Source organism: Leptonotus elevatus, unplaced genomic scaffold (assembly GCF_054856555.1).
Source record: "Leptonotus elevatus isolate MCC_2025b unplaced genomic scaffold, RoL_Lele_1.0 HiC_scaffold_134, whole genome shotgun sequence".
NCBI lineage: Eukaryota > Metazoa > Chordata > Actinopteri > Syngnathiformes > Syngnathidae > Leptonotus > Leptonotus elevatus.
The window spans coordinates 1-69,487 of NW_028233525.1; the positions used below are offsets into that span (position 1 = coordinate 1).

At 39.9% G+C, this 69,487-nt stretch overlaps 1 protein-coding gene across 2 annotated transcripts; it reads right to left on the reverse strand.

Annotated features, from left to right (window-relative positions):
• Nucleotides 1–7: 7 nt before the first annotated feature.
• LOC147155191 (sodium- and chloride-dependent GABA transporter 1-like) lies at nucleotides 8–11,916 on the reverse strand. Of its 2 annotated transcripts, none has more exons than XM_086066711.1 (15): nucleotides 11,548–11,916; nucleotides 10,146–10,529; nucleotides 9,905–10,036; nucleotides 9,700–9,800; nucleotides 9,503–9,612; nucleotides 9,267–9,399; nucleotides 5,312–5,446; nucleotides 5,135–5,238; nucleotides 4,782–4,906; nucleotides 4,566–4,678; nucleotides 2,981–3,112; nucleotides 2,793–2,895; nucleotides 2,509–2,609; nucleotides 2,197–2,364; nucleotides 8–1,569 (listed from the first exon to the last, which is right to left on the reverse strand). In XM_086066711.1, exons 2-15 carry the CDS (start codon nucleotides 10,375–10,377, stop codon nucleotides 1,132–1,134), a joined length of 2,127 nt encoding a protein of 708 aa, XP_085922837.1. In that variant the 5' UTR covers nucleotides 10,378–10,529; nucleotides 11,548–11,916; the 3' UTR covers nucleotides 8–1,131. The 2 variants fall into 2 exon arrangements, with proteins under 2 accessions (XP_085922837.1, XP_085922838.1); XM_086066712.1 differs by lacking the exon at nucleotides 11,548–11,916 and adding an exon at nucleotides 11,004–11,231.
• Between the last annotated feature and the right edge of the window lie 57,571 nt (nucleotides 11,917–69,487).

Genomic DNA, 69,487 nt, shown 5'->3' on the forward strand with positions numbered 1-69,487 from the left:
CAAACTATAATTGATCGATACAGGTACAGAAAAGTCAAACTCAAACACAGAGTTGGTCCAGGTTCTTGTGCTAGCGTATGATGTGGTCCTTTTGTTGTTGTTGTTGTTGTGCCCAGTCATGTAAACAGACCGAAATTGATGTTTTGGCTTAAGGCCATCTTTTCTTCTTCTTTTTTTTTTTAAGTCAGGAATTTCAGACAATTTTCACTGATGTTCCTGAGGAAAGCATGCAAATCGTAAACAGCACTGACTGTCAAGATTAAGGGATAGTCTACGTTTGTAAATCACTTCCTCTAACCGTGTGCTTTTTTTTTTCTCCCTTCATTTTTTTGTACCTCTTCGTACCCTGTGCTTCTGCCAACCAGATGCTAAATGGCATAGTTTTTGCATGTGTCTGCCTATTGATTTGGTCCTCCATCACATCGACAACATAGAGTATAAAACCTCCTAAAAATAATTCTAAAAATGTTTCCATCACATAAAAGTTTTTTCTTTTTTTTTTCACTGAAAAAAGGAAGGAAAAATAACAGTCTCTCTCTCACACACAAAACATGACTGGATTTCTCCAGCTGACTTCTAAACATGAACTTCTTATTGGCATTGTGCTTTCTCACGAGCTCCTCAACTGCGCTCTGGCCTTCAGTTTGCCTTACAGAGTGCACGTTTTGCAACGTTTTGAAAAAGAGACAACTGTGTGAGATTTAGTAAACATCCACGATAAAATTGACACAGCCCTTGCTGTCGTTAGCGATATCAATTTTGTTCACTACTTCATCTACTATAGTCACACAGGTATTTACTCCATTCATGAAGATATTCAACAAATTTCTAATCTATATCTCTATTTAGTTTATTTTCTTTTCTCACAGTATTACACAGTATGTTTATTTTTTTTTTAAATACTCAGATTTATGGTTGCACCGGCACACTAACAGTCTTTGATATTTTCGGAATGCAAACCAACAATAGGACATCGTTGGCTTGGAAAATGTAGGAAAATGAAATATGGTTGGAAAATCTGTTTCGATCAGGTATTGCCCTCGGAGGTAGGTGAATCAATTAAAATCTTGGAAGTAAGTCCTGTGTAATGTTCTCGTTTGTCTACATGCTCCAAGAGGGTTTCTTTGCTGTCTACACGTTGGCCTCGGCAGTGGTCAGGTTAGAGGGCACACTTGCTGGGTTTGGTGGGTTAACGGGCTCCGTTGGATTGGCCGGGATCGGGGGAGGGACTGTTGGACTGACTGTTGTTGTGTTGATGGCCGGACTGGCCGCGGTGCTGGCGGTTGTGGTGATGGTGGTCACGATGGTGGGGCTTGTTGCTGGGTTCACAGGGCTAGCGGCAGCAGTGGGAGGAGGGTTAGCGGATGGCGGAGCCGGGTTCGCGGGGGACACGGGGCTGGTTGCGGTGACTGGAGCCGGGTTGGCGGGGACTGGGTTGGTCGGGCTGGCGGGGTTAGCTGGATTAGCCGGGCTGGGTAGGTTAGCAGTGTTGGTTTCCACCTGCTGCTCAGGTCCATTTTCCTGCGGTCGCCTGACAACCGCTGGAGGCCGAAGCATTATCCGAAGTCGCTGCAGAGAGATGCGCACGGGTTACAAACAGTAGTGCAAACTTTAGTTAAAGGGGAAGTCAACCTTAAACAGTTCTTGACACTAATATGTTATATGTGACCTCACTGGTCTGAACATGACATTCGGATTAATGTGACAAGTGGAATATAAATGATGCAGCAAAACCATTTTTAACCATCTCAGGGTGCGGCCATTTTGCAGCTTGCTGTCGACTGAAGATGACATCACTGTTGCTCAGTTTGGGCAACGACCAATCGCAGCTGACCTGCTTTCTAAAACGGAGCTGTGATTGGTTGTCACCTGAGACCTGAGCAACTATGATGTCATTGTCTCTCGACGGTAAGTGACAAAATGGCCACCTCCTGAGATTCATAAAAACTGCTGGATTTCAAGTCAACCCAAAAATATTTTCTTGACAATATGTTCTATGCACCCCCACCAGAATGTTATGTTTAGACTAGTGAGTTCACATATAACATATTATTGTCAAGAAATGTTAAACGTTGACTTCCCCTTTAACTCATATTCCAACGCAATATCAACCAAAATACCGTATTTAGACTAGTGGGGCTGCATAGAACATATTGTCAAGAAATTGTTAAGAAACTAATTCCCAAATCCTCATACCTCTTTGTAGGTGCCCTTGAGGCCAAGATACATATAAATCATGTATCCCGGTATGAGAACCATAGAAGAGAGTGCCATGAGCCAGCCCACTCCCTGACCCCAGCTTGGGAACACATAGTCTCCCATCGTGAGAGGAACCATTTGTACGGCGCTGAACAAGAACACCCCCTGTGGGAGACAGGAGACACTTTATGCATCATGACACCCATGACTCGCAGCGGCGTCTCATCTCAACGTGGCGGCGGGCAGGCAGCTAATATTGACTTTTCACGATGTTCCATTTTTCACGTCAAGTGTACTGATCTCACGCACAGCGACAATGAGGGGGGTGAACACCACCCAGCACATCTTCCACCACACACACGGCTTGTAGCCAATCATCTCCTCGATGTTGTCATAGAACTTGTTCACACCTGAGAGACAAATAAATGGAGGGTGAAAAACTCATCTCCAATCTATTTCAATTTGCTGCAGGTTTGCCGCGCATGATGATGAGCGTGCACGACCTTGACGCTGACAAGACTTTTTCAAGATTCCTCTAACTTCAAATGTTGCTGAATAATTGAACAATGTGCCCGTCTTTGTGACATACACACCGTAGCACCAGGATATGGAGATGCATTCAAAGAAGACCAGGAAAAGCAGACACATTCCACTGGCAGAATAGTAGTCAAACAGTTTGAACACATAAATCCCACCCTGGTGGCAGAAAAATGGAGTTGAGCCATTTCAGCATGATTTCACAATGTTCAAAACAGTTTGGAGAGAGAGCCGCCTGCTGTACCTGTGTGATGTTTGAAAGGCCAATCACATAAGACACCAGGCAGACCACTGCGATGAAGATCTCTCGTCTACCTCGAAGCTTTCTGGGAAATTCATCTACTAAAGCAGTAATGAAGCCCTCCACAGTGCAGAACTGACGGACAAGAACAGCAGGCACAGAGAAAAATATGAAAGGCCATTATGTGCAAGCATTAAACCTTGCTGTGTGATTGTACTTTATTGCTGATTGGGATTTACACTAGGTGCCATTCCAATCTTCATATTTAAATTGTGGCATGCAATTAGGTTAGCTAAATCTGACTTAGTTGGTGTTCCGGATAAGGGAAGATTGTGGCAAACACACTGTCATCTTTGAAATAGAGCTATCAAAGTTAATCGATTAATCAACAAGTAATCAATTCATTTTTTAAAGAAGAAAAAACAAAAAAAAACAAGGAAAAACAAAGCAAGTAATCAATTATCATATTAACTCATTTGCTCCCAGAAACGTATAAATACGTTCTTTTTCAAAATTGCCATGCTCCCAAAGACGTATTTATATGTTTTTTAAAAATGTTTTAATTGTATTTTTATGTTAGAGCATACAGAAGGTTCTGATGCAGCCTCTAAACTGAAGAGAATGCATGAAGCAATCAAAAGAGATCAACCAGGGCCATTTTGCAACAAAGCTCTTTTTTCCAGTGTTTTCGACAGTTGTAAATAATGATGAAACTTGGCTATATTGTAATGCTAATTGCTGCAAAATGGAAACAGATACAAATATACTTTTCTTTCCCTGATGGAAGAAGAGACTCTATAGGTTCCATTCATTCTTTATAGCAATAGAACACAATATTCTGTGGGTCTTACAAAATCAGTCAAAATCCAGTATAACAGCCAGCAGTGAAGAGGGTTGCTTCAGGGACAATGGCTGGGAGTGAATGAGTTAATCAACAACTTTTAATAATTGAGTAATCGTTTGGAGCCTTTTTTTTTTAATTAACTAAAATTTTCCAAATCCTCTGATTTCAGCATATCAATAGGACAACATCATCCCCCCTTTTTTAAAATCACTATACGAATTTGAAGTACGAAATAAACACCAATCACTGGTTAATAAACAGTAATCAGGGGGAATTAAATAAAAACCCGCTTTAATGCAAAATTTAATTGAATCTGATTGGTCAATTAATCGATTGAATCATCAATCGATCCTAAAAATATTCGATAGTGACAGCACTTCTTCTGAACGATCTCACAATCCACTTCTTGGAAGAATTCTAGATGTGCAAAATCAACATTTCTATAACACCAAGGTATGACTGCCTCGCTGCTTTCTGTTGCCTCACTTGAACCGTGATATCACAAAATGTGGGGGGGGGGGGGGAATAAAGAAATTGCAGGCAGTGTAACCTGCAGGCACACAGAGGTGATAAAGTTGCTTTAAAGCACCTTGACAGCTAATGTCAAAACTGGCCACTATCAGTGCACAAGAAGCAAATTGCATGCTTATCATGCAGCGAGCTGGTGGGTGCTAACGTGTGATACGTATCCGCATTTGACTATTTAGGTCAGCCCATGAGCAGATTGTTACTTAGCCCGCTTACCTGGCTGTCGATCCCCAGCATGAGCAGCATGGAGAAGAACAGAATAGCCCACAGTGGAGACACAGGCAACTGGGTTACTGCCTCAGGATACGCCAGAAAAGCTAAGCCGGGACCTGGAGAGCAAATGGCGAAATCACATCTCGTCAGTTGGCATGCAGAAAGTGACGATCAAAACGTTGGCACCGTTGGTGGTTGGGCTGCCCCGCGCATTGTTACCTGAAGCCGCGACGTCGGCAATATCCTTCTTGGTCACGTGTGCCATGAAGCCAACAATGGAGAAGATGACAAAGCCAGCAAACATGCTGGTGCATGAGTTGATGAAGCACACAATAATAGAGTCTCTAGGGAGAGCAAGTGGAGAAAATTGACATTTTATATGTGGACAGAACATATTACATCTATAATAGATTCATAGAAATGGAGTAGAAATGACTTTGAAAGCAAGAAAACAGGCATCAGGGAAATCACACATTGCACACATTGTTTCATTTCCTCTCAGTACACAGACTTAAAATCAAAAACCGTCTCGTGTCAACATCAAACCACACTGTGGGTTTTGTCAGTCTCACCTGTAAACATTATTATTGAATGGGTTGTAGCTTCCAAGAGCTATAAGTGAGCCCAAGCCCAATCCGTAGGAAAAAAAGATTTGGGTTGCTGCGTCCAGCCATACCTGGTGAGAGGAGCACAAATATTGAAACTCGCCGGGCAACGCATGCGACCTCGTTGCATTCTCTTGTCTTTACCTCCGATTGTTTGAGCTTTTCAAAATTAGGGGTGATGTAGAATAGAATTCCGTCTTTTGCTCCGGGCAGGGTCACTCCACGAATGAAGAGAATGAAGAGCATGAAGTAGGGATATGTCGCCGAGAAGTAAACCACCTGTGAAGTGTGAAGCGGCAATCAGCGAGGCATCGCCAATGCACTAATTGCAAACTGCATGGTCGCGTCCAGTTAGCATCATTTCTATGATGGCTCTGAATTTGGGATGGACATCATAATGAATTCACAGAATTGGAGAGAAACTGATTATTGAGTCCTGACAACTGGCAGAAAATCTGTTGCCAAAGAAGAACATAGGTGATATTGTATTAAGCCACCTTTAATGAACAAAACAATAGAAAGGGGAAGTAAACCCCCCAAATTTTCCTTACAACAATGTGTTCTATGCACCTCACTAGTCTAAACACGGCATTCTGATTAATATTGCATTTGTGAAATATGAATAAAATCACATTAAATCACGGCTCAGCTGTTTTCTGAGTTTGGTCATGTGTCATCCGCAAGCGGAGCTATGATTGGTCATTACCTGAGCCCTGAGAAACTGTGATGTCATTTTCAGTCGACAGCAAGTGTCAAAATGGCCGCCCCCTGAGACGGATGCTGCTTCATTCATGTTCCACAAATGCAACATTAATCAGAATGGGGGGTTGACTTCCCCTTTGATAAACAGCCTCACTTATTTAATTGCTCCTTTCCATTGTAGCCAAAGAACTAAATAACCAAACGGTCACAGTCAGAGGTTGAAGTAATATGTAGCCAGATGTCCATCGACAACACTGAACAGAAAAACTCAGTTAAACAATATTCTTGCCAGCAAGGTCAGTGAGACAAATGAAAGTCGCTTTATGAAAGCAGACACATTGTGTGTGTTTTAAGACAAACAAGACATTCATAACCATCAGCTTAAACTGAAGTAAACTGATCAACATGATCAAGCGTTGAGTCACAATTTGAAATTTGAAAATGCTGAAGACTACCAAAGTCTTAACATGTGAGAATTAACGTGGAAGTCAACCTTAAATATTTCTTGACAATAATATGTAATATGTGACCTCACTAGTCTAAACATGACATTCTGATTAATATTACATTTGTGGAATATAATATATATAATATATATATATCCATCTTAGGGGGCAGCCATTTTAAAACTTGCTGTAGACTGAAGATGACATTACAGTTGCTCAGGGCTCTTGCAACAACCAATCAGAGGTCACCTGTTTTCTGAAGCTGTGCTGTGATTGGTTGTTACCTGAGACCTGAGCAACATTGATGTCATCTACAGTTGACAGCAAGGGACAAAATGGCCGCCCCCTGAGATGGATAAAAACAGATGGATTTTGCTGCTCAAGTTATATTCCACACATGCAAAATTAATCAGAATATCGTATTTAGACTAGTCGGCTGCATAGAACATTATTATAAAAAAAATAAAATTGTTTTAATAAAAAAAAATGGGGGGTGGGGGTTGACTTCCCCTTTAAGTAAATCATTTCTCAAATATGTGTTTTTCATAACCAGAATAAGTGTATGCACAATGGCGCCACGAAGGGGTCGCCCCCTGCAAATTTACTGGTCACCCCATAAATTTGCTTGGCCAATAGAAATCCATTTTAACTGTACTTAACTTATTTTTTGCACATCCGATCATTAGTAACCAAAGCATATTAGAAGACAATTAAGTCTTTCTACTGGCCACTGTGGCCAGTTGACTACAACACTATAATGATATCCTGAAATGATGGCTTTCAGTTTCGGTAGGTGTCCCACCCTAACATTTTAAGTGTCCCCATCTGGCCACCCCCCAAAAAAATTCAAGAGGCACCACTGTGTTTTTGCGAACATGTAGATATAAAAAAATGCAAATTAAGAATAGATCCAATTCACTTGTTATGAACTTACATGTAAACACGTACTTTTGTCCATCAACATAAAAAAATTTAATAAAATAAAAACATTAAAATGCAGTATGGGCAAGAAAATATGTATATAGTTAATAGTTACTATTTCAAAACATACATTTTATATATTGCAATTAATCTCACCTTTATGATTCGTAGTTTGAAAAATGTGCAACGCACAAATTGTGAGCAGAAACTAGAATTGGGTTTCTTTCTAGCACTGTTAGCATCTAGCCAGCTAACAGCTCACAGATGACACTTTTTACTCATTGACACATATAGTGTCAGTGACAGCGTATTACGGCCACGCGTAAAAAAAAATTCAGAGGGGTTTAATATTCAGAGAACTCTCAAATTTGCCACTCTAAAAAAAACTCTCAAATTAGCGAGTTTATAAAGTGGCAAATTATAAAGTAAGGATTCGTTGGTGTTTAATGGGACACTGCTTATAAAATGAAAAGGCAGGATCGAGACGGATCATTCCTAATTCAATCTTTACTCGTGATACGGCACCTAGCGCGACAAAACTTCCTGATCCCCTATCAGATGACTAAACACTATCCAATCAGATGCTAGCATACTTTAGGTAAATGCATGTGAATGACAGCGAGCAGCAGATTCGACACATCAACTTAGCTACTGGTACAAAAAAAAGAAAATAAAAGAAAAAGAAAAAAGGAAAAAAACCTAAATTATAAGAATGCGTAAATAATAATTCTGGAAACATAAATGTACAAATAACAATACATTTTAACAAATGAACTTAAATGCTTGATCCTCAGGGTGTAGACCTTTGCAAAGTGAGGCGTCTTTGTCGCTATCATTACCCATCGCTTCAAAGTGCGAATGCTTAACATGATATGGTTATAGCCATTACTATCTCCTTATTTGAAAACCCGACCGAAAAGTATTGGCACAAACATCCGAGTGGTACGCTACGTGTATTTCTTGTAAGTTTTTTTCTCACAAATTTGGCACTTTATGAATTCGCAAATTTGCCACTTTATAAACTCGCAATTTTTTTTCCTTGCAGATTTGCCACTTTATAAAGTGGCAAATTTGCAAGTTTTTTTCTCTCGGAATATTGCCCCAACCTCTAAAAAAATATATGTTTACACGTGGCCCCAATACAGCGTTGTAGTATTGAAATACTCACAACTTTTGATCTGAAAAGAAATGTGGGTGATAACAATAATGACCAGTTACTCACTCCCGCTTAATTTGTTGTATATTTGCTACATGTGTAATAGTTTTACTCAACTTGTATTGCTTGTTTGGAAAAATAATTACATTGTCCCCCCCCCCCCCCCCCCCCCCCCCCCCCCGCCCCCTCCAGAAGGGACCGTTTCAGAAATGCCTGCCAAAAGCTATCGGAAAGCAGCAATGTCTGCGGGCAACATTGGCCTACACGAAATGCCCACTTTCATGTCAGAGAGAGATTCTGCCATCCCTTTGAAAGTAACAGTTAATCCATTAATTCTTCTCTCAGTTAATTATGTGCTGTAAACGTACACTCCTGCTCTGAATGTGTCTTCAAGAACAGCAAAACTGCTGCAGCCTCACTGAGCTCATCTCCTCTTCTCCATGTGCATTCATGACAGCGTGCGAGCTATTTATTTGCCAAACGTGCAGAGGAAATATGATGTTTTGTGACCAAGTCTAATTTTATTTGCCATGGTCACATGGCAATGGCTATGTGGGCCCATGAGGGGAGGCAAAGCACTTGGAGAGAAATGGAACGACAAACCCAGATTGCGGCCAATGGCTGTTTGTTGCTCCTCCTATCACGGATCCACACGCACTGCCAATAGTGTCAGGAGGCTTGGAATTAGAGGAGCCACTGTAGGGCACAATTGGATTGTTTGCTGCCTCTTATTTTGAAATTCATCCTGACGACGCTGACTGAATTCTAAATCATGTATGAGGCAATATTAGATTCGATTAATAATGCATTCCGGTCACATATATCTCCTTATCAGCATAAAAGCTCTGGACAGCCAAATACGCAAAGGTCTTACCTTCCCTGTCCAGCTGACCCCTTTCCAGATACAGAAGTAGACGAGGACCCAAGCGATGGCCAGCGTTATTGCGAGCGGCACTCGAATCTGGCCCGGTTTTTCCAAGCCATCGGTCATTTCATGCAAATTGCGCCTATAAATCAAAGCCAGTGACAGTACGCCTGTTAGACAGCCTGCCGGCCTTTTGTTTATCTTCGGGATTCATGGAGGGCTACAAGAGGATGAGGATATCTTACTCCCAAAACTCCACCACTGCACTGGTGAGATTGGTGGTGTCTGCAATGGAGTAATTTGTATAACACTTCTCTGTGTTCCATAGATTGTTGCATGAGCTCCATGGTAGTTCCTGGAATCAAATATAAAAAAACATGTACAAAACCGTGCCTGTGATTCTTCAACAACACTGATTTGACGCTTTTTCATGGGTACTCACAGCAGTGAAGGAGTTGTACAGGTAATAAATAGCCCAGGAAATGATTACAATGTAGTAAATGTTAAGCCAGAAGGAAAGGACAGCAGCTGCAAGGCCCACACCTGCCACACAAAAATAAATATGCCACTTCAACTATCAGTATGCATGCAAGGGATTCATTGTCATCACTATATGCTGTTTTCAAATGTATCATGAGAGGAGCTACCTTTAAACATGGGAGCCAGTTTCCACACACCGAGCCCCCCAATCGAGGTGTATTGACCCAGGGAGCATTCCAGTAGGAACAAGGGCATCCCAGCAAATATGAGAGTCAAAAAATATGGAATCAAGAAGGCCCCTGGATGGAGATGGAAAAGTGGATCAAGTCAGACATCAGCACAACATCACGTGCATGAAATCATGAGGCGCAAGTTTGCCTGTGGAGCACAAGGAAAAAGCTTGTTTACCTCCACCGTTTTTGCCACAGAGATATGGAAATCTCCACACGTTGCCCAGTCCAATTGCATAACCCACACAAGACAGCAGGAAATCAAATCTCCCTCCCCATGTTTCTCTATCTGGCAACTCCTTTTTCTTATTTTCCGGCTTGACGTCCAGCGACTTGGGCTTGTCATTATTGGCGGCCACCTCGTTCAGTTCCGTCACTTGGCCATCCGTTTTGGTGCCGTTTGTCGCCATGTCTCTGGCTTTGGCACAGGCCCTGGCAGTCGGACGGGAGGCTTCTGCACCGTTCCACGTAGACAACAGCTTCGCGGTTTTCGCACCAAACCTTTGGAGCGAGCGTGAGGAAAAGAAGCCCGCGTACGCACGGATCGTCAGTCGCCGTTAACCTGCAGGTATGGTAAATAACAGCAGTTGGTCCCGTTTTTCAGGCGACCCGACCCAGCTCATCGTGAGGCACAAATATACACATTTCGCACCGCATTAATTCACTCCTCGTTTGGCGCAATAAAGCCAATTAATTGAGCAAATCCGCTTTGCATTGATATGCGCATTTCAAACAGACATTAAAGAAGCTGGTGTGAATTAGGACCATTGACATAAAAAAAGAGAACTATTCATATCAGAATCGGGGGGAAAAAAGTCATATTGGACTGAACACATGACAGATTCAAGCCAATTATTTCAACATGCAAAGTCTGGCATTTATTGCATCCAACGAACAAACCAACAAAACACACAAATGAAAAAAAAAACGAGGGGAAAAAAACTTGGATGAATCACTGCAAGCGCAAGACGCGCAGAAGCAAATCGCCGTTGAGCTGCATGGGAATCATAATAAAGAGGTGTCCTCCAATTACCACCTGCAGATTCTCCTAACGCTTCTTCCAAAAGTGTGCACGCAGAGAGGTCTCACACCAGCTGGGAGACACAACACACCGTGGAGACAAAGGGATGTCCAATGCGTAAAAGCCTTACGCATCGGTCCAAGCCGTCCACCTCGACTTAATTAGCAAAACGCGCACAATAACGTGACTGCACATTTGACACGATTATGTCCGCACATTTGCAGTAGACGAAAGGCGCGACATCAACCGCTCATTTCTTCTTCTTTTTATTTATCGTGAAGTCGCTCAGCACTCACACGCACGCGCGCAAACACACACACACGCATGCACACACGTACACACACACGCACACACACACACACACACACACACACACACACACACACACACACACACACACACACACACACACACACACACACACACACACACCAATAAACGCATTTCTTGTGCGTTAACCCACTGCCGCAAAAACAATAAGAATCATACATGGAGACATTTGTTGTTTCCAAACACGTGCACGCGCGCACACACAGCAGCACCTGGCGTATTTACTCACAGTGGACGTGGAGTGAATGTGGAGGATGCGCAGCTTGCCCCGAATCTGCGTGGATTCCTCCTCCTGTGGATGAAGTTGTAAACTCCCAATATGTCTTGGAACGTCAATAGGTTTTACTTCCATTAAAAGCCTTAAAGGGACCATGCAGCGTCCAAAGGGTCCAAAGCGCAAGAGCTGTCCAGCCGGGAGGCGGTGCTGAAAAGACCAAGAGGAGGAAGAAAAAGAAGAGGATGAAGATGAAGAAGAAGAAAAGGAGGCTGAATCAACACGGGCAGCAGCCGCTTTGCCTTCTTGTGCGACTGTCTAACATCAACAAGCAGAGACTCAACTCCCATCTACACATGCAGCCTCAATGTCATCTCAAAGTCGACCCCCCCTTCTCCCTCATCTTCATCTATAGGCTGCACTGACGTCAAACTTGCACCCTTTGTATTTTTCATATTGTTGCACTCCTCAATCCAATCACAACATTGAACATTCTTTGCAGCATTTTAGCCAAAAATGGTCACTATTGAGAAGTGATCCACATTACGCTGCACAGTATTTTGCTTTATTTCCCCTGATACTCATTTCACAATGAATGGCTTCATAATTTATCTGCGCACGTGCAGTGTCACAAAATATGCACCCAGCAAGATGAATTTACCAAGGTAAAAAAAAAGAAGAAGAAAAAAGGAGGCTCATGGGAGCAATGCAGACCTCGTTATTTGGACAAGGAGGCCAGTCAGCGACTGTCTGCAGATTGAGATGAAGGCAGCAGGTCGATAAAAGGAGGAGACACAACACAATATTGCCCTCAATAATAAAGTAACGATGACAAATACACATCTTGGAAAGAGATGTATAAAATCTTGTAACATACTGTTTTCCTTTATTTGTTTCACCACAAAATCAAAACATCTGCATTTTGTCATTTGCCTCCATGTTTGTAGATCTGCCCCCCCCCCCCCCCACACTTGTTGCCTGGTTTCACCAATCGGCTAAAAATAAAAAAGCCCCCCCACCCCCTCCACACACCCTTAATAAATTGCGGTGTCAAGTGTGACTTAGTTGCAAAGGTCTTGGCAGTAACATGAAGAGTGTTTCCTGCATGGCAAGCTGAAGAGCAGCAGCTGGTGAAAGCAATGAGGGGTGAACTAACCTACTAAATGATAGCACATGAAACGCCGCATTTCAGATCCCATCTGGTGTGGCCGGCGGCCCTGCGGGCCTGCGCTGCGATACATGATACATATTTACACACCTGCTGATGGAGCGTACGGGCATGTCCAATAGGCTGGTGACATGTGACCTCCTCAGCCTTTCCACCATTCCGCCAAGCTGGAAATGTTCATTTGGCTTGCGTGGGTACGCTGGATGTAGAAGCCTCATTAGGCCAAGATGACTTGTTCTGTCATGTGTTGGCTTTTAGGGGGCGTACGCTTGCGTCGCCGCTTTGCTAGCCCACTGGCTGTAAAATTACTTTAATGCGCTGCAGGCTTTTCTACCTTGACTATGGCATCGTTACTTTAACACGGCGCGGTGAAAAACTGGTTAGCACATCTGGCTCACAGTCCTGAGGGTGGGAGTTCAAATTCAAGACATCAAGATTCGGAATTGATTGAAGGTGTGAATGTGAGTGTCAATTGTTTGTATGTATGTGCCCTGTGATTGGCTGGCAACCAGGTCAAGGTGCACCACCCAAAGGGCGCAGCTCATCCATGTCAACCCAGCAAATAAACTTATGATTCAATGAATACCTCACAGGTAGTATCAATACAATAATGTCGACAAGTTAAGGCACTTTTTTTTTTTTTAATCCAGCTCTTTGAATATCGTCAATGTAAGATTGTGTGTTTTAAATGCCCTGTATTTCCTCATATTGAAATATGCCATAGTGAAATAGCCATAATGGCCCACAAAAGGGACTTTTGTCTTGGGTTTAGATGGGAAATTCGATAGCACTTTTTTTCAGACCAGTATAATATGAGTACTTAACTCTTGTATGCATTTGGTATGACCCGGCTGGGGATTTGAACTCACAACCCCCCCAGTCTCAGAGCATGCACTTTACCACTAAGTCACTGAATTTAAGTTTTTAAATACATAGTGTACAATAAAAAATACAATGTTCTGTTTATGCCATTTGTCTTTGCAGTATTTTTGATACAGCTCTCATACTACATTTAACTGGAGCTGGATTGAATTGGATTGTGAAAATGTACCTAATATTTTGAGTTTTATTATCACATTAAAGTGGCATCATTGATTTAACAATATCATCCACCTTGGCTTGCTTTGGTGGAAAAAAAATCTATGTAATAAAAACAACAAACTAAAAAAGAAATAAAAATGACAGCATTTCATTTGAATAATTGGAAATTGAACATTTTAAATGATGCCAATTATTGTACATTTGTGTTCAGTTAGTTATGATAATTATATTCAAAATAGTGTTACAGAAGCATTTTTTTTTCCTGAATTCATCTTATGCACAGTCAGTGCTCAATTTTACGATGCACATTGGTTGAGCCGCATCCCTCAACGCTACTGTGCAATTTGAGGCCACAGATGAGCTAATTAGCATGATGATGTCCCATTAGTAATTAGTATGCTAATCAAAAGCAATTCACATATTTTATTTATATTGTCACAAAGTTGTTTTCCTGCTGCTAAAAAATGTGCAAAATGTGCTCTTTAGTTCAGACTATTTGTCTTTTGCACAATCAACATGTAAACAAGTCTTAATAATTATGGAAAAGGAAATACAGTAGGCTATTGTTCCAATGAAATAACGATACATACAACACAAACTATTTACAAAGGTGCAGCCTTCAGCAAGGCATTGAGACGAAAAGAAGATCTAATGAAGTGATCCCACACGGAATTACGCTGTCCTTGTTCCCATCAGCCTCAGAGTGCCATCGCTGCAGTGCATGAGCGTATAATAACACTCAAGTGGCCCACTTGCGTCTTCACAACACACATTTTTCATAGGAGAAATGATGCATAGCTCACACTTGCATGCGCTGAGCGAGCGGAGAGGCCCGGCGTGCTTGTGACGCGCTCACGCCGTCCGTGATTGGACGTGGCTCACATTGTCATGTGCACATTGTGTAGCATGCTCTTACGTGCCCACTCCTTTGGCGTAGCATTTGTTTAGCATGACCTAAATTGCGATGAATTGAGTGTCCCAGCAGCTCCGTCTCGCCTTTTTCTTTGTAATCCTCGTCTTGCTTTCTCTCGTGCACGCACACGCGCGCGCGTAAGCGCCATAATTTGCAAGCAAGCAAAGCAGCTGAGAGGACAGTTTTCTGATAGTAAACAGCTTTTGCCAGACATACTTTGCATACGCGGCAAAGTATTGTGGGATTCACAGAGGTCAGCTGTCCTCCGATATTGAAGCGATCTTCAATGATTCGTCTGCCAAATTTGTGGAGAATGCTCTGTTTGCAGCTTTGCTCTTGTAGTTATGGGCCTGCTAAGCGGAGCAAGCAGCAGCGAAGCTGCTGCTTGCGGAGCAAGCAGGCACATATTACTATCCTAGAAAAGGGGTTTATTATGGGCCTGCTAAGCGGAGCAAGCAGCAGCGAAGCTGCTGCTTGCGGAGCAAGCAGGCACATATTACTATCCACCCTAGAAAAGTGTATATTATTATGGGCCTGCTAAGCGGAGCAAGCAGCAGCGAAGCTGCTGCTTGCGGAGCAAGCAGGCACATATTACTATCCACCCTAGAAAAGTGTATATTATTATGGGCCTGCTAAGCGGAGCAAGCAGCAGCGAAGCTGCTGCTTGCGGAGCAAGCAGGCACATATTACTATCCTAGAAAAAAGGGTTTATTATTTTTTATTATTCCACGACTTTTCCGCAAAAATGCGGCCCGAACCGTAGATCGCACCGGGACAAATGAGGTATCAAACGATGCGGCTCGCTCTGACTCGCTGCGCTATTATTTTTATAAGAATTCCCAGTTACCATGGCGACGCTATTCCCAAAAAACTCCCCCAAAAAATCCCATAGGAATGAATGGGAAACCGGAAGACATCAACTCCAATCAAGCACCTTTTTCCAAGACACGCTGCGCGCGCATACGTTAACCGACCGATATGAATTTTAGCTCATTTTGTTGGAATTTTTGTCATCTTTAGCTCAGTGTCAAAAAAAAATTTAAGGAATGAAAGCTCTCCCCCCTGTGCGGGTTCAAAGACAGTGAGTGAAATATCCTTTATCCCATGTGTGTGTATTGCATGAGCTAGAGCGGACCAATTAAGAAACAGAGTGAAGACAGAGAAAAAAATAGATTTCAAGTTTCACTTCAACTCGTCACCATGGCCACAATCTTTGCTCACTAGACATCAAATTCGCACATTTTGTAGCCACAAGCCTCTGCTTTCTGAAGAACTAAGTTTTATTTGGCTAAGGTGTCATTTAGTACCTTTATTTTCACTTTAAGCGAGGAGAAGTCGCACATTTTTGATCTCTTTTCAATGTAATTTTCGCCGTTTTTGCCTCTTCATTTTCGATCAATCATAAGTTTTCAACCTGCTCTCATTTGGTCATTTTTCATCCGATTAAAAAACTGAGAACATGCTCGCGTTCCCCAAACCCTTGCCGTTCTAACGAGCCATTTCTGGAATCTGCATCTTCAACCGTTAAGTCGCGAGAGGCTTTTGTTTGAGGTGAGCGTAATCCTATACAAATCAATGGAGTGTTGGTGCGTGACGTCTCCTCACAACTTAAAATCAAATGTGTGTGCGTGAATGTGCATGTTTTGTAAAGGGGCAGTGAGATACTGTTAATTATGGTAGATTCCACATTTCTTGACCGATTTCAATGGTTTGAATTTTAAACTGTTCAGCTCATTGAAATGTTACTTAAAATCAAATGTGTGTGCGTGAATGTGCATGTTTCTTAAAGGGGCAGTAAGATACTTTATTTGATCTTGATTATGGTTAACTTTTACATTTCTTGAGCGATTTCAATGGTTGAAATTTTAAACTGTTCAGCTCATTGAAATGTTAGTTAAAATCAAATGTATGTGCGTGAATGTGCATGTTTCTTAAAGGGCCAGTAATACTTTTAGTTGATTATAACTTGCACATTTCTTGAGCGATTTCAATGGTTGAAAGTTTAAACTGTTCAGCTCATTGAAAAGAGTTAGCAGGCCCATTCAAAATTTCCGCGGGAATTTTTCTAGTTATGGGCCTGCTAAGCGGAGCAAGCAGCAGCGAAGCTGCTGCTTGCGGAGCAAGCAGGCACATATTACTATCCACCCTAGAAAAGTGTTTATTCTTCTTATTTTTATTATTTTTATATTATCTTCCAGCGACTTTTCCGCAAGAATAGGGGCCGTACCGTAGATCGCACCGCGACAAATAAGGTATCAAACGATGCGGCTCGATTTGACTCGCTGCGCTATTATTTTCCTCAGAATTCCCAGTTACCATGGCGACACAATTCCCCAAAATGTCCCCCAAAAAGTCCCATAGGAATGAATGGGAATCCGAAAATGATCAACTCCAATCAAGCACCTTTTTCAAAGACACGCTGCGCGCGCATACATTAACCGACCGATATGAAAATTAGCTCATTTTGTTGGAATTTTTGTCATCTTTAGCTCAGTGTCAAAAAAAATTTTAAGGAATGAAAGCTCTCCCCCCTGTGAGGGTTCAAAGACAGTGAGCAAAGGGGAAAAGTCGCCTATTTAGAGTGTGACTAATTAAGGCTTCAGTGACGGGAACCAAAAAATCTATTTCCAAAAGTTTCACTTCAACTCGTCACCATGGCCACAATCTTTGCTCACTAGACATCAAATTCGCACATTTTGTAGCCACAAGCCTCTGCTTTCTGAAGAACTAAGTTTTATTTGGCTACGGTGTCATTTAGTACCTTTATTTTCACTTTAAGCGAGGAGAAGTCGGACTTTGACGCCTATCTCCTCCATGTTAATTTCGCCGTTTTTTCCCTCTTCATTTTCCATCAATCATAAGTTTTCAACCTGCTCTCATTTGGTCATTTTTCATCCGATTAAAAAACTGAGAACATGCTCGCGTTCCCCAAACCCTTGCCGTTCTAACGAGCCATTTCTGGAATCTGCATCTTCAACCGTTAAGTCGCGAGAGGCTTTTGTTTGAGGTGAGCGTAATCCTATACAAATCAATGGAGTGTTGGTGCGTGACGTCTCCTCACAACTTAAAATCAAATGTGTGTGCGTGAATGTGCATGTTTTGTAAAGGGGCAGTGAGATACTGTTAATTATGGTAGATTCCACATTTCTTGACCGATTTCAATGGTTTGAATTTTAAACTGTTCAGCTCATTGAAATGTTACTTAAAATCAAATGTGTGTGCGTGAATGTGCATGTTTCTTAAAGGGGCAGTAACATAGTGTTGATTATGGTTAACTTCCACATTTCTTGACCCATTTCAATGGTTGAAAGTTTAAACTGTTCAGCTCATTGAAATGTTACTTAAAATCAAATGTGTGTGCGTGAATGTGCATGTTTCTTAAAGGGGCAGTAACATACTGTTGATTATGGTAGATTCCACATTTCTTGAGCGATTTCAATGGTTTAAATTTTAAACTGTTCAGCTCATTGAAATGTTACTTAAAATCAAATGTGTGTGCGTGAATGTGCATGTTTCTTAAAGGGGCAGTAATACTTTTAGTAGATTATGGTTAACTTCCACATTTCTTGAGCGATTTCAATGGTTGAAAGTTTAAACTGTTCAGCTCATTGAAAAGAGTTAGCAGGCCCATTCAAAATTTCCGCGGGAATTTTTCTAGTTATTTTTTATTATTCCACGACTTTTCCGCTAAAATGCGGCCCGAACCGTAGATCGCACCGGGACAAATGAGGTATCAAACGATGCGGCTCGCTCTGACTCGCTGCGCTATTATTTTTATAAGAATTCCCAGTTACCATGGCGACGCTATTCCCAAAAAACTCCCAAATAAAAGTCCCATAGGAATGAATGGGAAAAGGAAAGACAAAATCACACATCAAGCACCTTTTTCAAAGAGACGCTGCGCGTGCATACGTTAACCGATTGATATGAATTTTAGCTCATTTTGTTGGAATTTTTCCCATCTTTAGCTCAGTGTCAAAAAAAATATTAAGGAATGAAAGCTCTTCCCCCTGTGCGGGTTCAAAGACAGTGAGTGTAATCGCCACTCTGATATGCAATTAAGGCTTCAGTGACGGGAACCAAAAAATCTTATTTCCAAAAGTTTCACTTCAACTCGTCACCATGGCCACAATCTTTGCTCACTAGACCTCAAATTCGCACATTTTGTAGCCACAAGCCTCTGCTTTCTGAAAAACTAAGTTTTATTTGGCTAAGGTGTCATTTAGTACCTTTATTTTCACTTTAAGCGAGGAGAAGTCGGACTTTGGCGCCTATCTCCTCCATGTTAATTTCGCCGTTTTTTCCCTCTTCATTTTCGATCAATCATAAGTTTTCAACCTGCTCTCATTTGGTCATTTTTCATCCGATTAAAAAACTGAGAACATGCTCGCGTTCCCCAAACCCTTGCCGTTCTAACGAGCCATTTCTGGAATCTGCATCTTCAACCGTTAAGTCGCGAGAGGCTTTTGTTTGAGGTGAGCGTAATCCTATACAAATCAATGGAGTGTTGGTGCGTGACGTCTCCTCACAACTTAAAATCAAATGTGTGTGCGTGAATGTGCATGTTTTGTAAAGGGGCAGTGAGATACTGTTAATTATGGTAGATTCCACATTTCTTGACCGATTTCAATGGTTTGAATTTTAAACTGTTCAGCTCATTGAAATGTTACTTAAAATCAAATGTGTGTGCGTGAATGTGCATATTTCTTAAAGGGACAGTAAGATACTTTATTTGATCTTGATTATGGTTAACTTGCACATTTCTTGAGCGATTTCAATGGTTGAATTTTTAAACTGTTCAGCTCATTGAAATGTTAGTTAAAATCAAATGTATGCGCGTGAATGTGCATGTTTCTTAAAGGGGCAGTAATACTTTTAGTAGATTATGGTTAACTTGCACATTTCTTGAGCGATTTCAACGGTTTAAATTTTAAACTGTTCAGCTCATTGAAAAGAGTTGCAAGAGTTAGCAGGCCCATTCAAAATTTCCGCGGGAATTTTTCTAGTTATTTTTTATTATTCCACGACTTTTCCGCTAAAATGCGGCCCGAACCGTAGATCGCACCGGGACAAATGAGGTATCAAACGATGCGGCTCGCTCTGACTCGCTGCGCTATTATTTTTATAAGAATTCCCAGTTACCATGGCGACGCTATTCCCAAAAAACTCCCAAATAAAAGTCCCATAGGAATGAATGGGAAAAGGAAAGACAAAATCACACATCAAGCACCTTTTTCAAAGAGACGCTGCGCGTGCATACGTTAACCGATTGATATGAATTTTAGCTCATTTTGTTGGAATTTTTGTCATCTTTAACTCAGTGTCAAAAAAAAAATTAAGGAATGAAAGCTCTTCCCCCTGTGCGGGTTCAAAGACAGTGAGTGTAATCGCCACTCTGATACCCAATTAAGGCTTCAGTGACGGGAACCAAAAAATCTATTTCCAAAAGTTTCACTTCAACTCGTCACCATGGCCACAATCTTTGCTCACTAGACATCAAATTCGCACATTTTGTAGCCACAAGCCTCTGCTTTCTGAAGAACTAAGTTTTATTTGGCTAAGGTTTCATTTAGTACCTTTATTTTCACTTTAAGCGAGGAGAAGTCGCACATTTTTGATCTCTTTTCAATGTAATTTTCGCCCTTTTTCCCTCTTCATTTTCGATCAATCATAAGTTTTCAACCTGCTCTCATTTGGTCATTTTTCATCCGATTAAAAAACTGAGAACATGCTCGCGTTCCCCAAACCCTTGCCGTTCTAACGAGCCATTTCTGGAATCTGCATCTTCAACCGTTAAGTCGCGAGAGGCTTTTGTTTGAGGTGAGCGTAATCCTATACAAATCAATGGAGTGTTGGTGCGTGACGTCTCCTCACAACTTAAAATCAAATGTGTGTGCGTGAATGTGCATGTTTTGTAAAGGGGCAGTGAGATACTGTTAATTATGGTAGATTCCACATTTCTTGACCGATTTCAATGGTTTGAATTTTAAACTGTTCAGCTCATTGAAATGTTACTTAAAATCAAATGTGTGTGCGTGAATGTGCATGTTTCTTAAAGGGGCAGTAACATACTGTTGATTTTGGTTAACTTCCACATTTCTTGAGCGATTTCAATGGTTGAAAGTTTAAACTGTTCAGCTCATTGAAAAGAGTTAGCAGGCCCATTCAAAATTTCCGCGGGAATTTTTCTAGTTTTTATTATGGGCCTGCTAAGCGGAGCAAGCAGCAGCAAAGCTGCTGCTTGCGGAGCAAGCAGGCACATATTACTATCCTAGAAAAAGGGTTTATTATGGGCCTGCTAAGCGGAGCAAGCAGCAGCGAAGCTGCTGCTTGCGGAGCAAGCAGGCACATATTACTATCCTAGAAAAAAGGGTTTAATATTATTCTTCTTATTATGGGCCTGCTAAGCGGAGCAAGCAGCAGCGAAGCTGCTGCTTGCGGAGCAAGCAGGCACATATTACTATCCTAGAAAAAAGGGTTTAATATTATTCTTCTTATTATGGGCCTGCTAAGCGGAGCAAGCAGCAGCGAAGCTGCTGCTTGCGGAGCAAGCAGGCACATATTACTATCCTAGAAAAGGGGTTTATTATGGGCCTGCTAAGCGGAGCAAGCAGCAGCGAAGCTGCTGCTTGCGGAGCAAGCAGGCACATATTACTATCCTAGAAAAGGGGTTTATTTTTTTTCTTCTTATTATTCTTTAATCTTCCGCGTTTTTTCTGCTAAAATGCGGCCCGTACCGTAGATCGCACCGGGACAAAAGAGGTATCAAACGATGCGGCTCGATCTGACTCGGTGCGCTATTATTTTTATAAGAATTCCCAGTTACCATGGCGACGCTATTCCCAAAAAACTCCCAAATAAAAGTCCCATAGGAATGAATGGGAAAAGGAAAGACAAAATCACACATCAAGCACCTTTTTCAAAGAGACGCTGCGCACGCATACGTTAACCGATTGATATGAAAATTAGCTCATTTTGTTGGAATTTTTGTCATCTTTAACTCAGTGTCAAAAAAAAAATTAAGGAATGAAAGCTCTTCCCCCAGTGCGGGTTCAAAGACAGTGAGTGTAATCGCCACTCTGATACCCAATTAAGGCTTCAGTGACGGGAACCAAAAAATCTATTTCCAAAAGTTTCACTTCAACTCGTCACCATGGCCACAATCTTTGCTCACTAGACATCAAATTCGCACATTTTGTAGCCACAAGCCTCTGCTTTCTGAAGAACTAAGTTTTATTTGGCTAAGGTTTCATTTAGTACCTTTATTTTCACTTTAAGCGAGGAGAAGTCGCACATTTTTGATCTCTTTTCAATGTTAATTTCGCCGTTTTTTCCCTCTTCATTTTCGATCAATCATAAGTTTTCAACCTGCTCTCATTTGGTCATTTTTCATCCGATTAAAAAACTGAGAACATGCTCGCGTTCCCCAAACCCTTGCCGTTCTAACGAGCCATTTCTGGAATCTGCATCTTCAACCGTTAAGTCGCGAGAGGCTTTTGTTTGAGGTGAGCGTAATCCTATACAAATCAATGGAGTGTTGGTGCGTGACGTCTCCTCACAACTTAAAATCTAATGTGTGTGCGTGAATGTGCATGTTTTGTAAAGGGGCAGTGAGATACTGTTAATTATGGTAGATTCCACATTTCTTGACCGATTTCAATGGTTTGAATTTTAAACTGTTCAGCTCATTGAAATGTTACTTAAAATCAAATGTGTGTGCGTGAATGTGCATGTTTCTTAAAGGGGCAGTAACATAGTGTTGATTATGGTTAACTTCCACATTTCTTGACCCATTTCAATGGTTGAAAAATTAAACTGTTCAGCTCATTGAAATGTTACTTAAAATCAAATGTGTGTGCGTGAATGTGCATGTTTCTTAAAGGGGCAGTAACATACTGTTGATTATGGTAGATTCCACATTTCTTGACCGATTTCAATGGTTTAAATTTTAAACTGTTCAGCTCATTGAAATGTTACTTAAAATCAAATGTGTGTGCGTGAATGTGCATGTTTTGTAAAGGGGCAGTAAGATACTTTTAGTTGATGTTGATTATGGTGAACTTCCACATTTCTTGACTGATTTCAATGGTTTAAATTTTAAACTGTTCAGCTCATTGAAATGTTAGTTAAAATCAAATGTGTGTGCGTGAATGTGCATGTTTCTTAAAGGGGCAGTAATACTTTTAGTAGATTATGGTTAACTTCCACATTTCTTGAGCGATTTCAATGGTTGAAAGTTTAAACTGTTCAGCTCATTGAAAAGAGTTAGCAGGCCCATTCAAAATTTCCGCGGGAATTTTTCTAGTTATGGGCCTGCTAAGCGGAGCAAGCAGCAGCGAAGCTGCTGCTTGCGGAGCAAGCAGGCACATATTACTATCCTAGAAAAAGGGTTTATTATGGGCCTGCTAAGCGGAGCAAGCAGCAGCGAAGCTGCTGCTTGCGGAGCAAGCAGGCACATATTACTATCCTAGAAAAAAGGGTTTATTATGGGCCTGCTAAGCGGAGCAAGCAGCAGCGAAGCTGCTGCTTGCGGAGCAAGCAGGCACATATTACTATCCTAGAAAAAAGGGTTTATTATGGGCCTGCTAAGCGGAGCAAGCAGCAGCGAAGCTGCTGCTTGCGGAGCAAGCAGGCACATATTACTATCCACCCTAGAAAAGGGTTTATTTTTATTTTTTTTATATTTTATTCCACGATTTTTTCTGCTAAAATGCGGCCCGTACCGTAGATCGCACCGGCACGAATGAGGTATCAAACGATGCGGCTCGATCTGACTCGGTGCGGCATTATTTTTATAAGAATTCCCAGTTACCATGGCGACGCTATTCCCAAAAAACTCCCAAATAAAGTCCCATAGGAATGAATGGGAATCCGAAAGAGATCAACTCCAATCAAGCACCTTTTTCAAAGACACGCTGCGCGCGCATACGTTAACCGACCGATATGAAAATTAGCTCATTTTGTTGGAATTTTTGTCATCTTTAGCTCAGTGTCAAAAAAAAAATTAAGGAATGAAAGCTCTCCCCCCTGTGCGGGTTCAAAGACAGTGAGTGTAATCGCCACTCTGATACCCAATTAAGCTTTCAGTGACGGGAACCAAAAAATATATTTCCAAAAGTTTCACTTCAACTCGTCACCATGGCCACAATCTTTGCTCACTAGACATCAAATTCGCACATTTTGTAGCCACAAGCCTCTGCTTTCTGAAGAACTAAGTTTTATTTGGCTAAGGTGTCATTTAGTACCTTTATTTTCACTTTAAGCGAGGAGAAGTCGCACATTTTTGATCTCTTTTCAATGTAATTTTCGCCGTTTTTGCCTCTTCATTTTCGATCAATCATAAGTTTTCAACCTGCTCTCATTTGGTCATTTTTCATCCGATTAAAAAACTGAGAACATGCTCGCGTTCCCCAAACCCTTGCCGTTCTAACGAGCCATTTCTGGAATCTGCATCTTCAACCGTTAAGTCGCGAGAGGCTTTTGTTTGAGGTGAGCGTAATCCTATACAAATCAATGGAGTGTTGGTGCGTGACGTCTCCTCACAACTTAAAATCAAATGTGTGTGCGTGAATGTGCATGTTTTGTAAAGGGGCAGTGAGATACTGTTAATTATGGTAGATTCCACATTTCTTGACCGATTTCAATGGTTTGAATTTTAAACTGTTCAGCTCATTGAAATGTTACTTAAAATCAAATGTGTGTGCGTGAATGTGCATGTTTCTTAAAGGGGCAGTAACATAGTGTTGATTATGGTTAACTTCCACATTTCTTGACCCATTTCAATGGTTGAAAGTTTAAACTGTTCAGCTCATTGAAATGTTACTTAAGATCAAATGTGTGCGCGTGAATGTGCATGTTTCTTAAAGGGGCAGTAACATACTGTTGATTATGGTTAACTTTTACATTTCTTGAGCGATTTCAATGGTTTGAATTTTAAACTGTTGAGCTCATTGAAATGTTACTTAAAATCAAATGTGTGCGTGAATGTGCATGTTTCTTAAAGGGGCAGTAACACTTTTAGTAGATTATGGTTAACTTGCACATTTCTTGAGCGATTTCAATGGTTGAAAGTTTAAACTGTTCAGCTCATTGAAAAGAGTTAGCAGGCCCATTCAAAATTTCCGCGGGAATTTTTCTAGTTATTTTTTATTATTCCACGACTTTTCCGCAAAAATGCGGCCCGAACCGTAGATCGCACCGGGACAAATGAGGTATCAAACGATGCGGCTCGCTCTGACTCGCTGCGCTATTATTTTTATAAGAATTCCCAGTTACCATGGCGACGCTATTCCCAAAAAACTCCCCCAAAAAATCCCATAGGAATGAATGGGAAACCGGAAGACATCAACTCCAATCAAGCACCTTTTTCCAAGACACGCTGCGCGCGCATACGTTAACCGACCGATATGAATTTTAGCTCATTTTGTTGGAATTTTTGTCATCTTTAGCTCAGTGTCAAAAAAAAATTTAAGGAATGAAAGCTCTCCCCCCTGTGCGGGTTCAAAGACAGTGAGTGAAATATCCTTTATCCCATGTGTGTGTATTGCATGAGCTAGAGCGGACCAATTAAGAAACAGAGTGAAGACAGAGAAAAAAATAGATTTCAAGTTTCACTTCAACTCGTCACCATGGCCACAATCTTTGCTCACTAGACATCAAATTCGCACATTTTGTAGCCACAAGCCTCTGCTTTCTGAAGAACTAAGTTTTATTTGGCTAAGGTGTCATTTAGTACCTTTATTTTCACTTTAAGCGAGGAGAAGTCGCACATTTTTGATCTCTTTTCAATGTAATTTTCGCCGTTTTTGCCTCTTCATTTTCGATCAATCATAAGTTTTCAACCTGCTCTCATTTGGTCATTTTTCATCCGATTAAAAAACTGAGAACATGCTCGCGTTCCCCAAACCCTTGCCGTTCTAACGAGCCATTTCTGGAATCTGCATCTTCAACCGTTAAGTCGCGAGAGGCTTTTGTTTGAGGTGAGCGTAATCCTATACAAATCAATGGAGTGTTGGTGCGTGACGTCTCCTCACAACTTAAAATCAAATGTGTGTGCGTGAATGTGCATGTTTTGTAAAGGGGCAGTGAGATACTGTTAATTATGGTAGATTCCACATTTCTTGACCGATTTCAATGGTTTGAATTTTAAACTGTTCAGCTCATTGAAATGTTACTTAAAATCAAATGTGTGTGCGTGAATGTGCATGTTTCTTAAAGGGGCAGTAAGATACTTTATTTGATCTTGATTATGGTTAACTTTTACATTTCTTGAGCGATTTCAATGGTTGAAATTTTAAACTGTTCAGCTCATTGAAATGTTAGTTAAAATCAAATGTATGTGCGTGAATGTGCATGTTTCTTAAAGGGCCAGTAATACTTTTAGTTGATTATAACTTGCACATTTCTTGAGCGATTTCAATGGTTGAAAGTTTAAACTGTTCAGCTCATTGAAAAGAGTTAGCAGGCCCATTCAAAATTTCCGCGGGAATTTTTCTAGTTATTTTTCTTATTTTTTAATCTTCCGCGTTTTTTTCTGCTAAAATGCGGCCCGTACCGTAGATCGCACCGGGACAAATGAGGTATCAAACGATGCGGCTCGATCTGACTCGGTGCGCTATTATTTTTATAAGAATTCCCAGTTACCATGGCGACGCTATTCCCAAAAAACTCCCAAATAAAGTCCCATAGGAATGAATGGGAATCCGAAAGAGATCAACTCCAATCAAGCACCTTTTTCAAAGACACGCTGCGCGCGCATACGTTAACCGACCGATATGAAAATTAGCTCATTTTGTTGGAATTTTTGTCATCTTTAGCTCAGTGTCAAAAAAAAAATTAAGGAATGAAAGCTCTCCCCCCTGTGCGGGTTCAAAGACAGTGAGTGTAATCGCCACTCTGATATGCAATTAAGGCTTCAGTGACGGGAACCAAAAAATCTTATTTCCAAAAGTTTCACTTCAACTCGTCACCATGGCCACAATCTTTGCTCACTAGACCTCAAATTCGCACATTTTGTAGCCACAAGCCTCTGCTTTCTGAAAAACTAAGTTTTATTTGGCTAAGGTGTCATTTAGTACCTTTATTTTCACTTTAAGCGAGGAGAAGTCGGACTTTGGCGCCTATCTCCTCCATGTTAATTTCGCCGTTTTTTCCCTCTTCATTTTCGATCAATCATAAGTTTTCAACCTGCTCTCATTTGGTCATTTTTCATCCGATTAAAAAACTGAGAACATGCTCGCGTTCCCCAAACCCTTGCCGTTCTAACGAGCCATTTCTGGAATCTGCATCTTCAACCGTTAAGTCGCGAGAGGCTTTTGTTTGAGGTGAGCGTAATCCTATACAAATCAATGGAGTGTTGGTGCGTGACGTCTCCTCACAACTTAAAATCAAATGTGTGTGCGTGAATGTGCATGTTTTGTAAAGGGGCAGTGAGATGCTGTTAATTATGGTAGATTCCACATTTCTTGACCGATTTCAATGGTTTGAATTTTAAACTGTTCAGCTCATTGAAATGTTACTTAAAATCAAATGTGTGTGCGTGAATGTGCATATTTCTTAAAGGGACAGTAAGATACTTTATTTGATCTTGATTATGGTTAACTTGCACATTTCTTGAGCGATTTCAATGGTTGAATTTTTAAACTGTTCAGCTCATTGAAATGTTGGTTAAAATAAAATGTGTGTGCGTGAATGTGCATATTTCTTAAAGGGACAGTAAGATACTTTATTTGATCTTGATTATGGTTAACTTGCACATTTCTTGAGCGATTTCAATGGTTGAAATTTTAAACTGTTCATCTCATTGAAATGTTAGTTAAAATCAAATGTATGCGCGTGAATGTGCATGTTTCTTAAAGGGGCAGTAATACTTTTAGTAGATTATGGTTAACTTCCACATTTCTTGAGCGATTTCAACGGTTTAAATTTTAAACTGTTCAGCTCATTGAAAAGAGTTGCAAGAGTTAGCAGGCCCATTCAAAATTTCCGCGGGAATTTTTCTAGTTATTCTTTAATCTTCCGCGTTTTTTCTGCTAAAATGCGGCCCGTACCGTAGATCGCACCGGGACAAAAGAGGTATCAAACGATGCGGCTCGATCTGACTCGGTGCGCTATTATTTTTATAAGAATTCCCAGTTACCATGGCGACGCTATTCCCAAAAAACTCCCAAATAAAAGTCCCATAGGAATGAATGGGAAAAGGAAAGACAAAATCACACATCAAGCACCTTTTTCAAAGAGACGCTGCGCACGCATACGTTAACCGATTGATATGAAAATTAGCTCATTTTGTTGGAATTTTTGTCATCTTTAACTCAGTGTCAAAAAAAAAATTAAGGAATGAAAGCTCTTCCCCCAGTGCGGGTTCAAAGACAGTGAGTGTAATCGCCACTCTGATACCCAATTAAGGCTTCAGTGACGGGAACCAAAAAATCTATTTCCAAAAGTTTCACTTCAACTCGTCACCATGGCCACAATCTTTGCTCACTAGACATCAAATTCGCACATTTTGTAGCCACAAGCCTCTGCTTTCTGAAGAACTAAGTTTTATTTGGCTAAGGTTTCATTTAGTACCTTTATTTTCACTTTAAGCGAGGAGAAGTCGCACATTTTTGATCTCTTTTCAATGTTAATTTCGCCGTTTTTTCCCTCTTCATTTTCGATCAATCATAAGTTTTCAACCTGCTCTCATTTGGTCATTTTTCATCCGATTAAAAAACTGAGAACATGCTCGCGTTCCCCAAACCCTTGCCGTTCTAACGAGCCATTTCTGGAATCTGCATCTTCAACCGTTAAGTCGCGAGAGGCTTTTGTTTGAGGTGAGCGTAATCCTATACAAATCAATGGAGTGTTGGTGCGTGACGTCTCCTCACAACTTAAAATCTAATGTGTGTGCGTGAATGTGCATGTTTTGTAAAGGGGCAGTGAGATACTGTTAATTATGGTAGATTCCACATTTCTTGACCGATTTCAATGGTTTGAATTTTAAACTGTTCAGCTCATTGAAATGTTACTTAAAATCAAATGTGTGTGCGTGAATGTGCATGTTTCTTAAAGGGGCAGTAACATAGTGTTGATTATGGTTAACTTCCACATTTCTTGACCCATTTCAATGGTTGAAAAATTAAACTGTTCAGCTCATTGAAATGTTACTTAAAATCAAATGTGTGTGCGTGAATGTGCATGTTTCTTAAAGGGGCAGTAACATACTGTTGATTATGGTAGATTCCACATTTCTTGACCGATTTCAATGGTTTAAATTTTAAACTGTTCAGCTCATTGAAATGTTACTTAAAATCAAATGTGTGTGCGTGAATGTGCATGTTTTGTAAAGGGGCAGTAAGATACTTTTAGTTGATGTTGATTATGGTGAACTTCCACATTTCTTGACTGATTTCAATGGTTTAAATTTTAAACTGTTCAGCTCATTGAAATGTTAGTTAAAATCAAATGTGTGTGCGTGAATGTGCATGTTTCTTAAAGGGGCAGTAATACTTTTAGTAGATTATGGTTAACTTCCACATTTCTTGAGCGATTTCAATGGTTGAAAGTTTAAACTGTTCAGCTCATTGAAAAGAGTTAGCAGGCCCATTCAAAATTTCCGCGGGAATTTTTCTAGTTATGGGCCTGCTAAGCGGAGCAAGCAGCAGCGAAGCTGCTGCTTGCGGAGCAAGCAGGCACATATTACTATCCTAGAAAAAAGGGTTTATTATTTTTTATTATTCCACGACTTTTCCGCAAAAATGCGGCCCGAACCGTAGATCGCACCGGGACAAATGAGGTATCAAACGATGCGGCTCGCTCTGACTCGCTGCGCTATTATTTTTATAAGAATTCCCAGTTACCATGGCGACGCTATTCCCAAAAAACTCCCCCAAAAAATCCCATAGGAATGAATGGGAAACCGGAAGACATCAACTCCAATCAAGCACCTTTTTCCAAGACACGCTGCGCGCGCATACGTTAACCGACCGATATGAATTTTAGCTCATTTTGTTGGAATTTTTGTCATCTTTAGCTCAGTGTCAAAAAAAAATTTAAGGAATGAAAGCTCTCCCCCCTGTGCGGGTTCAAAGACAGTGAGTGAAATATCCTTTATCCCATGTGTGTGTATTGCATGAGCTAGAGCGGACCAATTAAGAAACAGAGTGAAGACAGAGAAAAAAATAGATTTCAAGTTTCACTTCAACTCGTCACCATGGCCACAATCTTTGCTCACTAGACATCAAATTCGCACATTTTGTAGCCACAAGCCTCTGCTTTCTGAAGAACTAAGTTTTATTTGGCTAAGGTGTCATTTAGTACCTTTATTTTCACTTTAAGCGAGGAGAAGTCGCACATTTTTGATCTCTTTTCAATGTAATTTTCGCCGTTTTTGCCTCTTCATTTTCGATCAATCATAAGTTTTCAACCTGCTCTCATTTGGTCATTTTTCATCCGATTAAAAAACTGAGAACATGCTCGCGTTCCCCAAACCCTTGCCGTTCTAACGAGCCATTTCTGGAATCTGCATCTTCAACCGTTAAGTCGCGAGAGGCTTTTGTTTGAGGTGAGCGTAATCCTATACAAATCAATGGAGTGTTGGTGCGTGACGTCTCCTCACAACTTAAAATCAAATGTGTGTGCGTGAATGTGCATGTTTTGTAAAGGGGCAGTGAGATACTGTTAATTATGGTAGATTCCACATTTCTTGACCGATTTCAATGGTTTGAATTTTAAACTGTTCAGCTCATTGAAATGTTACTTAAAATCAAATGTGTGTGCGTGAATGTGCATGTTTCTTAAAGGGGCAGTAAGATACTTTATTTGATCTTGATTATGGTTAACTTTTACATTTCTTGAGCGATTTCAATGGTTGAAATTTTAAACTGTTCAGCTCATTGAAATGTTAGTTAAAATCAAATGTATGTGCGTGAATGTGCATGTTTCTTAAAGGGCCAGTAATACTTTTAGTTGATTATAACTTGCACATTTCTTGAGCGATTTCAATGGTTGAAAGTTTAAACTGTTCAGCTCATTGAAAAGAGTTAGCAGGCCCATTCAAAATTTCCGCGGGAATTTTTCTAGTTATGGGCCTGCTAAGCGGAGCAAGCAGCAGCGAAGCTGCTGCTTGCGGAGCAAGCAGGCACATATTACTATCCTAGAAAAGGGGTTTATTATTTTTCAACTTATTATATCATCTTCCACGGGTTTTTCCGCAAGAATGCGGCCTGTACCGTACATCGCACCGGGACAAATGAGGTATCAAACGATGCGGCTCGATCTGACTCGCTGCGGCATTATTTTTATAAGAATTCCCAGTTACCATGGCGACGCTATTCCCAAAAAACTCCCAAATAAAAGTCCCATAGGAATGAATGGGAAAAGGAAAGACAAAATCACACATCAAGCACCTTTTTCAAAGAGACGCTGCGCGTGCATACGTTAACCGATTGATATGAATTTTAGCTCATTTTGTTGGAATTTTTCCCATCTTTAGCTCAGTGTCAAAAAAAATATTAAGGAATGAAAGCTCTTCCCCCTGTGCGGGTTCAAAGACAGTGAGTGTAATCGCCACTCTGATATGCAATTAAGGCTTCAGTGACGGGAACCAAAAAATATATTTCCAAAAGTTTCACTTCAACTCGTCACCATGGCCACAATCTTTGCTCACTAGACATCAAATTCACACATTTTGTAGCCACAAGCCTCTGCTTTCTGAAAAACTAAGTTTTATTTGGCTAAGGTGTCATTTAGTACCTTTATTTTCACTTTAAGCGAGGAGAAGTCGGACTTTGGCGCCTATCTCCTCCATGTAAATTTCGCCGTTTTTTCCCTCTTCATTTTCGATCAATCATAAGTTTTCAACCTGCTCTCATTTGGTCATTTTTCATCCGATTAAAAAACTGAGAACATGCTCGCGTTCCCCAAACCCTTGCCGTTCTAACGAGCCATTTCTGGAATCTGCATCTTCAACCGTTAAGTCGCGAGAGGCTTTTGTTTGAGGTGAGCGTAATCCTATACAAATCAATGGAGTGTTGGTGCGTGACGTCTCCTCACAACTTAAAATCAAATGTGTGTGCGTGAATGTGCATGTTTTGTAAAGGGGCAGTGAGATACTGTTAATTATGGTAGATTCCACATTTCTTGACCGATTTCAATGGTTTGAATTTTAAACTGTTCAGCTCATTGAAATGTTACTTAAAATCAAATGTGTGTGCGTGAATGTGCATGTTTCTTAAAGGGGCAGTAACATAGTGTTGATTATGGTTAACTTCCACATTTCTTGACCCATTTCAATGGTTGAAAGTTTAAACTGTTCAGCTCATTGAAATGTTACTTAAAATCAAATGTGTGTGCGTGAATGTGCATGTTTCTTAAAGGGGCAGTAATACTTTTAGTTGATTATAACTTCCACATTTCTTGAGCGATTTCAACGGTTGAAATTTTAAACTGCTCATTGAAAAGAGTTGCAAGAGTTAGCAGGCCCATTCAAAATTTCCGCGGGAATTTTTCTAGTTATGGGCCTGCTAAGCGGAGCAAGCAGCAGCGAAGCTGCTGCTTGCGGAGCAAGCAGGCACATATTACTATCCTAGAAAAGGGGTTTATTTTTTTTATTCTTAATCTTATTTTTTAATCTTCCACAGTTTTTTCCGCAAGAATGCAGCCCGTACCGTACATCGCACCGGGACAAATGAAGTATCAAACGATGCGGCTCGATCTGACTCGATGCGGCATTATTTTTCTAAGAATTCCCACTTACCATGGCGATGCTATTCCCAAAAAACTCCCAAATAAAAGTCCCATAGGAATGAATGGGAAAAGGAAAGACAAAATCACACATCAAGCACCTTTTTCAAAGAGACGCTGCGCGCGCATACGTTAACCGATTGATATGAAAATTAGCTCATTTTGTTGGAATTTTTGTCATCTTTAACTCAGTGTCAAAAAAAAAATTAAGGAATGAAAGCTCTTCCCCCTGTGCGGGTTCAAAGACAGTGAGTGTAATCGCCACTCTGATACCCAATTAAGGCTTCAGTGACGGGAACCAAAAAATCTATTTCCAAAAGTTTCACTTCAACTCGTCACCATGGCCACAATCTTTGCTCACTAGACATCAAATTCGCACATTTTGTAGCCACAAGCCTCTGCTTTCTGAAGAACTAATTTTTATTTGGCTAAGGTGTCATTTAGTACCTTTATTTTCACTTTAAGCGAGGAGAAGTCGCACATTTTTGATCTCTTTTCAATGTAATTTTCGCCGTTTTTCCCTCTTCATTTTCGATCAATCATAAGTTTTCAACCTGCTCTCATTTGGTCATTTTTCATCCGATTAAAAAACTGAGAACATGCTCGCGTTCCCCAAACCCTTGCCGTTCTAACAAGCCATTTCTGGAATCTGCATCTTCAACCGTTAAGTCGCGAGAGGCTTTTGTTTGAGGTGAGCGTAATCCTATACAAATCAATGGAATGTTGGTGCGTGACGTCTCCTCACAACTTAAAATCAAATGTGTGTGCGTGAATGTGCATGTTTTGTAAAGGGGCAGTGAGATACTGTTAATTATGGTAGATTCCACATTTCTTGAGCGATTTCAATGGTTTGAATTTTAAACTGTTCAGCTCATTGAAATGTTACTGAAAATCAAATGTGTGTGCGTGAATGTGCATGTTTCTTAAAGGGGCAGTAACATACTGTTGATTATGGTTAACTTTTACATTTCTTGAGCGATTTCAATGGTTTAAATTTTAAACTGTTCAGCTCATTGAAATGTTGGTTAAAATCAAATGTGTGTGCGTGAATGTGCATATTTCTTAAAGGGACAGTAAGATACTTTATTTGATCTTGATTATGGTTAACTTCCACATTTCTTGACCGATTTCAACGGTTTAAATTTTAAACTGTTCAGCTCATTGAAAAGAGTTGCAAGAGTTAGCAGGCCCATTCAAAATTTCCGCGGGAATTTTTCTAGTTATGGGCCTGCTAAGCGGAGCAAGCAGCAGCGAAGCTGCTGCTTGCGGAGCAAGCAGGCACATATTACTATCCTAGAAAAAAGGGTTTATTATTTTTTATTATTCCACGACTTTTCCGCAAAAATGCGGCCCGAACCGTAGATCGCACCGGGACAAATGAGGTATCAAACGATGCGGCTCGCTCTGACTCGCTGCGCTATTATTTTTATAAGAATTCCCAGTTACCATGGCGACGCTATTCCCAAAAAACTCCCCCAAAAAATCCCATAGGAATGAATGGGAAACCGGAAGACATCAACTCCAATCAAGCACCTTTTTCCAAGACACGCTGCGCGCGCATACGTTAACCGACCGATATGAATTTTAGCTCATTTTGTTGGAATTTTTGTCATCTTTAGCTCAGTGTCAAAAAAAAATTTAAGGAATGAAAGCTCTCCCCCCTGTGCGGGTTCAAAGACAGTGAGTGAAATATCCTTTATCCCATGTGTGTGTATTGCATGAGCTAGAGCGGACCAATTAAGAAACAGAGTGAAGACAGAGAAAAAAATAGATTTCAAGTTTCACTTCAACTCGTCACCATGGCCACAATCTTTGCTCACTAGACATCAAATTCGCACATTTTGTAGCCACAAGCCTCTGCTTTCTGAAGAACTAAGTTTTATTTGGCTAAGGTGTCATTTAGTACCTTTATTTTCACTTTAAGCGAGGAGAAGTCGCACATTTTTGATCTCTTTTCAATGTAATTTTCGCCGTTTTTGCCTCTTCATTTTCGATCAATCATAAGTTTTCAACCTGCTCTCATTTGGTCATTTTTCATCCGATTAAAAAACTGAGAACATGCTCGCGTTCCCCAAACCCTTGCCGTTCTAACGAGCCATTTCTGGAATCTGCATCTTCAACCGTTAAGTCGCGAGAGGCTTTTGTTTGAGGTGAGCGTAATCCTATACAAATCAATGGAGTGTTGGTGCGTGACGTCTCCTCACAACTTAAAATCAAATGTGTGTGCGTGAATGTGCATGTTTTGTAAAGGGGCAGTGAGATACTGTTAATTATGGTAGATTCCACATTTCTTGACCGATTTCAATGGTTTGAATTTTAAACTGTTCAGCTCATTGAAATGTTACTTAAAATCAAATGTGTGTGCGTGAATGTGCATGTTTCTTAAAGGGGCAGTAAGATACTTTATTTGATCTTGATTATGGTTAACTTTTACATTTCTTGAGCGATTTCAATGGTTGAAATTTTAAACTGTTCAGCTCATTGAAATGTTAGTTAAAATCAAATGTATGTGCGTGAATGTGCATGTTTCTTAAAGGGCCAGTAATACTTTTAGTTGATTATAACTTGCACATTTCTTGAGCGATTTCAATGGTTGAAAGTTTAAACTGTTCAGCTCATTGAAAAGAGTTAGCAGGCCCATTCAAAATTTCCGCGGGAATTTTTCTAGTTATGGGCCTGCTAAGCGGAGCAAGCAGCAGCGAAGCTGCTGCTTGCGGAGCAAGCAGGCACATATTACTATCCACCCTAGAAAAAGGGTTTATTATGGGCCTGCTAAGCGGAGCAAGCAGCAGCGAAGCTGCTGCTTGCGGAGCAAGCAGGCACATATTACTATCCTAGAAAAGGGGTTTATTTTTTTTCTTCTTATTATTCTTTAATCTTCCGCGTTTTTTCTGCTAAAATGCGGCCCGTACCGTAGATCGCACCGGGACAAAAGAGGTATCAAACGATGCGGCTCGATCTGACTCGGTGCGCTATTATTTTTATAAGAATTCCCAGTTACCATGGCGATGCTATTCCCAAAAAACTCCCAAATAAAAGTCCCATAGGAATGAATGGGAAAAGGAAAGACAAAATCACACATCAAGCACCTTTTTCAAAGAGACGCTGCGCGCGCATACGTTAACCGATTGATATGAAAATTAGCTCATTTTGTTGGAATTTTTGTCATCTTTAACTCAGTGTCAAAAAAAAAATTAAGGAATGAAAGCTCTTCCCCCTGTGCGGGTTCAAAGACAGTGAGTGTAATCGCCACTCTGATACCCAATTAAGGCTTCAGTGACGGGAACCAAAAAATCTATTTCCAAAAGTTTCACTTCAACTCGTCACCATGGCCACAATCTTTGCTCACTAGACATCAAATTCGCACATTTTGTAGCCACAAGCCTCTGCTTTCTGAAGAACTAAGTTTTATTTGGCTAAGGTTTCATTTAGTACCTTTATTTTCACTTTAAGCGAGGAGAAGTCGCACATTTTTGATCTCTTTTCAATGTAATTTTCGCCCTTTTTCCCTCTTCATTTTCGATCAATCATAAGTTTTCAACCTGCTCTCATTTGGTCATTTTTCATCCGATTAAAAAACTGAGAACATGCTCGCGTTCCCCAAACCCTTGCCGTTCTAACGAGCCATTTCTGGAATCTGCATCTTCAACCGTTAAGTCGCGAGAGGCTTTTGTTTGAGGTGAGCGTAATCCTATACAAATCAATGGAGTGTTGGTGCGTGACGTCTCCTCACAACTTAAAATCAAATGTGTGTGCGTGAATGTGCATGTTTTGTAAAGGGGCAGTGAGATACTGTTAATTATGGTAGATTCCACATTTCTTGACCGATTTCAATGGTTTGAATTTTAAACTGTTCAGCTCATTGAAATGTTACTTAAAATCAAATGTGTGTGCGTGAATGTGCATGTTTCTTAAAGGGGCAGTAACATAGTGTTGATTATGGTTAACTTCCACATTTCTTGACCCATTTCAATGGTTGAAAGTTTAAACCGTTCAGCTCATTGAAATGTTACTTAAAATCAAATGTGTGTGCGTGAATGTGCATGTTTCTTAAAGGGGCAGTAACATATTGTTGATTATGGTTAACTTTTACATTTCTTGAGCGATTTCAATGGTTTAAATTTTAAACTGTTCAGCTCATTGAAATGTTGGTTAAAATCAAATGTGAGTGCGTGAATGTGCATGTTTCTTAAAGGGGCAGTAATACTTTTAGTAGATTATGGTTAACTTGCACATTTCTTGAGCGATTTCAATGGTTGAAAGTTTAAACTGTTCAGCTCATTGAAAAGAGTTAGCAGGCCCATTCAAAATTTCCGCGGGAATTTTTCTAGTTATTTTTTTTCTTTTTTATTCTTCCACCGACTTTTCCGCAAAAATGCGGCCCGAACCGTAGATCGCACCGGGACAAAAGAGGTATCAAACGATGCGGCTCGATCTGACTCGCTGCGCTATTATTTTTATAAGAATTCCCAGTTACCATGGCGACGCTATTCCCAAAAAACTCCCAAATAAAGTCCCATAGGAATGAATGGGAATCCGAAAGAGATCAACTCCAATCAAGCACCTTTTTCAAAGACACGCTGCGCGCGCATACGTTAACCGACCGATATGAAAATTAGCTCATTTTGTTGGAATTTTTGTCATCTTTAGCTCAGTGTCAAAAAAAAAATTAAGGAATGAAAGCTCTCCCCCCTGTGAGGGTTCAAAGACAGTGAGCAAAGGGGAAAAGTCGCCTATTTAGAGTGTGACTAATTAAGGCTTCAGTGACGGGAACCAAAAAATCTATTTCCAAAAGTTTCACTTCAACTCGTCACCATGGCCACAATCTTTGCTCACTAGACATCAAATTCGCACATTTTGTAGCCACAAGCCTCTGCTTTCTGAAGAACTAAGTTTTATTTGGCTAAGGTGTCATTTAGTACCTTTATTTTCACTTTAAGCGAGGAGAAGTCGCACATTTTTGATCTCTTTTCAATGTAATTTTCGCCCTTTTTGCCTCTTCATTTTCGATCAATCATAAGTTTTCAACCTGCTCTCATTTGGTCATTTTTCATCCGATTAAAAAACTGAGAACATGCTCGCGTTCCCCAAACCCTTGCCGTTCTAACGAGCCATTTCTGGAATCTGCATCTTCAACCGTTAAGTCGCGAGAGGCTTTTGTTTGAGGTGAGCGTAATCCTATACAAATCAATGGAGTGTTGGTGCGTGACGTCTCCTCACAACTTAAAATCAAATGTGTGTGCGTGAATGTGCATGTTTTGTAAAGGGGCAGTGAGATACTGTTAATTATGGTAGATTCCACATTTCTTGAGCGATTTCAATGGTTTGAATTTTAAACTGTTCAGCTCATTGAAATGTTACTTAAAATCAAATGTGTGTGCGTGAATGTGCATGTTTCTTAAAGGGGCAGTAACATATTGTTGATTATGGTTAACTTTTACATTTCTTGAGCGATTTCAATGGTTTAAATTTTAAACTGTTCAGCTCATTGAAATGTTGGTTAAAATAAAATGTGTGTGCGTGAATGTGCATATTTCTTAAAGGGACAGTAAGATACTTTATTTGATCTTGATTATGGTTAACTTGCACATTTCTTGAGCGATTTCAATGGTTTAAATGTTATTTTTATTGCGTGTTTCCACGCAAGTTAGCAGGCCCATTCAAAATTTCCGCGGGAATTTTCTAGTTATGGGCCTGCTAAGCGGAGCAAGCAGCAGCGAAGCTGCTGCTTGCGGAGCAAGCAGGCACATATTACTATCCTAGAAAAAAGGGTTTATTATTTTTTTTCTTTTTTATTCTTCCACGACTTTTCCGCAAAAATGCGGCCCGAACCGTAGATCGCACCGGGACAAAAGAGGTATCAAACGATGCGGCTCGATCTGACTCGCTGCGCTATTATTTTTATAAGAATTCCCAGTTACCATGGCGACGCTATTCCCAAAAAACTCCCAAATAAAGTCCCATAGGAATGAATGGGAATCCGAAAGAGATCAACTCCAATCAAGCACCTTTTTCAAAGACACGCTGCGCGCGCATACATTAACCGACCGATATGAAAAATAGCTCATTTTGTTGGAATTTTTGTCATCTTTAGCTCAGTGTCAAAAAAAAAATTAAGGAATGAAAGCTCTCCCCCCTGTGCGGGTTCAAAGACAGTGAGCAAAGGGGTAAAAGTCGCCTTTCTTGCATCAGTTAGAGCGTGACTAATTAAGGTCTGAGTGGTGGGAACCAAAAAATATATTTCCAAAAGTTTCACTTCAACTCGTCACCATGGCCACAATCTTTGCTCACTAGACATCAAATTCGCACATTTTGTAGCCACAAGCCTCTGCTTTCTGAAGAACTAAGTTTTATTTGGCTACGGTGTCATTTAGTACCTTTATTTTCACTTTAAGCGAGGAGAAGTCGCACATTTTTGATCTCTTTTCAATGTAATTTTCGCCGTTTTTGCCTCTTCATTTTCGATCAATCATAAGTTTTCAACCTGCTCTCATTTGGTCATTTTTCATCCGATTAAAAAACTGAGAACATGCTCGCGTTCCCCAAACCCTTGCCGTTCTAACGAGCCATGTCTGGAATCTGCATCTTCAACCGTTAAGTCGCGAGAGGCTTTTGTTTGAGGTGAGCGTAATCCTATACAAATCAATGGAGTGTTGGTGCGTGACGTCTCCTCACAACTTAAAATCAAATGTGTGTGCGTGAATGTGCATGTTTTGTAAAGGGGCAGTGAGATACTGTTAATTATGGTAGATTCCACATTTCTTGACCGATTTCAATGGTTTGAATTTTAAACTGTTCAGCTCATTGAAATGTTACTTAAAATCAAATGTGTGTGCGTGAATGTGCATATTTCTTAAAGGGACAGTAAGATACTTTATTTGATCTTGATTATGGTTAACTTTTACATTTCTTGAGCGATTTCAATGGTTGAAATTTTAAACTGTTCAGCTCATTGAAATGTTACTTAAAATCAAATGTGTGTGCGTGAATGTGCATGTTTCTTAAAGGGGCAGTAACATACTGTTGATTATGGTTAACTTTTACATTTCTTGACCGATTTCAATGGTTTGAATTTTAAACTGTTCAGCTCATTGAAATGTTGGTTAAAATCAAATGTGTGTGCGTGAATGTGCATATTTCTTAAAGGGACAGTAAGATACTTTATTTGATCTTGATTATGGTTAACTTGCACATTTCTTGAGCGATTTCAATGGTTGAAAGTTTAAACTGTTCAGCTCATTGAAAAGAGTTAGCAGGCCCATTCAAAATTTCCGCGGGAATTTTTCTAGTTATGGGCCTGCTAAGCGGAGCAAGCAGCAGCGAAGCTGCTGCTTGCGGAGCAAGCAGGCACATATTACTATCCTAGAAAAGGGGTTTATTATGGGCCTGCTAAGCGGAGCAAGCAGCAGCAAAGCTGCTGCTTGCGGAGCAAGCAGGCACATATTACTATCCACCCTAGAAAAGTGTTTAATATTATTTTTATATTATCTTCCAGCGACTTTTCCGCAAAAATAGGGCCCGAACCGTAGATCGCACCGGGACAAAAGAGGTATCAAACGATGCGGCTCGATCTGACTCGCTGCGCTATTATTTTTATAAGAATTCCCAGTTACCATGGCGACGCTATTCCCAAAAAACTCCCAAATAAAGTCCCATAGGAATGAATGGGAATCCGAAAGAGATCAACTCCAATCAAGCACCTTTTTCAAAGACACGCTGCGCGCGCATACGTTAACCGACCGATATGAAAATTAGCTCATTTTGTTGGAATTTTTGTCATCTTTAGCTCAGTGTCAAAAAAAATTTTAAGGAATGAAAGCTCTCCCCCCTGTGAGGGTTCAAAGACAGTGAGCAAAGGGGAAAAGTCGCCTATTTAGAGTGTGACTAATTAAGGCTTCAGTGACGGGAACCAAAAAATCTATTTCCAAAAGTTTCACTTCAACTCGTCACCATGGCCACAATCTTTGCTCACTAGACATCAAATTCGCACATTTTGTAGCCACAAGCCTCTGCTTTCTGAAGAACTAAGTTTTATTTGGCTACGGTGTCATTTAGTACCTTTATTTTCACTTTAAGCGAGGAGAAGTCGGACTTTGGCGCCTATCTCCTCCATGTAATTTTCGCCGTTTTTGCCTCTTCATTTTCGATCAATCATAAGTTTTCAACCTGCTCTCATTTGGTCATTTTTCATCCGATTAAAAAACTGAGAACATGCTCGCGTTCCCCAAACCCTTGCCGTTCTAACGAGCCATTTCTGGAATCTGCATCTTCAACCGTTAAGTCGCGAGAGGCTTTTGTTTGAGGTGAGCGTAATCCTATACAAATCAATGGAGTGTTGGTGCGTGACGTCTCCTCACAACTTAAAATCAAATGTGTGTGCGTGAATGTGCATGTTTTGTAAAGGGGCAGTGAGATACTGTTAATTATGGTAGATTCCACATTTCTTGACCGATTTCAATGGTTTGAATTTTAAACTGTTCAGCTCATTGAAATGTTACTTAAAATCAAATGTGTGTGCGTGAATGTGCATGTTTCTTAAAGGGGCAGTAATACTTTTAGTTGATTATAACTTCCACATTTCTTGAGCGATTTCAATGGTTGAAATTTTAAACTGTTCAGCTCATTGAAATGTTAGTTAAAATCAAATGTATGTGCGTGAATGTGCATGTTTCTTAAAGGGGCAGTAATACTTTCAGTTGATTATAACTTCCACATTTCTTGAGCGATTTCAACGGTTGAAATTTTAAACTGCTCATTGAAAAGAGTTGCAAGAGTTAGCAGGCCCATTCAAAATTTCCGCGGGAATTTTTCTAGTTATTTTTATATTATCTTCCACCGACTTTTCCGCAAAAATAGGGCCCGAACCGTAGATCGCACCGGGACAAAAGAGGTATCAAACGATGCGGCTCGATCTGACTCGCTGCGCTATTAGTTTTATAAGAATTCCCAGTTACCATGGCGACGCTATTCCCAAAAAACTCCCAAATAAAGTCCCATAGGAATGAATGGGAATCCGAAAGAGATCAACTCCAATCAAGCACCTTTTTCAAAGAGACGCTGCGCGTGCATACGTTAACCGATTGATATGAATTTTAGCTCATTTTGTTGGAATTTTTCCCATCTTTAGCTCAGTGTCAAAAAACAAATTAAGGAATGAAAGCTCTTCCCCCTGTGCGGGTTCAAAGACAGTGAGTGTAATCGCCACTCTGATACCCAATTAAGCTTTCAGTGACGGGAACCAAAAAATCTATTTCCAAAAGTTTCACTTCAACTTGTCACCATGGCCACAATCTTTGCTCACTAGACATCAAATTCGCACATTTTGTAGCCACAAGCCTCTGCTTTCTGAAGAACTAAGTTTTATTTGGCTAAGGTGTCATTTAGTACCTTTATTTTCACTTTAAGCGAGGAGAAGTCGCACATTTTTGATCTCTTTTCAATGTAAATTTAGCCGTTTTTTCCCTCTTCATTTTCGATCAATCATAAGTTTTCAACCTGCTCTCATTTGGTCATTTTTCATCCGATTAAAAAACTGAGAACATGCTCGCGTTCCCCAAACCCTTGCCGTTCTAACGAGCCATTTCTGGAATCTGCATCTTCAACCGTTAAGTCGCGAGAGGCTTTTGTTTGAGGTGAGCGTAATCCTATACAAATCAATGGAGTGTTGGTGCGTGACGTCTCCTCACAACTTAAAATCAAATGTGTGTGCGTGAATGTGCATGTTTTGTAAAGGGGCAGTGAGATACTGTTAATTATGGTAGATTCCACATTTCTTGACCGATTTCAATGCTTTGAATTTTAAACTGTTCAGCTCATTGAAATGTTACTTAAAATCAAATGTGTGTGCGTGAATGTGCATGTTTCTTAAAGGGGCAGTAAGATACTTTATTTGATCTTGATTATGGTTAACTTGCACATTTCTTGAGCGATTTCAATGGTTGAAATTTTAAACTGTTCAGCTCATTGAAATGTTAGTTAAAATCAAATGTATGTGCGTGAATGTGCATGTTTCTTAAAGGGGCAGTAATACTTTTAGTTGATTATAACTTCCACATTTCTTGAGCGATTTCAACGGTTGAAATTTTAAACTGCTCATTGAAAAGAGTTGCAAGAGTTAGCAGGCCCATTCAAAATTTCCGCGGGAATTTTTCTAGTTTTTTTTCTTCTTATTATTCTTTAATCTTCCGCGTTTTTTCTGCTAAAATGCGGCCCGTACCGTAGATCGCACCGGGACAAAAGAGGTATCAAACGATGCGGCTCGATCTGACTCGGTGCGCTATTATTTTTATAAGAATTCCCAGTTACCATGGCGACGCTATTCCCAAAAAACTCCCAAATAAAAGTCCCATAGGAATGAATGGGAAAAGGAAAGACAAAATCACACATCAAGCACCTTTTTCAAAGAGACGCTGCGCGCGCATACGTTAACCGATTGATATGAAAATTAGCTCATTTTGTTGGAATTTTTGTCATCTTTAACTCAGTGTCAAAAAAAAAATTAAGGAATGAAAGCTCTTCCCCCTGTGCGGGTTCAAAGACAGTGAGTGTAATCGCCACTCTGATACCCAATTAAGGCTTCAGTGACGGGAACCAAAAAATCTATTTCCAAAAGTTTCACTTCAACTCGTCACCATGGCCACAATCTTTGCTCACTAGACATCAAATTCGCACATTTTGTAGCCACAAGCCTCTGCTTTCTGAAGAACTAAGTTTTATTTGGCTAAGGTTTCATTTAGTACCTTTATTTTCACTTTAAGCGAGGAGAAGTCGCACATTTTTGATCTCTTTTCAATGTTAATTTCGCCGTTTTTTCCCTCTTCATTTTCGATCAATCATAAGTTTTCAACCTGCTCTCATTTGGTCATTTTTCATCCGATTAAAAAACTGAGAACATGCTCGCGTTCCCCAAACCCTTGCCGTTCTAACGAGCCATTTCTGGAATCTGCATCTTCAACCGTTAAGTCGCGAGAGGCTTTTGTTTGAGGTGAGCGTAATCCTATACAAATCAATGGAGTGTTGGTGCGTGACGTCTCCTCACAACTTAAAATCAAATGTGTGTGCGTGAATGTGCATGTTTTGTAAAGGGGCAGTGAGATGCTGTTAATTATGGTAGATTCCACATTTCTTGACCGATTTCAATGGTTTGAATTTTAAACTGTTCAGCTCATTGAAATGTTACTTAAAATCAAATGTGTGTGCGTGAATGTGCATGTTTCTTAAAGGGGCAGTAATACTTTTAGTTGATTATAACTTCCACATTTCTTGAGCGATTTCAATGGTTGAAATTTTAAACTGTTCAGCTCATTGAAATGTTAGTTAAAATGAAATGTATGTGCGTGAATGTGCATGTTTCTTAAAGGGGCAGTAATACTTTTAGTTGATTATAACTTCCACATTTCTTGAGCGATTTCAACGGTTGAAATTTTAAACTGCTCATTGAAAAGAGTTGCAAGAGTTAGCAGGCCCATTCAAAATTTCCGCGGGAATTTTTCTAGTTATGGGCCTGCTAAGCGGAGCAAGCAGCAGCGAAGCTGCTGCTTGCGGAGCAAGCAGGCACATATTACTATCCACCCTAGAAAAGTGTTTAATATTATTATGGGCCTGCTAAGCGGAGCAAGCAGCAGCGAAGCTGCTGCTTGCGGAGCAAGCAGGCACATATTACTATCCACCCTAGAAAAGTGTTTAATATTATTATTATGGGCCTGCTAAGCGGAGCAAGCAGCAGCGAAGCTGCTGCTTGCGGAGCAAGCAGGCACATATTACTATCCTAGAAAAAAGGGTTTATTATTTTTTTTCTTTTTTATTCTTCCACGACTTTTCCGCAAAAATGCGGCCCGAACCGTAGATCGCACCGGGACAAAAGAGGTATCAAACGATGCGGCTCGATCTGACTCGCTGCGCTATTATTTTTATAAGAATTCCCAGTTACCATGGCGACGCTATTCCCAAAAAACTCCCAAATAAAGTCCCATAGGAATGAATGGGAATCCGAAAGAGATCAACTCCAATCAAGCACCTTTTTCAAAGACACGCTGCGCGCGCATACATTAACCGACCGATATGAAAAATAGCTCATTTTGTTGGAATTTTTGTCATCTTTAGCTCAGTGTCAAAAAAAAAATTAAGGAATGAAAGCTCTCCCCCCTGTGCGGGTTCAAAGACAGTGAGCAAAGGGGTAAAAGTCGCCTTTCTTGCATCAGTTAGAGCGTGACTAATTAAGGTCTGAGTGGTGGGAACCAAAAAATATATTTCCAAAAGTTTCACTTCAACTCGTCACCATGGCCACAATCTTTGCTCACTAGACATCAAATTCGCACATTTTGTAGCCACAAGCCTCTGCTTTCTGAAGAACTAAGTTTTATTTGGCTACGGTGTCATTTAGTACCTTTATTTTCACTTTAAGCGAGGAGAAGTCGCACATTTTTGATCTCTTTTCAATGTAATTTTCGCCGTTTTTGCCTCTTCATTTTCGATCAATCATAAGTTTTCAACCTGCTCTCATTTGGTCATTTTTCATCCGATTAAAAAACTGAGAACATGCTCGCGTTCCCCAAACCCTTGCCGTTCTAACGAGCCATGTCTGGAATCTGCATCTTCAACCGTTAAGTCGCGAGAGGCTTTTGTTTGAGGTGAGCGTAATCCTATACAAATCAATGGAGTGTTGGTGCGTGACGTCTCCTCACAACTTAAAATCAAATGTGTGTGCGTGAATGTGCATGTTTTGTAAAGGGGCAGTGAGATACTGTTAATTATGGTAGATTCCACATTTCTTGACCGATTTCAATGGTTTGAATTTTAAACTGTTCAGCTCATTGAAATGTTACTTAAAATCAAATGTGTGTGCGTGAATGTGCATATTTCTTAAAGGGACAGTAAGATACTTTATTTGATCTTGATTATGGTTAACTTTTACATTTCTTGAGCGATTTCAATGGTTGAAATTTTAAACTGTTCAGCTCATTGAAATGTTACTTAAAATCAAATGTGTGTGCGTGAATGTGCATGTTTCTTAAAGGGGCAGTAACATACTGTTGATTATGGTTAACTTTTACATTTCTTGACCGATTTCAATGGTTTGAATTTTAAACTGTTCAGCTCATTGAAATGTTGGTTAAAATCAAATGTGTGTGCGTGAATGTGCATATTTCTTAAAGGGACAGTAAGATACTTTATTTGATCTTGATTATGGTTAACTTGCACATTTCTTGAGCGATTTCAATGGTTGAAAGTTTAAACTGTTCAGCTCATTGAAAAGAGTTAGCAGGCCCATTCAAAATTTCCGCGGGAATTTTTCTAGTTATGGGCCTGCTAAGCGGAGCAAGCAGCAGCGAAGCTGCTGCTTGCGGAGCAAGCAGGCACATATTACTATCCTAGAAAAGGGGTTTATTATGGGCCTGCTAAGCGGAGCAAGCAGCAGCAAAGCTGCTGCTTGCGGAGCAAGCAGGCACATATTACTATCCACCCTAGAAAAGTGTTTAATATTATTTTTATATTATCTTCCAGCGACTTTTCCGCAAAAATAGGGCCCGAACCGTAGATCGCACCGGGACAAAAGAGGTATCAAACGATGCGGCTCGATCTGACTCGCTGCGCTATTATTTTTATAAGAATTCCCAGTTACCATGGCGACGCTATTCCCAAAAAACTCCCAAATAAAGTCCCATAGGAATGAATGGGAATCCGAAAGAGATCAACTCCAATCAAGCACCTTTTTCAAAGACACGCTGCGCGCGCATACGTTAACCGACCGATATGAAAATTAGCTCATTTTGTTGGAATTTTTGTCATCTTTAGCTCAGTGTCAAAAAAAATTTTAAGGAATGAAAGCTCTCCCCCCTGTGAGGGTTCAAAGACAGTGAGCAAAGGGGAAAAGTCGCCTATTTAGAGTGTGACTAATTAAGGCTTCAGTGACGGGAACCAAAAAATCTATTTCCAAAAGTTTCACTTCAACTCGTCACCATGGCCACAATCTTTGCTCACTAGACATCAAATTCGCACATTTTGTAGCCACAAGCCTCTGCTTTCTGAAGAACTAAGTTTTATTTGGCTACGGTGTCATTTAGTACCTTTATTTTCACTTTAAGCGAGGAGAAGTCGGACTTTGGCGCCTATCTCCTCCATGTAATTTTCGCCGTTTTTGCCTCTTCATTTTCGATCAATCATAAGTTTTCAACCTGCTCTCATTTGGTCATTTTTCATCCGATTAAAAAACTGAGAACATGCTCGCGTTCCCCAAACCCTTGCCGTTCTAACGAGCCATTTCTGGAATCTGCATCTTCAACCGTTAAGTCGCGAGAGGCTTTTGTTTGAGGTGAGCGTAATCCTATACAAATCAATGGAGTGTTGGTGCGTGACGTCTCCTCACAACTTAAAATCAAATGTGTGTGCGTGAATGTGCATGTTTTGTAAAGGGGCAGTGAGATACTGTTAATTATGGTAGATTCCACATTTCTTGACCGATTTCAATGGTTTGAATTTTAAACTGTTCAGCTCATTGAAATGTTACTTAAAATCAAATGTGTGTGCGTGAATGTGCATGTTTCTTAAAGGGGCAGTAATACTTTTAGTTGATTATAACTTCCACATTTCTTGAGCGATTTCAATGGTTGAAATTTTAAACTGTTCAGCTCATTGAAATGTTAGTTAAAATCAAATGTATGTGCGTGAATGTGCATGTTTCTTAAAGGGGCAGTAATACTTTCAGTTGATTATAACTTCCACATTTCTTGAGCGATTTCAACGGTTGAAATTTTAAACTGCTCATTGAAAAGAGTTGCAAGAGTTAGCAGGCCCATTCAAAATTTCCGCGGGAATTTTTCTAGTTATGGGCCTGCTAAGCGGAGCAAGCAGCAGCGAAGCTGCTGCTTGCGGAGCAAGCAGGCACATATTACTATCCTAGAAAAAGGGTTTATTTTTTTTCTTATTTTTTAATCTTCCGCGTTTTTTTCTGCTAAAATGCGGCCCGTACCGTAGATCGCACCGGGACAAATGAGGTATCAAACGATGCGGCTCGATCTGACTCGGTGCGCTATTATTTTTATAAGAATTCCCAGTTACCATGGCGACGCTATTCCCAAAAAACTCCCAAATAAAAGTCCCATAGGAATGAATGGGAAAAGGAAAGACAAAATCACACATCAAGCACCTTTTTCAAAGAGACGCTGCGCGCGCATACGTTAACCGATTGATATGAAAATTAGCTCATTTTGTTGGAATTTTTGTCATCTTTAACTCAGTGTCAAAAAAAAAATTAAGGAATGAAAGCTCTTCCCCCTGTGCGGGTTCAAAGACAGTGAGTGTAATCGCCACTCTGATACCCAATTAAGGCTTCAGTGACGGGAACCAAAAAATCTATTTCCAAAAGTTTCACTTCAACTCGTCACCATGGCCACAATCTTTGCTCACTAGACATCAAATTCGCACATTTTGTAGCCACAAGCCTCTGCTTTCTGAAGAACTAATTTTTATTTGGCTAAGGTGTCATTTAGTACCTTTATTTTCACTTTAAGCGAGGAGAAGTCGCACATTTTTGATCTCTTTTCAATGTAATTTTCGCCGTTTTTCCCTCTTCATTTTCGATCAATCATAAGTTTTCAACCTGCTCTCATTTGGTCATTTTTCATCCGATTAAAAAACTGAGAACATGCTCGCGTTCCCCAAACCCTTGCCGTTCTAACGAGCCATTTCTGGAATCTGCATCTTCAACCGTTAAGTCGCGAGAGGCTTTTGTTTGAGGTGAGCGTAATCCTATACAATCCAATGGAGTGTTGGTGCGTGACGTCTCCTCACAACTTAAAATCAAATGTGTGTGCGTGAATGTGCATGTTTTGTAAAGGGGCAGTGAGATACTGTTGATTTTGGTTAACTTGCACATTTCTTGACCGATTTCAATGGTTTGAATTTTAAACTGTTCAGCTCATTGAAATGTTACTTAAAATCAAATGTGTGTGCGTGAATGTGCATGTTTTATAAAGGGGCAGTGAGATACTGTTAATTATGGTAGATTCCACATTTCTTGACCGATTTCAATGGTTTGAATTTTAAACTGTTCAGCTCATTGAAATGTTACTTAAAATCAAATGTGTGTGCGTGAATGTGCATGTTTCTTAAAGGGGCAGTAAGATACTTTATTTGATCTTGATTATGGTTAACTTGCACATTTCTTGAGCGATTTCAACGGTTTAAATTTTAAACTGTTCAGCTCATTGAAATGTTAGTTAAAATCTAATGTGTGTGCGTGAATGTGCATATTTCTTAAAGGGACAGTAAGATACTTTATTTGATCTTGATTATGGTTAACTTTTACATTTCTTGAGCGATTTCAATGGTTTCAATTTTAAACTGTTCAGCTCATTGAAATGTTAGTTAAAATCAAATGTGTGTGCGTGAATGTGCATGTTTCTTAAAGGGGCAGTAATACTTTTAGTAGATTATAACTTCCACATTTCTTGAGCGATTTCAACGGTTGAAATTTTAAACTGTTCAGCTCATTGAAAAGAGTTGCAAGAGTTAGCAGGCCCATTCAAAATTTCCGCGGGAATTTTTCTAGTTTTTTTTCTTCTTATTATTCTTTAATCTTCCGCGTTTTTTCTGCTAAAATGCGGCCCGTACCGTAGATCGCACCGGGACAAAAGAGGTATCAAACGATGCGGCTCGATCTGACTCGGTGCGCTATTATTTTTATAAGAATTCCCAGTTACCATGGCGATGCTATTCCCAAAAAACTCCCAAATAAAAGTCCCATAGGAATGAATGGGAAAAGGAAAGACAAAATCACACATCAAGCACCTTTTTCAAAGAGACGCTGCGCGCGCATACGTTAACCGATTGATATGAAAATTAGCTCATTTTGTTGGAATTTTTGTCATCTTTAACTCAGTGTCAAAAAAAAAATTAAGGAATGAAAGCTCTTCCCCCTGTGCGGGTTCAAAGACAGTGAGTGTAATCGCCACTCTGATACCCAATTAAGGCTTCAGTGACGGGAACCAAAAAATCTATTTCCAAAAGTTTCACTTCAACTCGTCACCATGGCCACAATCTTTGCTCACTAGACATCAAATTCGCACATTTTGTAGCCACAAGCCTCTGCTTTCTGAAGAACTAAGTTTTATTTGGCTAAGGTTTCATTTAGTACCTTTATTTTCACTTTAAGCGAGGAGAAGTCGCACATTTTTGATCTCTTTTCAATGTAATTTTCGCCCTTTTTCCCTCTTCATTTTCGATCAATCATAAGTTTTCAACCTGCTCTCATTTGGTCATTTTTCATCCGATTAAAAAACTGAGAACATGCTCGCGTTCCCCAAACCCTTGCCGTTCTAACGAGCCATTTCTGGAATCTGCATCTTCAACCGTTAAGTCGCGAGAGGCTTTTGTTTGAGGTGAGCGTAATCCTATACAAATCAATGGAGTGTTGGTGCGTGACGTCTCCTCACAACTTAAAATCAAATGTGTGTGCGTGAATGTGCATGTTTTGTAAAGGGGCAGTGAGATACTGTTAATTATGGTAGATTCCACATTTCTTGACCGATTTCAATGGTTTGAATTTTAAACTGTTCAGCTCATTGAAATGTTACTTAAAATCAAATGTGTGTGCGTGAATGTGCATGTTTCTTAAAGGGGCAGTAACATAGTGTTGATTATGGTTAACTTCCACATTTCTTGACCCATTTCAATGGTTGAAAGTTTAAACCGTTCAGCTCATTGAAATGTTACTTAAAATCAAATGTGTGTGCGTGAATGTGCATGTTTCTTAAAGGGGCAGTAACATATTGTTGATTATGGTTAACTTTTACATTTCTTGAGCGATTTCAATGGTTTAAATTTTAAACTGTTCAGCTCATTGAAATGTTGGTTAAAATCAAATGTGAGTGCGTGAATGTGCATGTTTCTTAAAGGGGCAGTAATACTTTTAGTAGATTATGGTTAACTTGCACATTTCTTGAGCGATTTCAATGGTTGAAAGTTTAAACTGTTCAGCTCATTGAAAAGAGTTAGCAGGCCCATTCAAAATTTCCGCGGGAATTTTTCTAGTTATGGGCCTGCTAAGCGGAGCAAGCAGCAGCGAAGCTGCTGCTTGCGGAGCAAGCAGGCACATATTACTATCCACCCTAGAAAAGGGTTTATTATGGGCCTGCTAAGCGGAGCAAGCAGCAGCGAAGCTGCTGCTTGCGGAGCAAGCAGGCACATATTACTATCCTAGAAAAGGGGTTTATTTTTTTTATTATGGGCCTGCTAAGCGGAGCAAGCAGCAGCGAAGCTGCTGCTTGCGGAGCAAGCAGGCACATATTACTATCCTAGAAAAAAGGGTTTATTGGTGTTATTATTATATCATCCTTCCACGAATTTTCTGCTAAAATGCGGCCCGTACCGTAGATCGCACCGGCACGAATGAGGTATCAAACGATGCGGCTCGATCTGACTCGGTGCGGCATTATTTTTATAAGAATTCCCAGTTACCATGGCGACGCTATTCCCAAAAAACTCCCAAATAAAGTCCCATAGGAATGAATGGGAATCCGAAAGAGATCAACTCCAATCAAGCACCTTTTTCAAAGACACGCTGCGCGCGCATACGTTAACCGACCGATATGAAAATTAGCTCATTTTGTTGGAATTTTTGTCATCTTTAGCTCAGTGTCAAAAAAAAAATTAAGGAATGAAAGCTCTCCCCCCTGTGCGGGTTCAAAGACAGTGAGTGTAATCGCCACTCTGATACCCAATTAAGCTTTCAGTGACGGGAACCAAAAAATCTATTTCCAAAAGTTTCACTTCAACTCGTCACCATGGCCACAATCTTTGCTCACTAGACCTCAAATTCGCACATTTTGTAGCCACAAGCCTCTGCTTTCTGAAAAACTAAGTTTTATTTGGCTAAGGTGTCATTTAGTACCTTTATTTTCACTTTAAGCGAGGAGAAGTCGCACATTTTTGATCTCTTTTCAATGTAATTTTCGCCGTTTTTCCCTCTTCATTTTCGATCAATCATAAGTTTTCAACCTGCTCTCATTTGGTCATTTTTCATCCGATTAAAAAACTGAGAACATGCTCGCGTTCCCCAAACCCTTGCCGTTCTAACGAGCCATTTCTGGAATCTGCATCTTCAACCGTTAAGTCGCGAGAGGCTTTTGTTTGAGGTGAGCGTAATCCTATACAAATCAATGGAGTGTTGGTGCGTGACGTCTCCTCACAACTTAAAATCAAATGTGTGTGCGTGAATGCATGTTTTGTAAAGGGGCAGTGAGATACTGTTAATTATGGTAGATTCCACATTTCTTGACCGATTTCAATGGTTTGAATTTTAAACTGTTCAGCTCATTGAAATGTTACTTAAAATCAAATGTGTGTGCGTGAATGTGCATGTTTCTTAAAGGGGCAGTAAGATACTTTATTTGATCTTGATTATGGTTAACTTGCACATTTCTTGAGCGATTTCAACGGTTTAGATTTTAAACTGTTCAGCTCATTGAAATGTTAGTTAAAATCTAATGTGTGTGCGTGAATGTGCATATTTCTTAAAGGGACAGTAAGATACTTTATTTGATCTTGATTATGGTTAACTTTTACATTTCTTGAGCGATTTCAATGGTTGAAATTTTAAACTGTTCAGCTCATTGAAATGTTAGTTAAAATCAAATGTGTGTGCGTGAATGTGCATGTTTCTTAAAGGGGCAGTAATACTTTTAGTAGATTATGGTTAACTTGCACATTTCTTGAGCGATTTCAATGGTTGAAAGTTTAAACTGTTCAGCTCATTGAAAAGAGTTAGCAGGCCCATTCAAAATTTCCGCGGGAATTTTTCTAGTTCTTAATCTTATTTTTTAATCTTCCACAGTTTTTTCCGCAAGAATGCAGCCCGTACCGTACATCGCACCGGGACAAATGAAGTATCAAACGATGCGGCTCGATCTGACTCGATGCGGCATTATTTTTCTAAGAATTCCCACTTACCATGGCGATGCTATTCCCAAAAAACTCCCAAATAAAAGTCCCATAGGAATGAATGGGAAAAGGAAAGACAAAATCACACATCAAGCACCTTTTTCAAAGAGACGCTGCGCGCGCATACGTTAACCGATTGATATGAAAATTAGCTCATTTTGTTGGAATTTTTGTCATCTTTAACTCAGTGTCAAAAAAAAAATTAAGGAATGAAAGCTCTTCCCCCTGTGCGGGTTCAAAGACAGTGAGTGTAATCGCCACTCTGATACCCAATTAAGGCTTCAGTGACGGGAACCAAAAAATCTATTTCCAAAAGTTTCACTTCAACTCGTCACCATGGCCACAATCTTTGCTCACTAGACATCAAATTCGCACATTTTGTAGCCACAAGCCTCTGCTTTCTGAAGAACTAATTTTTATTTGGCTAAGGTGTCATTTAGTACCTTTATTTTCACTTTAAGCGAGGAGAAGTCGCACATTTTTGATCTCTTTTCAATGTAATTTTCGCCGTTTTTCCCTCTTCATTTTCGATCAATCATAAGTTTTCAACCTGCTCTCATTTGGTCATTTTTCATCCGATTAAAAAACTGAGAACATGCTCGCGTTCCCCAAACCCTTGCCGTTCTAACAAGCCATTTCTGGAATCTGCATCTTCAACCGTTAAGTCGCGAGAGGCTTTTGTTTGAGGTGAGCGTAATCCTATACAAATCAATGGAATGTTGGTGCGTGACGTCTCCTCACAACTTAAAATCAAATGTGTGTGCGTGAATGTGCATGTTTTGTAAAGGGGCAGTGAGATACTGTTAATTATGGTAGATTCCACATTTCTTGAGCGATTTCAATGGTTTGAATTTTAAACTGTTCAGCTCATTGAAATGTTACTGAAAATCAAATGTGTGTGCGTGAATGTGCATGTTTCTTAAAGGGGCAGTAACATACTGTTGATTATGGTTAACTTTTACATTTCTTGAGCGATTTCAATGGTTTAAATTTTAAACTGTTCAGCTCATTGAAATGTTGGTTAAAATCAAATGTGTGTGCGTGAATGTGCATATTTCTTAAAGGGACAGTAAGATACTTTATTTGATCTTGATTATGGTTAACTTCCACATTTCTTGACCGATTTCAACGGTTTAAATTTTAAACTGTTCAGCTCATTGAAAAGAGTTGCAAGAGTTAGCAGGCCCATTCAAAATTTCCGCGGGAATTTTTCTAGTTATTTTTCTTTTTCTTTTTTATTCTTCCACCGACTTTTCCGCAAAAATGCGGCCCGAACCGTAGATCGCACCGGGACAAATGAGGTATCAAACGATGCGGCTCGCTCTGACTCGCTGCGCTATTATTTTTATAAGAATTCCCAGTTACCATGGCGACGCTATTCCCAAAAAACCACCCAAAATTCAAGGAAGGAAAAACCCATAGGAATGAATGGGATATCAACTCCAAACGAGCACCTTTTTCCAAGACACGCTGCGCGCGCATACGTTCACCGATTGATATGAATTTTAGCTCATTTTGTTGGAATTTTTCCCATCTTTAGCTCAGTGTCAAAAAAAATATTAAGGAATGAAAGCTCTTCCCCCTGTGCGGGTTCAAAGACAGTGAGTGTAATCGCCACTCTGATATGCAATTAAGGCTTCAGTGACGGGAACCAAAAAATCTATTTCCAAAAGTTTCACTTCAACTCGTCACCATGGCCACAATCTTTGCTCACTAGACATCAAATTCACACATTTTGTAGCCACAAGCCTCTGCTTTCTGAAAAACTAAGTTTTATTTGGCTAAGGTGTCATTTAGTACCTTTATTTTCACTTTAAGCGAGGAGAAGTCGGACTTTCTCGCCTATCTCCTCCATGTTAATTTCGCCGTTTTTTCCCTCTTCATTTTCGATCAATCATAAGTTTTCAACCTGCTCTCATTTGGTCATTTTTCATCCGATTAAAAATCTGAGAACATGCTCGCGTTCCCCAAACCCTTGCCGTTCTAACAAGCCATTTCTGGAATCTGCATCTTCAACCGTTAAGTCGCGAGAGGCTTTTGTTTGAGGTGAGCGTAATCCTATACAAATCAATGGAGTGTTGGTGCGTGACGTCTCCTCACAACTTAAAATCAAATGTGTGTGCGTGAATGTGCATGTTTTGTAAAGGGGCAGTAAGATACTTGATTGTGTTGAACTTCCACATTTCTTGACCGATTTCAATGGTTTAAATTTTAAACTGTTCAGCTCATTGAAATGTTACTTAAAATCAAATGTGTGTGCGTGAATGTGCATGTTTCTTAAAGGGGCAGTAACATACTGTTGATTATTGTTAACTTCCACATTTCTTGAGCGATTTCAATGGTTGAAAGTTTAAACTGTTCAGCTCATTGAAATGAGTTAGCAGGCCCATTCAAAATTTCCGCGGGAATTTTTCTAGTTTTTATATTATCTTCCAGCGACTTTTCCGCAAAAATAGGGCCCGAACCGTAGATCGCACCGGGACAAAAGAGGTATCAAACGATGCGGCTCGATCTGACTCGCTGCGCTATTATTTTTATAAGAATTCCCAGTTACCATGGCGACGCTATTCCCAAAAAACTCCCAAAAAAAGTCCCATAGGAATGAATGGGAATCCGAAAGAGATCAACTCCAATCAAGCACCTTTTTCAAAGACACGCTGCGCGCGCATACGTTAACCGACCGATATGAAAATTAGCTCATTTTGTTGGAATTTTTGTCATCTTTAGCTCAGTGTCAAAAAAAATATTAAGGAATGAAAGCTCTTCCCCCTGTGCGGGTTCAAAGACAGTGAGTGTAATCGCCACTCTGATATGCAATTAAGGCTTCAGTGACGGGAACCAAAAAAATCTATTTCCAAAAGTTTCACTTCAACTCGTCACCATGGCCACAATCTTTGCTCACTAGACATCAAATTCACACATTTTGTAGCCACAAGCCTCTGCTTTCTGAAAAACTAAGTTTTATTTGGCTAAGGTGTCAATTAGTACCTTTATTTTCACTTTAAGCGAGGAGAAGTCGGACTTTGGCGCCTATCTCCTCCATGTTAATTTCGCTGTTTTTTCCCTCTTCATTTTCGATCAATCATAAGTTTTCAACCTGCTCTCATTTGGTCATTTTTCATCCGATTAAAAAACTGAGAACATGCTCGCGTTCCCCAAACCCTTGCCGTTCTAACGAGCCATTTCTGGAATCTGCATCTTCAACCGTTAAGTCGCGAGAGGCTTTTGTTTGAGGTGAGCGTAATCCTATACAAATCAATGGAGTGTTGGTGCGTGACGTCTCCTCACAACTTAAAATCAAATGTGTGTGCGTGAATGTGCATGTTTTGTAAAGGGGCAGTGAGATACTGTTAATTATGGTAGATTCCACATTTCTTGACCGATTTCAATGGTTTGAATTTTAAACTGTTCAGCTCATTGAAATGTTACTTAAAATCAAATGTGTGTGCGTGAATGTGCATGTTTCTTAAAGGGGCAGTAACATATTGTTGATTATGGTTAACTTTTACATTTCTTGAGCGATTTCAATGGTTTAAATTTTAAACTGTTCAGCTCATTGAAATGGTTAAAATCAAATGTGAGTGCGTGAATGTGCATGTTTCTTAAAGGGGCAGTAATACTTTTAGTAGATTATGGTTAACTTCCACATTTCTTGAGCGATTTCAATGGTTGAAAGTTTAAACTGTTCAGCTCATTGAAAAGAGTTAGCAGGCCCATTCAAAATTTCCGCGGGAATTTTCTAGTTATGGGCCTGCTAAGCGGAGCAAGCAGCAGCGAAGCTGCTGCTTGCGGAGCAAGCAGGCACATATTACTATCCTAGAAAAGGGGTTTATTTTTTTTCTTCTTATTATTCTTTAATCTTCCGCGTTTTTTCTGCTAAAATGCGGCCCGTACCGTAGATCGCACCGGGACAAAAGAGGTATCAAACGATGCGGCTCGATCTGACTCGGTGCGCTATTATTTTTATAAGAATTCCCAGTTACCATGGCGATGCTATTCCCAAAAAACTCCCAAATAAAAGTCCCATAGGAATGAATGGGAAAAGGAAAGACAAAATCACACATCAAGCACCTTTTTCAAAGAGACGCTGCGCGCGCATACGTTAACCGATTGATATGAAAATTAGCTCATTTTGTTGGAATTTTTGTCATCTTTAACTCAGTGTCAAAAAAAAAATTAAGGAATGAAAGCTCTTCCCCCTGTGCGGGTTCAAAGACAGTGAGTGTAATCGCCACTCTGATACCCAATTAAGGCTTCAGTGACGGGAACCAAAAAATCTATTTCCAAAAGTTTCACTTCAACTCGTCACCATGGCCACAATCTTTGCTCACTAGACATCAAATTCGCACATTTTGTAGCCACAAGCCTCTGCTTTCTGAAGAACTAAGTTTTATTTGGCTAAGGTTTCATTTAGTACCTTTATTTTCACTTTAAGCGAGGAGAAGTCGCACATTTTTGATCTCTTTTCAATGTAATTTTCGCCCTTTTTCCCTCTTCATTTTCGATCAATCATAAGTTTTCAACCTGCTCTCATTTGGTCATTTTTCATCCGATTAAAAAACTGAGAACATGCTCGCGTTCCCCAAACCCTTGCCGTTCTAACGAGCCATTTCTGGAATCTGCATCTTCAACCGTTAAGTCGCGAGAGGCTTTTGTTTGAGGTGAGCGTAATCCTATACAAATCAATGGAGTGTTGGTGCGTGACGTCTCCTCACAACTTAAAATCAAATGTGTGTGCGTGAATGTGCATGTTTTGTAAAGGGGCAGTGAGATACTGTTAATTATGGTAGATTCCACATTTCTTGACCGATTTCAATGGTTTGAATTTTAAACTGTTCAGCTCATTGAAATGTTACTTAAAATCAAATGTGTGTGCGTGAATGTGCATGTTTCTTAAAGGGGCAGTAACATAGTGTTGATTATGGTTAACTTCCACATTTCTTGACCCATTTCAATGGTTGAAAGTTTAAACCGTTCAGCTCATTGAAATGTTACTTAAAATCAAATGTGTGTGCGTGAATGTGCATGTTTCTTAAAGGGGCAGTAACATATTGTTGATTATGGTTAACTTTTACATTTCTTGAGCGATTTCAATGGTTTAAATTTTAAACTGTTCAGCTCATTGAAATGTTGGTTAAAATCAAATGTGAGTGCGTGAATGTGCATGTTTCTTAAAGGGGCAGTAATACTTTTAGTAGATTATGGTTAACTTGCACATTTCTTGAGCGATTTCAATGGTTGAAAGTTTAAACTGTTCAGCTCATTGAAAAGAGTTAGCAGGCCCATTCAAAATTTCCGCGGGAATTTTTCTAGTTATGGGCCTGCTAAGCGGAGCAAGCAGCAGCGAAGCTGCTGCTTGCGGAGCAAGCAGGCACATATTACTATCCTAGAAAAGGGGTTTATTTTTTTTCTTCTTATTATGGGCCTGCTAAGCGGAGCAAGCAGCAGCGAAGCTGCTGCTTGCGGAGCAAGCAGGCACATATTACTATCCTAGAAAAAGGGTTTATTATTTTTCTTATTTTTTAATCTTCCGCGTTTTTTTCTGCTAAAATGCGGCCCGTACCGTAGATCGCACCGGGACAAATGAGGTATCAAACGATGCGGCTCGATCTGACTCGGTGCGCTATTATTTTTATAAGAATTCCCAGTTACCATGGCGACGCTATTCCCAAAAAACTCCCAAATAAAGTCCCATAGGAATGAATGGGAATCCGAAAGAGATCAACTCCAATCAAGCACCTTTTTCAAAGACACGCTGCGCGCGCATACGTTAACCGACCGATATGAAAATTAGCTCATTTTGTTGGAATTTTTGTCATCTTTAGCTCAGTGTCAAAAAAAAAATTAAGGAATGAAAGCTCTCCCCCCTGTGCGGGTTCAAAGACAGTGAGTGTAATCGCCACTCTGATATGCAATTAAGGCTTCAGTGACGGGAACCAAAAAATCTTATTTCCAAAAGTTTCACTTCAACTCGTCACCATGGCCACAATCTTTGCTCACTAGACCTCAAATTCGCACATTTTGTAGCCACAAGCCTCTGCTTTCTGAAAAACTAAGTTTTATTTGGCTAAGGTGTCATTTAGTACCTTTATTTTCACTTTAAGCGAGGAGAAGTCGGACTTTGGCGCCTATCTCCTCCATGTTAATTTCGCCGTTTTTTCCCTCTTCATTTTCGATCAATCATAAGTTTTCAACCTGCTCTCATTTGGTCATTTTTCATCCGATTAAAAAACTGAGAACATGCTCGCGTTCCCCAAACCCTTGCCGTTCTAACGAGCCATTTCTGGAATCTGCATCTTCAACCGTTAAGTCGCGAGAGGCTTTTGTTTGAGGTGAGCGTAATCCTATACAAATCAATGGAGTGTTGGTGCGTGACGTCTCCTCACAACTTAAAATCAAATGTGTGTGCGTGAATGTGCATGTTTTGTAAAGGGGCAGTGAGATGCTGTTAATTATGGTAGATTCCACATTTCTTGACCGATTTCAATGGTTTGAATTTTAAACTGTTCAGCTCATTGAAATGTTACTTAAAATCAAATGTGTGTGCGTGAATGTGCATATTTCTTAAAGGGACAGTAAGATACTTTATTTGATCTTGATTATGGTTAACTTGCACATTTCTTGAGCGATTTCAATGGTTGAATTTTTAAACTGTTCAGCTCATTGAAATGTTGGTTAAAATAAAATGTGTGTGCGTGAATGTGCATATTTCTTAAAGGGACAGTAAGATACTTTATTTGATCTTGATTATGGTTAACTTGCACATTTCTTGAGCGATTTCAATGGTTGAAATTTTAAACTGTTCATCTCATTGAAATGTTAGTTAAAATCAAATGTATGCGCGTGAATGTGCATGTTTCTTAAAGGGGCAGTAATACTTTTAGTAGATTATGGTTAACTTCCACATTTCTTGAGCGATTTCAACGGTTTAAATTTTAAACTGTTCAGCTCATTGAAAAGAGTTGCAAGAGTTAGCAGGCCCATTCAAAATTTCCGCGGGAATTTTTCTAGTTATTCTTTAATCTTCCGCGTTTTTTCTGCTAAAATGCGGCCCGTACCGTAGATCGCACCGGGACAAAAGAGGTATCAAACGATGCGGCTCGATCTGACTCGGTGCGCTATTATTTTTATAAGAATTCCCAGTTACCATGGCGACGCTATTCCCAAAAAACTCCCAAATAAAAGTCCCATAGGAATGAATGGGAAAAGGAAAGACAAAATCACACATCAAGCACCTTTTTCAAAGAGACGCTGCGCACGCATACGTTAACCGATTGATATGAAAATTAGCTCATTTTGTTGGAATTTTTGTCATCTTTAACTCAGTGTCAAAAAAAAAATTAAGGAATGAAAGCTCTTCCCCCAGTGCGGGTTCAAAGACAGTGAGTGTAATCGCCACTCTGATACCCAATTAAGGCTTCAGTGACGGGAACCAAAAAATCTATTTCCAAAAGTTTCACTTCAACTCGTCACCATGGCCACAATCTTTGCTCACTAGACATCAAATTCGCACATTTTGTAGCCACAAGCCTCTGCTTTCTGAAGAACTAAGTTTTATTTGGCTAAGGTTTCATTTAGTACCTTTATTTTCACTTTAAGCGAGGAGAAGTCGCACATTTTTGATCTCTTTTCAATGTTAATTTCGCCGTTTTTTCCCTCTTCATTTTCGATCAATCATAAGTTTTCAACCTGCTCTCATTTGGTCATTTTTCATCCGATTAAAAAACTGAGAACATGCTCGCGTTCCCCAAACCCTTGCCGTTCTAACGAGCCATTTCTGGAATCTGCATCTTCAACCGTTAAGTCGCGAGAGGCTTTTGTTTGAGGTGAGCGTAATCCTATACAAATCAATGGAGTGTTGGTGCGTGACGTCTCCTCACAACTTAAAATCTAATGTGTGTGCGTGAATGTGCATGTTTTGTAAAGGGGCAGTGAGATACTGTTAATTATGGTAGATTCCACATTTCTTGACCGATTTCAATGGTTTGAATTTTAAACTGTTCAGCTCATTGAAATGTTACTTAAAATCAAATGTGTGTGCGTGAATGTGCATGTTTCTTAAAGGGGCAGTAACATAGTGTTGATTATGGTTAACTTCCACATTTCTTGACCCATTTCAATGGTTGAAAAATTAAACTGTTCAGCTCATTGAAATGTTACTTAAAATCAAATGTGTGTGCGTGAATGTGCATGTTTCTTAAAGGGGCAGTAACATACTGTTGATTATGGTAGATTCCACATTTCTTGACCGATTTCAATGGTTTAAATTTTAAACTGTTCAGCTCATTGAAATGTTACTTAAAATCAAATGTGTGTGCGTGAATGTGCATGTTTTGTAAAGGGGCAGTAAGATACTTTTAGTTGATGTTGATTATGGTGAACTTCCACATTTCTTGACTGATTTCAATGGTTTAAATTTTAAACTGTTCAGCTCATTGAAATGTTAGTTAAAATCAAATGTGTGTGCGTGAATGTGCATGTTTCTTAAAGGGGCAGTAATACTTTTAGTAGATTATGGTTAACTTCCACATTTCTTGAGCGATTTCAATGGTTGAAAGTTTAAACTGTTCAGCTCATTGAAAAGAGTTAGCAGGCCCATTCAAAATTTCCGCGGGAATTTTTCTAGTTATGGGCCTGCTAAGCGGAGCAAGCAGCAGCGAAGCTGCTGCTTGCGGAGCAAGCAGGCACATATTACTATCCTAGAAAAAAGGGTTTATTATGGGCCTGCTAAGCGGAGCAAGCAGCAGCGAAGCTGCTGCTTGCGGAGCAAGCAGGCACATATTACTATCCACCCTAGAAAAGGGTTTATTATTTTTCTTCCATATATTATCTTCCACCGACTTTTCCGCAAAAATGCGGCCCGAACCGTACATCGCACCGGGACAAATGAGGTATCAAACGATGCGGCTCGCTCTGACTCGCTGCGCTATTATTTTTCTAAGAATTCCCAGTTACCATGGCGACGCTATTCCCAAAAAACTCCCAAATAAAGTCCCATAGGAATGAATGGGAATCCGAAAGAGATCAACTCCAATCAAGCACCTTTTTCAAAGACACGCTGCGCGCGCATACATTAACCGACCGATATGAAAATTAGCTCATTTTGTTGGAATTTTTGTCATCTTTAGCTCAGTGTCAAAAAAAATTTTAAGGAATGAAAGCTCTCCCCCCTGTGAGGGTTCAAAGACAGTGAGCAAAGGGGAAAAGTCGCCTATTTAGAGTGTGACTAATTAAGGCTTCAGTGACGGGAACCAAAAAATCTATTTCCAGAAGTTTCACTTCAACTCGTCACCATGGCCACAATCTTTGCTCACTAGACATCAAATTCGCACATTTTGTAGCCACAAGCCTCTGCTTTCTGAAGAACTAAGTTTTATTTGGCTACGGTGTCATTTAGTACCTTTATTTTCACTTTAAGCGAGGAGAAGTCGGACTTTGACGCCTATCTCCTCCATGTTAATTTCGCCGTTTTTTCCCTCTTCATTTTCGATCAATCATAAGTTTTGAACCTGCTCTCATTTGGTCATTTTTCATCCGATTAAAAAACTGAGAACATGCTCGCGTTCCCCAAACCCTTGCCGTTCTAACGAGCCATTTCTGGAATCTGCATCTTCAACCGTTAAGTCGCGAGAGGCTTTTGTTTGAGGTGAGCGTAATCCTATACAAATCAATGGAGTGTTGGTGCGTGACGTCTCCTCACAACTTAAAATCAAATGTGTGTGCGTGAATGTGCATGTTTTGTAAAGGGCAGTGAGATACTGTTAATTATGGTAGATTCCACATTTCTTGACCGATTTCAATGGTTTGAATTTTAAACTGTTCAGCTCATTGAAATGTTAGTTAAAATCAAATGTGTGTGCGTGAATGTGCATGTTTCTTAAAGGGGCAGTAACATACTGTTGATTTTGGTTAACTTCCACATTTCTTGACCGATTTCAATGGTTGAAATTTTAAACTGTTCAGCTCATTGAAATGTTGGTTAAAATCAAATGTGTGTGCGTGAATGTGCATGTTTCTTAAAGGGACAGTAAGATACTTTATTTGATCTTGATTATGGTTAACTTTTACATTTCTTGAGCGATTTCAATGGTTGAAATTTTAAACTGTTCATCTCATTGAAATGTTAGTTAAAATCAAATGTGTGTGCGTGAATGTGCATGTTTCTTAAAGGGGCAGTAATACTTTTAGTAGATTATGGTTAACTTGCACATTTCTTGACCGATTTCAACGGTTGAAATTTTCAACTGTTCAGCTCATTGAAAAGAGTTGCAAGAGTTAGCAGGCCCATTCAAAATTTCCGCGGGAATTTTTCTAGTTATGGGCCTGCTAAGCGGAGCAAGCAGCAGCGAAGCTGCTGCTTGCGGAGCAAGCAGGCACATATTACTATCCTAGAAAAAAGGGTTTATTGGTGTTATTATTATATCATCCTTCCACGAATTTTCTGCTAAAATGCGGCCCGTACCGTAGATCGCACCGGCACGAATGAGGTATCAAACGATGCGGCTCGATCTGACTCGGTGCGGCATTATTTTTATAAGAATTCCCAGTTACCATGGCGACGCTATTCCCAAAAAACTCCCAAATAAAGTCCCATAGGAATGAATGGGAATCCGAAAGAGATCAACTCCAATCAAGCACCTTTTTCAAAGACACGCTGCGCGCGCATACGTTAACCGACCGATATGAAAATTAGCTCATTTTGTTGGAATTTTTGTCATCTTTAGCTCAGTGTCAAAAAAAAAATTAAGGAATGAAAGCTCTCCCCCCTGTGCGGGTTCAAAGACAGTGAGTGTAATCGCCACTCTGATACCCAATTAAGCTTTCAGTGACGGGAACCAAAAAATCTATTTCCAAAAGTTTCACTTCAACTCGTCACCATGGCCACAATCTTTGCTCACTAGACCTCAAATTCGCACATTTTGTAGCCACAAGCCTCTGCTTTCTGAAAAACTAAGTTTTATTTGGCTAAGGTGTCATTTAGTACCTTTATTTTCACTTTAAGCGAGGAGAAGTCGCACATTTTTGATCTCTTTTCAATGTAATTTTCGCCGTTTTTCCCTCTTCATTTTCGATCAATCATAAGTTTTCAACCTGCTCTCATTTGGTCATTTTTCATCCGATTAAAAAACTGAGAACATGCTCGCGTTCCCCAAACCCTTGCCGTTCTAACGAGCCATTTCTGGAATCTGCATCTTCAACCGTTAAGTCGCGAGAGGCTTTTGTTTGAGGTGAGCGTAATCCTATACAAATCAATGGAGTGTTGGTGCGTGACGTCTCCTCACAACTTAAAATCAAATGTGTGTGCGTGAATGCATGTTTTGTAAAGGGGCAGTGAGATACTGTTAATTATGGTAGATTCCACATTTCTTGACCGATTTCAATGGTTTGAATTTTAAACTGTTCAGCTCATTGAAATGTTACTTAAAATCAAATGTGTGTGCGTGAATGTGCATGTTTCTTAAAGGGGCAGTAAGATACTTTATTTGATCTTGATTATGGTTAACTTGCACATTTCTTGAGCGATTTCAACGGTTTAGATTTTAAACTGTTCAGCTCATTGAAATGTTAGTTAAAATCTAATGTGTGTGCGTGAATGTGCATATTTCTTAAAGGGACAGTAAGATACTTTATTTGATCTTGATTATGGTTAACTTTTACATTTCTTGAGCGATTTCAATGGTTGAAATTTTAAACTGTTCAGCTCATTGAAATGTTAGTTAAAATCAAATGTGTGTGCGTGAATGTGCATGTTTCTTAAAGGGGCAGTAATACTTTTAGTAGATTATGGTTAACTTGCACATTTCTTGAGCGATTTCAATGGTTGAAAGTTTAAACTGTTCAGCTCATTGAAAAGAGTTAGCAGGCCCATTCAAAATTTCCGCGGGAATTTTTCTAGTTATGGGCCTGCTAAGCGGAGCAAGCAGCAGCGAAGCTGCTGCTTGCGGAGCAAGCAGGCACATATTACTATCCACCCTAGAAAAGGGTTTATTATTTTTTTTTTTATATTATCTTCCACCGACTTTTCCGCAAGAATAGGGCCCGTACCGTAGATCGCACCGCGACAAATAAGGTATCAAACGATGCGGCTCGATTTGACTCGCTGCGCTATTATTTTTATAAGAATTCCCAGTTACCATGGCGACACAATTCCCCAAAATGTCCCCCAAAAAGTCCCATAGGAATGAATGGGAATCCGAAAATGATCACATCAAATCAAGCACCTTTTTCAAAGACACGCTGCGCGCGCATATGTTAACCGACCGATATGAAAATTAGCTCATTTTGTTGGAATTTTTGTCATCTTTAGCTCAGTGTCAAAAAAAAATTTAAGGAATGAAAGCTCTCCCCCCTGTGCGGGTTCAAAGACAGTGAGCAAAGGGGTAAAAGTCGCCTTTCTTGCATCAGTTAGAGCGTGACTAATTAAGGTCTGAGTGGTGGGAACCAAAAAATATATTTCCAAAAGTTTCACTTCAACTCGTCACCATGGCCACAATCTTTGCTCACTAGACATCAAATTCGCACATTTTGTAGCCACAAGCCTCTGCTTTCTGAAGAACTAAGTTTTATTTGGCTACGGTGTCATTTAGTACCTTTATTTTCACTTTAAGCGAGGAGAAGTCGCACATTTTTGATCTCTTTTCAATGTAATTTTCGCCGTTTTTGCCTCTTCATTTTCGATCAATCATAAGTTTTCAACCTGCTCTCATTTGGTCATTTTTCATCCGATTAAAAAACTGAGAACATGCTCGCGTTCCCCAAACCCTTGCCGTTCTAACGAGCCATTTCTGGAATCTGCATCTTCAACCGTTAAGTCGCGAGAGGCTTTTGTTTGAGGTGAGCGTAATCCTATACAAATCAATGGAGTGTTGGTGCGTGACGTCTCCTCACAACTTAAAATCAAATGTGTGTGCGTGAATGTGCATGTTTTGTAAAGGGGCAGTGAGATACTGTTAATTATGGTAGATTCCACATTTCTTGACCGATTTCAATGGTTTGAATTTTAAACTGTTCAGCTCATTGAAATGTTACTTAAAATCAAATGTGTGTGCGTGAATGTGCATGTTTCTTAAAGGGGCAGTAAGATACTTTATTTGATCTTGATTATGGTTAACTTGCACATTTCTAGAGCGATTTCAACGGTTTAAATTTTAAACTGTTCAGCTCATTTAAATGTTAGTTAAAATCAAATGTATGTGCGTGAATGTGCATGTTTCTTAAAGGGCCAGTAATACTTTTAGTTGATTATAACTTCCACATTTCTTGACCCATTTCAATGGTTGAAAGTTTAAACTGTTCATCTCATTGAAATGTTAGTTAAAATGAAATGTATGTGCGTGAATGTGCATGTTTCTTAAAGGGGCAGTAATACTTTTAGTTGATTATAACTTCCACATTTCTTGAGCGATTTCAATGGTTGAAATTTTAAACTGTTCAGCTCATTGAAATGTTAGTTAAAATCAAATGTATGTGCGTGAATGTGCATGTTTCTTAAAGGGGCAGTAATACTTTTAGTTGATTATAACTTCCACATTTCTTGAGCGATTTCAACGGTTGAAATTTTAAACTGCTCATTGAAAAGAGTTGCAAGAGTTAGCAGGCCCATTCAAAATTTCCGCGGGAATTTTTCTAGTTTAATATTATTCTTCTTATTTTTATATCATCTTCCAGCGACTTTTCCGCAAAAATAGGGCCCGAACCGTAGATCGCACCGGGACAAAAGAGGTATCAAACGATGCGGCTCGATCTGACTCGCTGCGCTATTATTTTTATAAGAATTCCCAGTTACCATGGCGACGCTATTCCCAAAAAACTCCCAAATAAAGTCCCATAGGAATGAATGGGAATCCGAAAGAGATCAACTCCAATCAAGCACCTTTTTCAAAGACACGCTGCGCGCGCATACATTAACCGACCGATATGAAAATTAGCTCATTTTGTTGGAATTTTTGTCATCTTTAGCTCAGTGTCAAAAAAAATTTTAAGGAATGAAAGCTCTCCCCCCTGTGAGGGTTCAAAGACAGTGAGCAAAGGGGAAAAGTCGCCTATTTAGAGTGTGACTAATTAAGGCTTCAGTGACGGGAACCAAAAAATCTATTTCCAAAAGTTTCACTTCAACTCGTCACCATGGCCACAATCTTTGCTCACTAGACATCAAATTCGCACATTTTGTAGCCACAAGCCTCTGCTTTCTGAAGAACTAAGTTTTATTTGGCTACGGTGTCATTTAGTACCTTTATTTTTACTTTAAGCGAGGAGAAGTCGGACTTTGACGCCTATCTCCTCCATGTTAATTTCGCCGTTTTTTCCCTCTTCATTTTCGATCAATCATAAGTTTTCAACCTGCTCTCATTTGGTCATTTTTCATCCGATTAAAAAACTGAGAACATGCTCGCGTTCCCCAAACCCTTGCCGTTCTAACGAGCCATTTCTGGAATCTGCATCTTTAACCGTTAAGTCGCGAGAGGCTTTTGTTTGAGGTGAGCGTAATCCTATACAAATCAATGGAGTGTTGGTGCGTGACGTCTCCTCACAACTTAAAATCAAATGTGTGTGCGTGAATGTGCATGTTTTGTAAAGGGGCAGTGAGATACTGTTAATTATGGTAGATTCCACATTTCTTGACCGATTTCAATGGTTTGAATTTTAAACTGTTCAGCTCATTGAAATGTTACTTAAAATCAAATGTGTGTGCGTGAATGTGCATGTTTCTTAAAGGGGCAGTAACATAGTGTTGATTATGGTTAACTTGCACATTTCTTGACCCATTTCAATGGTTGAAAGTTTAAACTGTTCAGCTCATTGAAATGTTACTTAAAATCAAATGTGTGTGAGTGAATGTGCATGTTTCTTAAAGGGGCAGTAACATTCTGTTGATTATGGTAGATTCCACATTTCTTGACCGATTTCAATGGTTTAAATTTTAAACTGTTCAGCTTATTGAAATGTTACTTAAAATCAAATGTGTGTGCGTGAATGTGCATGTTTTGTAAAGGGACAGTAAGATACTTTTAGTTGATGTTGATTATGGTGAACTTCCACATTTCTTGACTGATTTCAATGGTTTAAATTTTAAACTGTTCAGCTCATTGAAATGTTAGTTAAAATCAAATGTGTGTGCGTGAATGTGCATGTTTCTTAAAGGGGCAGTAATACTTTTAGTTGATTATAACTTCCACATTTCTTGAGCGATTTCAATGGTTGAAAGTTTAAACTGTTCAGCTCATTGAAAAGAGTTAGCAGGCCCATTCAAAATTTCCGCGGGAATTTTTCTAGTTATGGGCCTGCTAAGCGGAGCAAGCAGCAGCGAAGCTGCTGCTTGCGGAGCAAGCAGGCACATATTACTATCCTAGAAAAGGGGTTTATTTTTTTTCTTCTTATTATTCTTTAATCTTCCGCGTTTTTTCTGCTAAAATGCGGCCCGTACCGTAGATCGCACCGGGACAAAAGAGGTATCAAACGATGCGGCTCGATCTGACTCGGTGCGCTATTATTTTTATAAGAATTCCCAGTTACCATGGCGATGCTATTCCCAAAAAACTCCCAAATAAAAGTCCCATAGGAATGAATGGGAAAAGGAAAGACAAAATCACACATCAAGCACCTTTTTCAAAGAGACGCTGCGCGCGCATACGTTAACCGATTGATATGAAAATTAGCTCATTTTGTTGGAATTTTTGTCATCTTTAACTCAGTGTCAAAAAAAAAATTAAGGAATGAAAGCTCTTCCCCCTGTGCGGGTTCAAAGACAGTGAGTGTAATCGCCACTCTGATACCCAATTAAGGCTTCAGTGACGGGAACCAAAAAATCTATTTCCAAAAGTTTCACTTCAACTCGTCACCATGGCCACAATCTTTGCTCACTAGACATCAAATTCGCACATTTTGTAGCCACAAGCCTCTGCTTTCTGAAGAACTAAGTTTTATTTGGCTAAGGTTTCATTTAGTACCTTTATTTTCACTTTAAGCGAGGAGAAGTCGCACATTTTTGATCTCTTTTCAATGTAATTTTCGCCCTTTTTCCCTCTTCATTTTCGATCAATCATAAGTTTTCAACCTGCTCTCATTTGGTCATTTTTCATCCGATTAAAAAACTGAGAACATGCTCGCGTTCCCCAAACCCTTGCCGTTCTAACGAGCCATTTCTGGAATCTGCATCTTCAACCGTTAAGTCGCGAGAGGCTTTTGTTTGAGGTGAGCGTAATCCTATACAAATCAATGGAGTGTTGGTGCGTGACGTCTCCTCACAACTTAAAATCAAATGTGTGTGCGTGAATGTGCATGTTTTGTAAAGGGGCAGTGAGATACTGTTAATTATGGTAGATTCCACATTTCTTGACCGATTTCAATGGTTTGAATTTTAAACTGTTCAGCTCATTGAAATGTTACTTAAAATCAAATGTGTGTGCGTGAATGTGCATGTTTCTTAAAGGGGCAGTAACATAGTGTTGATTATGGTTAACTTCCACATTTCTTGACCCATTTCAATGGTTGAAAGTTTAAACCGTTCAGCTCATTGAAATGTTACTTAAAATCAAATGTGTGTGCGTGAATGTGCATGTTTCTTAAAGGGGCAGTAACATATTGTTGATTATGGTTAACTTTTACATTTCTTGAGCGATTTCAATGGTTTAAATTTTAAACTGTTCAGCTCATTGAAATGTTGGTTAAAATCAAATGTGAGTGCGTGAATGTGCATGTTTCTTAAAGGGGCAGTAATACTTTTAGTAGATTATGGTTAACTTGCACATTTCTTGAGCGATTTCAATGGTTGAAAGTTTAAACTGTTCAGCTCATTGAAAAGAGTTAGCAGGCCCATTCAAAATTTCCGCGGGAATTTTTCTAGTTATGGGCCTGCTAAGCGGAGCAAGCAGCAGCGAAGCTGCTGCTTGCGGAGCAAGCAGGCACATATTACTATCCTAGAAAAGGGGTTTATTTTTTTTCTTCTTATTATGGGCCTGCTAAGCGGAGCAAGCAGCAGCGAAGCTGCTGCTTGCGGAGCAAGCAGGCACATATTACTATCCACCCTAGAAAAGGGTTTATTATGGGCCTGCTAAGCGGAGCAAGCAGCAGCGAAGCTGCTGCTTGCGGAGCAAGCAGGCACATATTACTATCCACCCTAGAAAAGTGTTTAATATTATTATTATGGGCCTGCTAAGCGGAGCAAGCAG

Excerpts from the sequence above, each read along its gene's own strand:
- LOC147155191 (XM_086066711.1), bottom strand. The coding sequence starts at position 10,377 with ATGGCGACAAACGGCACCAAAACGGATGGCCAAGTGACGGAACTGAAC. Across the intron at positions 5,447-9,266 it reads GGGTCAGCTGGACAGGGAAG|GTGGTTTACTTCTCGGCGAC; the intron begins GTAAGACCTTTG and ends CACACTTCACAG. Across the intron at positions 3,113-4,565 it reads TGCTGGGGATCGACAGCCAG|TTCTGCACTGTGGAGGGCTT; the intron begins GTAAGCGGGCTA and ends CTTGTCCGTCAG.